The following is a 60,948-nucleotide window of genomic DNA, read 5'->3' on the forward strand; positions in this document are numbered from 1 at the left end:
TACAGTAACTGGAATTTGAAAATTATTATTCTAAATAGCATATCAAATATTGATAACAGTTTTTGAAAGGTCGGTTACATTGTTAAATCTTTATATGAAAAACAATTTTAATTTTCGCCACAACGTTACAAGCACTTTTCGAAAATAACGACCTTGTTTAATCTATAACTAAAAATATCGACAGTATTCTGGAACATACTTTCTAATAACTTAAATAATAGTCTGGCCATTTTTTTTTACAAAAGACAATACATTCTAAATGGCGAGAGGAGTAGGAGTCATGAATAAAAAATGCTGAAACCAGAAGTATTATTATCAAGTGATTTTATAGAACAACGATTAGTAATTTTATGAAAACGTTAATAGAACTGACGATTTGACTACAATATGAATATTTTAATTAGATATGAATTATCATAAACGAAAAACAAACCCAGATATTAAACAAACCAATATCTCCGAAGTCTGTACCTGTGAACAACAACAGGAGAAGAATTCTATGCAGTCAGAGTCAGAAAACAGAACAATATTGTATTTAACCAAAATAAACACTTATCTAGACTGGATGTTTTTTATATTAATGTACTATGCTGTTTACAGTATCAACTAAAATTTACTGAATTTTCAAATATCTTTCAAACATATGATGTATTATTTTTTGTTGAAACAAAATAAGATTTTTTTGGTGGTTTTTCATTGATAACAAAGAACAGAAAGGGTGTGACTAAAAAGTCAGGTAGAATAGTAATTAAATGTATATAAAAATATTTTGAAACAATACTAAAAAAAGTTGGCTGCCCTGAACGACGCAGGTTCAAAACAGTACTCTTTACCTTCAACTCAAATGCAACCATGTCCAAATAAAATATCCTACAGAGAACTTAAATGATACTCCGCTATCAAGTAGTGTTATTTCCTCATCTCGGCAAGTACTTAATGGAACAGACAATAGATATGCCTTCATCCCATATCACCTACAAGCCCCACATACAATACCAGGTCAGATAGAACAGCATACTCCTTTTCTTCCTATTCCTCTGCACTCCATATCAACCCCGCCTCTGACTCTGTGGGATTGCGACGTCAAAGATATTATATCTGTCACTGTACAAAAAAATGAAAAAAATGAACTTTCTTTAAACTGCCGAATCAATGTTTTGGAGGCAGAAAATGTGAATAACAGTAGATATTTAGGAAGCAAAGAATGTACTTTGTTTCAAACTGTAATATATGTGCATGAAATAAAATATTTTTTCACCTTTATTTACGTTTACAAAAGCGTTTTTATCGCGACGTTCGGGAAAGACGGCCGTTTTTTAGCAGCACGAGACATATTTCGTCTGTTCTCGCTTCAAGCCAAGCAATCAGAAATACACCAAAGATAACTAAAAAAAGTCTTTTAACTCATTAAGATTTTTAGGTAGGTACAACAATGTATAAAGCTTCAAATCAACCATTAACTACCGTAATTTTTCGATTTTTACAGAATTACGAACAAAATGTTATATTCCCTGATCTTTCCGTAGCTTATACTTAATTTAATCGATTGTGTGAAAGTTTTTCTTTTAGAAACCGGTCTTTTACAGTAATAAAATTTTAAAAGATAAAAGCGATTTTTGTTTGAAGTACCGAATGTCACTCTAAAAAGGTGAACGTTTTCGCTATTAACGTCGTCCTGATGCAAACGTAAAAGTTGGAGAAAAACTACATTATCGGAAATTTCGCTTGCACACATAGGTCTCACAATTGTTCAATTGCATACACGGAAAAAAATAATAATGCAAACAATAAAATTTCCCGATTTAAAATTTAGATAAGTCCGACAAAAAAGTAAAGTATTAATAAGGTAAGACATTTATTTATATATATACATTACACAATCTCCATGCTTTGTATGCAAAGTACTGCAGAGACAAAGTGTCGCGTAAATCGATTTGTTTACGATAGCTTAGCAACCAATAGATAGAATATAGCATGTTAAATTGTTTTACAAACATATTTACGCATACATGTAACAGATGTTTTACAACTGTACTGGTTAGTGGTATTTCAAATCTGTTTTTTCAAGCACACGAAGAAAAATAAAGACATGTATAATAAAAAAAAAACAGAAACTTTTTTTTAATTGAAATACTTCATTGAAAAAATAAGAAATTATAAAAAAGATATAGATCTACATGTAGTCTATAAAGAGGTATGTTTATAGAATATGTAAATATTTATTTCAGAGAACCGAAAATAAAATGAAAGAACAATATGGGATGCTTAAGAACATTGAATTTGATACTGAAAAACATGAAGTATTAACACTGAATGTAATAAATTTAAGCCAAATTGAAATCAACTTATTTACAAATGGGGTTTTGTTTGAACTAGATCGGTTACGCAGACAACACGGAGCGTCACTTTGCTATCTCCTTAAATGGTCATTTCAGCTTCTCTCAATTAAAGACGACCTTTGTGATAACAATATTCGAAAGCTTAACTTTGGTTTGCGTAAACTTTACAAAGAAAAATTGAACATGTCCAAAACAAGAAACGGGACTTAAAACAAAAGAAAAAATGAGTTCCTCCATAAAGTTTACTGTAACTATCCAAATGAAATAATTGTTGACAGCAACGTATCAACAGAAAATAGTACTGTAAATAAAGAAACTCTTACGAAATTAGAAAATGCTTTCAATCAATAAAGTAACAATATAGAGCAAAGTAACAAAAACAGAGAATACCAAACTAAAGATAGAAAATATCAGCCGAGAAAAGATAATACAAAACCTAGAGAAAAATTGAAAATGTCTATCGATGCAAAACAAATTAACCATGAATCTGCTGAGAAAAGAGACGCCAATCCTTAGAAAAAAGGTTGATGCTTGAAAAAATGCATATTAAAACAATTAAAACCATATGCAGAATTTAGAAGAAAAGGCTAAATGGAAAAAAATATTGACGAATAGCTAACAGCAAGAAGCACTCGAGAAATACAGATACAAGAACTCAGAAAAAAATAGAGGTTAACGAAGGCGAAATTAAAAAATAGAAAAAAATAGAAAATGAGCAAGCAGAACAGATTGATTATCTTACAGATTTAAATGACCATACAATTGATCTTACTACCGAATCCAAAAATGGTCAATACACTTTTAACAGTCAAACAGATCAGTGTGTAATGGACCTTCTTGACTGTGGACTTTAATTTGAGAAAGTTGGACCAACAATTAAAAATGTTTTATGTATGTGCGGATTTAGATCAAAAGACGACCGATATCCTAAAAAGGATTATGTTTCTTATTGTAATATGAGACGTTTAGCAATATCTCAAGTACAGACTGCAGAAATTTGTACAACAGCTGCTAATCAGACATTGTACACCGACGAAACTCGAAAGTTTGGACAAACATTTTCTTCTTTCGTTACAACGGATGAGAATAAGACTCCTTTTCTACTCTGTCTAAAGCTGATGTCAAATAAAGCTGCCCAGACACAATTAGATACTTAGAAATGCATTCTTAATGACATTGAAACCAGAATTAATTGTCTAGTCGACCAGAACTTACAAACATCCACATCATTTAATATACCTAAAAACATTAAATGTACAATGTCTGATAGAGCTGCTACAGAGATAGTTTTTAACCAGCTTTGAAAGGACAACCAAGAGAAACTTTTGAAGGAACACGTAGAAAAGTATGATGATTTGCCTGATGTTGACAAAGATATTCTATCGCGCATGTATAACTTTTTCTGCGGTCAACATCTAATAGTTAATATTACAGATGTTGTAAACAAAGTGTTCATGCAAATCAAAAATGTTGAAGATTTTGATAGCGATTTCAGTCATGAAAAAGCAGGTGAGGCCGATATTCTAAGAGCTTTAAGATGCATTTGCAAGGCTTTTGCAGTTGGTGGTGATTAAAAATACGGCACATCTCTTGAATTGAAAACTTATCTGAATCGTAATGATATCAAACCATTTCACGGAACCGTTTTAATATCGTTTTTCATAATGGTGGAACAGCTTTTAATTTACGAGATTAAATTCATAAATTTTTGACAGAATTCAAGTCTGAAGGACATGTATCCAAGTTAAATGGTTTGTTGAAAGCCGTTCTGAAATCCATCATTGTCTCAGAAATAATTACAGGATTTCGTGCACTTGGTTTATTCAACAACTTTATAACTACTCCTCTATTAAAGTTCTAGAAAACAAATTAAATCTACCCATTTTTTTATATGAACCAACGATACCAAACTTTGGTCACTTATCTGAAAACATATCTGTTGACATTGAACGTACACAGGAACTATTGACAGGAGAATATGTACCTTTCCCAAACATCGCCATAAACAAGATGATGTTTTGGCTTCTTTGTTACATAGCGAAAATGATGCGCTCTGTGCAGCTCTTCTTGTTGAAATGTGTTCATCTGTTTGTAAGGCTTTGAAAGACAAGGTTGCTGACCGTTTAGAAGATGTGGAGTTTTCTGGAAACCACGAAACTGACCGTGAGCAATTTTCATCAGTTTTGCCCAACAATAAATTGCCAGAGAGGGTGTTTGGGCAGTTAGACTTGTAACTAAGACACAGACCTTACGCAAGTAAGATAGCAAATGAGGCACATATCATGTACAGCATAAATCGGACAGCCAACTGGTTGCAACAAAAAGACGATGAAAAAGTCGAGGAACTCATTTCATGGTCCAAAATAAATTTAAAAAGTTTAAAGAAACCGAAAAAATAATAATACAAGAACTCGATTCACAATTAAGACAAATCAGCATCGATAAGGAAAAAGAACAAAAGCTTTGGCAGCAAAATCAAAGGAAAGACAAGATTCGTTGACACAGGAAATTGTGAAACTTTGCTTTTGGGATAAAAAGAGTGTTGTAAATGCTAAGTTAAAGAAGTTAAAGACACAAACAGCTAAACGTAATGCATTGAAAACTCAAATAATTTTTTTCAGGAACTAAGTTTTGGAACAAAAAGCAAACATAAAATATTTCCGGGTCACCAAATACTAAAGACAAATTGTCACACTTAATCAGTTAAAACAAACTTATTGACTCTGATTTCCATGACAACGAACAACTGTGAAAGTAGAGGTAAATATATATGTTGTTTTTCGTTTAAAATGTTTAAAGAATTTTTTTGAATATTCAAATTTCGAAATATAAAATCAAATCGAAACAAATATTTGTAAAAGACATTAATTAAAGACTCATTACGACTTTAACATTGGTTTTTGCTGCTTCGCCGCTCAGTTCATTGCAGTTAGCGAATTTTAAGAGAAGGACTAATTAAATGATCAGATGTAGTTCATCTAACACTATATACATCAAACTTAGTGTGTCGCGTTTATCGAGTACATCGCAGGTTTCATATCCATGTTTATGTTTTTATATATTTGTAATAGTTGCCACTGTTCGTTAAAAACCGCAACGAAATACAGCTATCAATAAAAAAATATTTATATTAGATATATATTCTACAGCTTGAACAATATTTGAGAATGACGACAGAAAAATGTTAATCTTAATCGAATATTATGATTTTATTTGTAGCAAACAGAAGTGAGGAATAAAAGTGAACGAGCGACAAGACGAGTCTGCTAGTGATTTAAGACTATGTGTAAACTCAAACAATATGAGCAAATGTGTTCTTAAGCATCCAGAGTCAATAAACTCATTCATCCAAATCACCTGATATTAGTTGAAGAGGTCGCTATGTTTGACCGTGATCGTTTGTCTTTAGTCTGTTGTTTAGCCATGGCCTTGTCTTGTTCATCCCATCATATACCCGGTACTATACACACATATTTAGAATTTTTCTCCATACATACTTAATAAAGTGAGTTAAATAGTATCTTCTCTCAGTAGATAACATTTTATTCTATCTCCATAATACAAACGTAATGAAGATTCTTGGCTTTTTTTATAACCCTGCCAAATTGTTATATAATGATATGGAGCTATCTACCAAAGTTCAAATGAAGTGGATGTAAAAATAATAGACAACCGTAAGTACTTCAACAATGAAGAAAAACCCATAACTTATAGTCGGCTATAAAAAGCCCAACATCACAGTAATATGAAACAAATAGATTGGAAAAAAATACTCTTCAGATGTATAATTTTCTTCATAATTTTATGTAATCAATTTCGCGATTATTCATTGACTATTCATGGAATTAAAATGGAAAGAGTTACTTCCCATTCAAGATAAGATTTTTGTGAAAGTTTTGCACAGTTGAAGTCGTCTATATATAATATATACACATTATACACGTCTTAAAACATGAACTAATATATATTCAAGCAATGATGTTTATTATTATAAACATGTCTAATTATTTGCAAATGCCAGTTTTTCACATCCTTTTAGCGTTTTCGGAAAATCAGTATTTCTTTGAAGTATATATTTTTTTTCATCGTTTCAACAAGATCATGTGTACAAGAAGTATCTCAAATAAGACTACGGTTGGTATTCCATATTTCATCGTATTTAATGCATGATCGGTAATGATGTAGTCATATAAAAATAAAGTAAAGCATATTTTTCCGAAAATAGAAATATGGCAGAAATAAAAAAATGCACTTGCATGAAAATCATAAATATGCTTAAGGTCAAAGGTCAAACAACAATATAAAATTGTATGCCTCATTAAATTTGTACTATGGGGTACAATCAAATAATGTATTATTTATGTGTATTTATTGCTTATGAAAAATTTCCCACAGAGTCCATGATTTACTACAGTTTATGCATGAAGTCAGAGAAAAATTACAAAAACTAGACATTTTGGAAGATATGATCTCAAGGCTAGTTAATATGAAAGAACATTGTCATTAGCTGGACAGTGAAATCTATGGCATTAAAACCGAGATAAATAACCATACATTTAATAGTGTGTCATTGGTCTATGATCGTGGTGGTTTATAAATCTTGAAACTACAAGAAATAGAAACGCAAACTATGTTATTAACTGATGAAAATTATAAACTAATGGAAATAAAATCATTAATCAGCAAAACAAGTCTATGAGGGGCAATCTAATATTTAAACACATTTCTAATGAGCATTACCCTTAGAACTGAACATGCTGAATACAGAGAAGAAAAAGTAAAAGAAATAAATGTTCATGTTGTGCACAGGATAAGGCCCTGTGCACGCAGTATACCTTATTGCAAAACTTGAAAGGTGAAAAGACAGAAATAGAGTTTTGGAGGCAGCAAAAAAACAAATCAAAACAAAAACCCGAATACTCTGTGTATGAACAATTTACAGTTGAAATAATAGAAAGGAGGCGTAAACTAATCCCAATTCTGAAAAATGCTCATGGGAAGGGACATGAAGCAGTATTAGTAGAGGATAATTCGTTTATAGACAAAAGACGTTTCCTTTAATGTCAATTCGTACCACAGATGAACCCACATTAACAAGGATCCCAACAACCACCAATTGATCATGGACTTTAACAGCCCCCATCTGACAAACACCCTCCGAAGTTTGTACCTGTGAACAACAACAGGATGCCGAAGAATCCTATGCAGTCTATTAGACCACAGAACACCACCGGAAAAAAGAACATGCGTTCAAGAGGAGAATGGGAACAGAACAACATTGTATTTAATCTAAAAAAAAAAAACAACACTTATCTAGACTGAAAGTTTATTATCTTATCAGTTAATGTATGTTGTTTACAGTATCAACTAAAATTTACTGAATTTTCAAATATCTTTCAAACATATGATGTTTTATTTTTTGTTGATACTAAATTAGAATTGATCTTCCTGACGGTTTTTCATATGTAACAAAGAATAGAAAGAGTGCGACTAAAAAGTCAGTTAGAATAGTAATTAGATGTATACAAAAATATTTTGAAACAATACATCAGTTTAATAGAAAGTGAAAGTCAATATGTACAGTGTTTTAGATTTAAAAAATGTCTACTAAACTGTGAAAAAGATATACAATATTAAGGTCAAACAATTATTGTACAATATACTTGTATATGAATTTGAAATAACATCAGCAAAATATATTGTGTCGGGTAGGTAGGTCACACAACTTTCCGGCACAAAATATGGACATCGAATGACAATATCTAAAATTCAATCAAACATCACCGATTCAGCATAAACTATTTGAACTGAATCTAAATATCAATTCTAACTTAACAAATGAAAGCCATGTAACCCTTTTAATACCTTTAACACTTGGATAATTCTAAACACATTCACGTTTTAATGTTTATATGCCTATGTAAATTAAACTGAATAATATATTATACTGACGTTTATTAGACAATAGTGTTTTTTAGCTGCGTTGTGTGTTGTCAAATAAACCGAAATACAACATAATTAGAACTAAGAATGGACACAGGAATATTTCAAAAATACAAGCAAGAGACAACAGCCCGATCATTGAGCAGAAAAAAACTCCTACATGTCCTAGACCACCAATAGGTAAACAATGTATTTATAAAAAAAAAGATGGTACAACACCTGAGAAAAAATTATAAAAATTATTAAAAAAGGGCTCTACTCATCAGATCAATATTAGGCAAATTTTTAAACTAGCAAAAATAATAAGAAAAAAGAACCCGGAGATATAATTCAAGCGCTTGAAACACAGACCTGATTTTATAGAAAGCAAACTATCATTGTTTACGATACAGTTTTGTTCCCGTACTGAAATTTGGTGAATATTTCCATATAGGCTATTTTTTACCTGATTAAATAAAATATGTAACAAAAAAATATACCTTAATGTGCTTATTTTTTTATAAAATTTGTCGAAATAAATTATAATCCTGGTACCTTTGATAACTATTTCAGATAGTTGCTCAAAATTAGGATTTGAGGACTTACTTTCCTTTTGACAGAAATACATAATTTTTTGTTTTAAAAGATAAAAACAAGCTGTTTTTTTTGTTAAATTATTTGTAATATCTGTTTTATATACATGTCCTATAAATTTATGCATTTTATATTGACAAATAACTTATATTTACCAAATGCTCATTAATGTAGAAAAAAACGCTTATTTCTGCTGTATATTGATAAAATTTTAAGAAATTGCACTGTTCAGTTTTTAATGAAAATTAGTGCAAATAATCTTCATACGTAATCAAACCAAATGTCATTTTAACAAAGAGGGGTCCATGAACTCGTTTTTAAGTTAAATACGTTTGAATGATAAACATCAGTCGTAAAATGCATCTTTTCCCGGTATGTCAGCGTTTGACGTCGCGAAAATAACATTTTTCGTTAGCAACGTCATTACCACCTCTGTAACTGTATCGTATGCCCTTACGACATGCAGCAGTATTGTACATTGTAATGTTGATTTCTATATACGTAATATAGTAACTCCAAAATGCCCAAAATGAAATAATACAAATTTTAAATTACATTTGTACATTCGTTATGTTTAATGTGCAAAAAAAATCAAATCATCATTTTTACTCGCACTTGTATATGTTCGAGCGTCACTGATGAGTCTTTTGTTGACGAAACGCGCGTCTGGCGTATATACAGAATTTAGTCCTGGTATCTATGATGGGTTTATTTACAACCACTGGGTCGATGCCACTGCTGGTGGATATTTATTTTGTGCTGACATGAATATACTTATAAATTAACTGTTTACAATTTTGAATTTTCCGAAATATAAAGGCTTTTCTACCTCAGGCATAGATTACCTTAGCTGTATTTGGCAAACACTTTTAAGAATTTTGGTCCTCAATGCTCTTCAACTTCGTACTTTATCTGTTCTTTTTAATATTTTTTTATTCGAGTGTCACTGATGAGTCTTTTGTAGACGAAACGCGCGTCTGGCGTAAATATGAAAAACAATCCTGGTATCTGTGAATAGTTTATTTACTAAACACAGACAAAAAGATGGGGTATAATTGTCAATGTGACAACTCGCCACAAGAAACCAAATGACACAAAAATTAACAACTACAGGTCACCACAGGGCTTCAACAATGAGTAAAACCAATACCCCTGAGACAGCAGTATGAATCCCAGAAATAACAAATGTATGAACCTATTCTAACGATAAAACCAAAGGCATGAAAACAGCATACATGTTCATAATTATGACAATTTGTTCATAACTTTTTATATTAAAAGTGTGAAATTGAAACCACCTCAACTATGTGGATATATATCGTTTAAGTAGGCATGGATATATTCTATAGGTTTTTAAGGAATCAATATATTGCCGATGCACTTAAACACCTCAATTACGTTAGGTATTTTTAACCAGACATTTTTATGGCTTTAAGGATGTACTTAGGTGAGGTTTTGGAAAAAGTATCAAATGTTCGGACTCCTTGTTGTTTTTCCATTCGATACAATAATAATATCCATTTGCCCTAAAACACCTATTTATCTTTTATTATAAGACTAAGTAGCTCATAACAGGTAATTTGACAAAATTTAAACAGATTCTTGATTTTCTTTCTTTTGATTTGAGACCCAAATAATACTAATGCAAATATTAGTTAAAAGTCTGAGTCAGCCTTTTTCCGCCATATTTTAATAAATATCTCAAAAAGGAGCTCCATCCCCTATCAATATTTTTAGCTCATTTTGATGCTTTATTAATACTCTTTCAGCTTAAAGTATTAACTTTGAGTTCTTGTTTTATTTGGTTTTACCTTAGATCACCTAAGTACATCTTTAAGTAGCTCTTTATAAGATGATAAGAATATAACCTTTGTTCTCAGTGTTTAAATAAACGAGATGAATTATATCCATAAATTGACAAAATAAAAAGGATATGGTAATTTATTACCAATACCTACATATATTCTGGTCTTAGTACGCAACGATTGCTATACATTAAGACCCCCTCTACAAACTGTATGTTAGGAAAACAATAACTTATATACACCATATTGTTTGGCAGGAAAAAAATAGTTTGAAATATAATCTGTTTAAAAATGGCTAAACTACAATGTTTAATGATTATTATATTGATCAAAGCTATTATAGGTAGGTCTGATCTTTTTTTATTATCTATAAAATTATGTGTAAAAATTTGCTAGTGTTTGCAAACTTCCTAGACCAGAATTATGCGCGGCCATATTTGTTAAATAGACGAAAAAGTTAGAAAAATTGACATTGTCCAGTCGTATTTCTTAATACGATGGCATTACACTTTTCGTTCTATTTTCATATTTTTTAAGCGGTGTAAGAAAAATATTTTCCCTCACAAGTGCAATATCTGGTCTCAGCAAATGATTTGTCGAAATTTGATAATAACGTTAAATTTTTTCGATGTCTTCTGAAGTTCCTATTGTGACGTCATGACAAAGGCGATTATGGCTGATGACTTCATATATAAAGAACACAACTTTGCTGAACATTTTCGAAAAGGAAGAATAAAACTCATTAGAAAAAAAAAAGAGTCAACAACTTGAACGTGTATTACAATATATATCAACTCTCAACAGTTCAATTTTAATTATTTAAAAAGCTTAAATGAAACAATATCGTAACACACTTCTTGCACTGATTGAATCTATATATATATTCACCTAGTTATACATCAGACACCCATGGAGCCTGACCATTCGAAAGGGCATATTAGTTTTTGGTTAACAGTTAATACTAAAAACAGTCAAATATCGCTGTTTCTAGCTTGGATTTTAATAAATTCAAACCAGATATACGAAGGCAGTCTCACTAAATGAATGTTACATTTTATGTTTTTTTTTATTGTTGGTGTTTTAACGCAACTTTTAATAGATGATATCGGATATGTTATTATGTCGTAACTACAATACCTTTTCCCTTTTTTGTGACCTACCGAGTTAGACTTTGTAGGATTTGTAATAACTTAAGCAACATGACAGGTGCCACATGTGGTGCAGGATCTGCTTACCCTTCCGAAGCACCTGAGATCACCCCAAGTTTTTGGTAGTGTTCATGTTACTTAGTCTTTAGTTTTCTATGCTGTGTCTCCTGTACTATTATTTGTCTGTTTGTCTTTTTATTTTCAGCCATGGCGTTGTCAGTTTATTTTCTATCTATGAACTCATCGGGGTTCTAACTCACAACCCAAGTGTTGACTGGCTAGTGATTACATTAGTTACTACGTAAACCTTAACTATCTTAATTTACTGGTCAACACTAAATTACCAAATCAATTGCAAGTTAAGGAAGAACGGCAAATAAACATTCAACACTCACTAAGCTTCCACCAATTAGTACTTCTGCTCCTGAACTTGTTCAGCTGGTATAAAAACAAAAACTATTTTGATAACGGTTTTCAGATTTACGAACAAAACTCAATGATGATGCCCGTAATTGAACATTTTTCGTGTTATTTTCTTTTGATATGAGCCAAAATATTAAAGTTGAAATGTATTATGATATGTTCTTCAGGTTTATGTCCTATAGGATACCATGACTGTGTTGTACATGATTGGTGTTGTCGCTATGGTTACAGATGTACTGGTTATTCAACTCATTGCAAAAACTATTATCGCTACTACTACTACTATTATAATAATTATTATGATTCGGCAGCAAATAACAGAAGCTACGATGACTCGTTAAACGTTGGGTAATACAATTAATATGTGTCCAGACTAATAAGTTAACGTTTACAATAATTCAGTTGCTTGTAATTTCATGATTTTATCAACGTCACTCTGTGATTGTAAAATTCGTTCATATGATATATAGGGCTCTTGTAAAAAAAAGTCCAGAAATGAGTAATATATTGGCCGATTTTGCAAGTGCCACTGATAATATATAGAGTATTTATCATTTTACACGCTACAATATAATAGAAGTTCTGAAGATAGCTACAAATTTCATATTTTGTTGCACAGGTGAATACTTAAATGTTGAAAAATTCATTAAACTATTAAATGTGGTTACGCTGGGTTTTGGCTAACACGGCTGTGTATTTTTGTAATGTGTCAGTTTTATTCTATAACAATTAGATATTTCTAAATATTGTCGTAACTGTTAATTTTCGGTTAAAATCAGAAATGAAAAACATATCAAGAAAGCAGAGGACAATTTCTAATTCAGTATATATGTAGCCTGAATGGAATACCAGATTTTATAAAAACAACGTTATTCTTCAACGTTAAATTGACGTTTTTTCTTAGATTTTGTTTCCATACAACGATGGCCTTGAACTTTGGTACTTTTTTTCTTCATAAACATGAAGCCTTTACATGACTTGTTACTTTGCAAAACTTTAAAGTCAAGTTAAAGTAAAGTTCATTGATTTTAGGTCAACTGGCTATTTGTAGTTTAAGTATTTGTATTAAGTCATTTGTAGACGAAACGCGCGTCAAGTGAAAATAAATTATTTCATTCTTGGTATCTCTGTTTGGTTTATTTAGAACCACTAACCTGGACCGATGCCGTTGCTTGTGCCGTTTTTATTCCCCGAAATTATCAGGAGCCAAAAAATCAGCACTTATGTGTTTACATGATTATCGTTGACGTGGCCATGATTATAAATAAATCAACTGTTTACAAAACTTAGAATTTTTTCAATAATGAGGCTTTTCTACATCATGAATAGATTATCTTAGCTGTATTCGACAAACCTTTTAGGAACTTTTGGTCCTCAATACTCTTCAACTTCGTACTTTATTTGGCCCTTTTAACTTTTGTTTTATTCGAGCGTCACTGATACGTTTTTTTGTAGAAGAAACGCGCTTTTTGCGTAAATACAAAATTTGTTTCCTGGTATTTATGATGAGTTTATTGATTCTACTTTGTGTGCAGTCTTACAACAAATGCAGGAACATCAATCTAGTCGAGTTGTTATTTTGGTTTTGCTTATAGCACGTGAAATTAAGCAAGTGCTATCGATTTTCTCATTCGTTTCTCTAAATTTTTGTTTATAACGAGTAAGATTTGGTTAGCTTGTGTATGATTTACAACAAAATCTACGGAATTTAACCCGACTATTTTTCATGCTTTTAGCTTGACAAATAATGCATTTACGCCAATCTAAGAACGATTTTCCTCTATTGGCACTTGTTGGGTCAAGTTTTTAAGGACTACCTAACTGTGACATTTTCCGGAAATTTTTCCCAACAGTTCCAGAATATTTTTTAAACGATTATTTAACACAATGTAAACAATGATAAAAATTAAATTTTATATCCTCTCTAGATGTTCAAAATATTAATAAAAAAAAACAATGAAATTAACAACAAAGCACTTATAAAATAATTTAAAGATAGATATAAACACTTAAACATGTTAAAGGGAAATAAAATTAAACTATTGCAATGGCTTGCACATTGATACATGTAGAACTGATCCGAATGAGAATTAAATAGAAATATCGGCTCGGAACGCAATTCCGGAATGACATAAATGGTGATACGGGTTGATGTGTCCTATCTAAATTAAAATTTCTTATAAATCGAAAAAAGATTGTTAAAACTTAAAGTTGTTTTGTATTAGGTAAATATCAAAGTGTATATGTATACCAAATAAACACAAATAAAGCGTTTTATTATTAGCCTGTTATTAAAGGAAACCGTTGAAAATCGTGTAAAACCACAACTTCTAAAGTAAAACAGTTTTTAAAATGTTGATGGTAAATGTTTTAAAAATAATTATTGTCTATTTTTATCGTTAGTGTTATATTCTTACATTTGCATATTAAAAAATAGCTGTAATATTGTGATTCGTAATAATAATTAACATTTAAGTGTATCAGTTAGTTTTGTCTTATACACTATATAACGTCCAAAAAAACATTTTTACAGAAATTTTACCATACGATATTCTTACAGCATGTTTAAAATATAGGTTTCACATGTATTCTTTCTTTTTAAAAAAATCCAGGTGTGTGTTCTTTGTGTGCATTATACTTCTTAACTAAGCGTCTTTTTCAGATTTCGCCGCTGCACTATTACATGTAATGCAAGAAGTGCATGGATAAGTTAAACAAAACAAAAATTGCACAAAAGGGCAATGCTATTGATCTTAAATCTTAAATAAATGACGTATATACCAAACTTAGTTGAAAATGAGGTTAACATGATCTAGAGATACAAAATGGGGAAACCCTGTCTTATGACTAAAACTGAGATAATCCTTTATATAAACATCAATTAACCAAATAATTGTTTACAAAACAGTAATTGTAGAAACTGACCGAAAAATAGTCAAATTTATGAAATTGAGGGGATCCAAACTGTTATTTTTAACAATTATATACTACAACAGTATAACAAAACATATCGAATTCAAATGTAAATCCTGAAAGGAGATGTCAATAACAACTATCAAAATCACAGATTACCAAACCAACGTTCCTACTTGTTTGACAGTCAAAGTGATGTTATACATAGTTTTACCGACTTGTTTTTGCTTTTGTTAAAATTGTGTCGCTGCTATTAATACCTTTAATGGAAATTACCTGTAGAACATGTAGAATGTGTCATATTTTAGGGCGATTGTCGGAGGTTGTATAGGTGGATTTGTTGGTCTGGTCATCTTAATTTGTTGTATTGCTAGCTGTTGTTCTGGTAAGTATATTTTTTGAAATATTATACATAACGAAATGAGAACAATCAATGAATCAGATACTATTTTTCATCAACTACGGCACGATTTTGTTCTTCGTGAGTATCTGGTACCATGTGGACTTGTACATAAATATTCAGATATCCAAATCCCGCTAAAAATATGCAAACCAAACAAAATTATTACTAAGAATCCATCAATAATGTTTGACTTATAGTCGAGTATAAAACCATGTATACTTTTTGTAATTTCGACAAGCGAAGAGGTACACGGAAACATTTTCATTCAAAATCTAGGAGGTAAAGAAACAATAATTTAAAATTCAAGATAATTCGGTTCTAACATTTATCAGAAGACATGCAAAATCATTCCGCTTTACACAATAAATGTATCTGTATAAAGATATATATAACGAATCTATACTTCCAATTAGTCAATAAGCATGACTTTGAAATGTGTACAAAAAGAATATTTGTATATACGACATGAAGATGACAGAACCGTGCTTCACAAATATTTAAAAAAAAAATCAAAATAATGTTATCTGTATCTGTATATGTATTTGTGTTATCTTTATCAGTTTTCATATATTTCTGTATTTTTGTTTAAGCAAAAACAGGAAAAGTTGAATCTATTAATATCCCAACAAGAGAGCAAGATAGAAACACATCAACAGCCATTGGCCAACAGCAAACCGGAAGTAGACATGGGAACCTGCAATCAATGGCACTACCAGGCAACTACGAACCTGCTTACCCTCCACGGTCTTACCATATCTAGACATTTTATTATTTTTAACTTTGTAACCTAGCTGTTGTATGATTGGAGAAGGAATTATACATATGTTCTTAAAAATATTGAAGGGGTTATACATAAATGAATATCATTCTGGTATATAATTTTTGTACTACTTTTGTTAAAATAATTGAGTCAGATGATGTGATTTATCTGGGAAAACGACATATTGTTAAATTTGTTTTCAAATTTTTAAGTTGATGATTATATTTTTTGTTTTAATTATATTGTTACGTTGATGATGTCTCTGAATTGATTAGTGATATGATTTAAGTTAGTGAGTATAACATGGAACTATGACGATATTTAATGATAATTCTTATATGATTTGCATATCTATAAATACTTGAATTGCATTCGTCAATTAAAATTTTTCTCTTGGTTTACACTTCGATAAACCATGTTTCCGAAACTACTTTCGTAATCTATTCATGCGTCATACACATCATTGCAGGGATACTTGATTTTCAGCAAATTGAGATTAAAAAACAAATGCAAAACAGTTGTTTCTATTATAATGCATGTAAAACAAAAATATAAATAAAATAAATGAATGTGCTATAGCCTCGAAAATGTATAAAAATAAAAATTAAATAAATTCCGCGAAATCTCATGAAGGATTTGGCGAATTTACGTCATGGCAAAACACGACGTCATACGAATGAAAACTTCTAAGGGAAAGATTATTTCGTTACGTGTGCGCTTCAAATTCGGATAATATCTCATTAAAATGAAGTTTTAGAGGTAGGTGTTATTTTATTTTAAATTCCTTTGCATTTATCGAACATTTATGGACATTATAAAGTCAATATGGCGGCCAACTGCTTAGTTACGACTTGTCAGTTGTGCATGTGATATAGTAACCTTTACACAGAAAATGTTAATGAAAATAGTAACCTTTACACAGAAAATGTTAATAAAAATTAAGACTATTTGGCATCAGAATTATAAGGATTAAACACATTTTTCTGGAGGTTATTGATGTGTAAACCGGGGCTCTTACTCACAAACTTCACATAAAAGTCCTTCGGACTTTTATTCAGTTTGTGAATTAATTGCCCCGGTTTACACGTCAATAACCTCTAGAAAAAAAATGTGTTTAATCCTATAAAAAATGTATTTTACTTTGACCTGTTATCAGTCATTTAACTTTCTGTATTGGAATACTTTCAGAAACAAATGTTTATTAAAAGATTAAAAAAAAAGTAATGGACTAGTCGATGTTTGTGCCCTTTCAGTATACATACAACAAATGTACAAGGCGAAAGTATATACAAGTTAGTATTATATTAAAGAGAGGGACGAAAGATACCAAAGGGACAGTCAAATTCAAAAATCTAAAATAAACTGACAACGCCATGGCTAAAAATGAAAAAAGACAAACAGACAAACAATAGTATACATGACACAAGATAGAAAACTAAAGAATAAACAACACGAACCCCACCAAAAACTAGGGGTGAAATCAGGTGCTCCGGAAGGGTAAGCAGATCCTGCTCCACATGTGGCACCCGTCGTGTTGCTTATATGATAACAAATCCAGTAAAAAGTCGAATTCGGTAGGTCACATTCATGAAAGGGAAGGGGATTGTAGTTACGACGTAAGGAACATATCCGATATCATTTGTGAAACTGTTATTCCATAACGGCCAACCAACTCGTAATGGCGTCCGTAAAATTTACGAAGGGATGATTTCAACTTCATCATTTGGAACTCTTGGTTTAATAGCTTCCTTGTGAGCAGCAACCCTCTTTCAAGAAAATCATGATAGGAAATGCAAGCACGGGAATATCGTATCAATTGGGAGATATATACCCCGTATGCAGGTGCTGCTGGAATGTTGCTACCTAGAAATGGAAAGTTCACAATTGGAAAGCTGAAATCATCTCTTTTGTCGTAAAGTTTGTTTTCAACCGACCCTTATTGTCAATTTCTAGATGTAAGTCAAGATATGAGGCCGACTTAACTGCATCTGTAGTATCCTTTATCTCTAGTTCGATGGGATCGATGCGTTACACATAGTCACCGAATTTTGAATTATTTAGTGAACAAACATCATCATGATCATCTATACAGCGGAAAGTAGACTTAAAGGATATTGCTTACTTCTTATCTTTCTTCCTAAGAAGTTCCTGCATGAAGTCAGCCTCATAAAAATAAAGAAACAAGTCGGCAAGTAGAGGAGCACAGTTTGTTCCCATTTGAATGCCAAAAGTATGTTGAAAACACGTCATCCGAACGTAACAAATATGTTGTCAAAAAAGAAATGAAGCATCTTGATAATATCAGTTTCAGAGAATTTTTTGTTTGAATCAGAGTGATCCTTCACAAAGTAGGATTTATCCCTCCCTAAGACAAGATACTTGTATCTATGTTGGTCATTCTTTTTTATGAAGCAAAGCAATACCAACTATTTCAATTTGTCTTTAAGTTTGGCAATTATTATTAGTATTATATTAAAACAGTTTATATTAACAAAAAAGTATACTGACCAAGCAACTATGTATATAGTTAATAAATGAATTCCACCTTCCCATGGCGAATACAACTTATTAATCCCAATAAAAAAACTAATAATGCAAATATGATAAGGCCGTTGATTTGACATGACTTAATTGGAAATTGTATGAAATAAAAATGAGTAATTGCTTCATTGTAATTGTTTTAATGCCATTTAAAGCGCAACATTTTGGATTTTTCGTGGCGACAAGTTTGTGTAGGTGGAGGATCTCGGAATGTCCTGAGAAACCATCCACCTTCAATAGGAAAACTGAAATTTATAGTCAATAAAGATTGGGTCCAGTGCAGGGGTTCGATCTAACGTCATCAGTGTTGACTGGTTTCTGCTTACAGTAGTACACATGGTATAACTACATAGAGGCCACCGAAATAAAAACGACATTATAGAGTTATGACAAAACAATTATACCACAATATAGAGTGTTTTCGCCGTTCAAAAAAAGTGATAACTTTAGCTTGACCATATTAACCAACGTAATGAATATAGAACAACTGTCATGTTTTTGAATTTGTGCATGGATTTTCCAAAAGAAATAGCGGATGGTTCCTGTTTGTTTAACATGTTTATTGTACATACAGTCAAACATATTTCAATTATACAATCAAGATATATGTTTAACTAAGACGGTTTTATATCTTATTCTTTACTTTTGATAAAATAATAAGTGCATAACTTTTTTCCTATTATGTGAAACAGTTTTAAGACATGAGATAAATGGTCCCCTCGAGTTTATAAAACAATGACATGGTTATTTATTGCCCTTTCATGTCATATTATGCAATCAACAATTGCTATCGAATTAGACCCCCTCTGCAGATTTTTTATCTCCTAGAGTATACAAAAAGTCACAGATTTTCTCAAACACTATGTGGAGAAAAGTGGAAATAAGGTTGGGAGTAGGATTTTTTTAAGAATTGCTCAATTAACAATTCTAATGATTATCATATGTGATTTGATTGTCGTTGAAATGGGTAGGTACAATATAATCACAAACATCATTATTATACATTGTTTTAGTCGAGCAACGAACATGACGAATTCATTGAAGCTTCTATATGTCATACAAGATACCTATGCGCATTTAGTATTGTCTAAATCACCATCAAAGATTTTCAACACTTCAATTTGGGAATTAATTTCCGCATAAAAACCTGAAGAAGTAAAATGATTTTTTTTTTAATTGGAAAGTCAAAAAAAATGTATTGAACAATAATTGTTTATTTATTCATTTATAAAATAAAACATTTAATGCTAAAACAGTTAAATTTTGATGACCTTTGGTTCTTGTTTTATATTTTTAACGTATGTCTTTCATTTTACACCATGTTCTAGGGAGGGCCATTATGATATGTAATCAGGTTTATAAGAGTATTTGAGGAAAGTGGAAAAATATTTGTTTGAGATAATTATAATCCATCTCCTCCTCCGATAAGAAATGACTATTCCGTAACTTATAAGGGTTTTCAGTATTCTGAAAATGACGCATTAAAGTCACCAATTTTGAAAATAACTTTAGCACATTTTTTTACATGGAAGACTTTATATATATAATAATTGTACTTCAGGCTCGCACTACTGGATATTATGACTGTGTTGGATATGATTGGTGTTGTCCTGCTGGTTACAGTTGTGCCGGTTACCCGACGTCTTATAAATACTACAGTAACTATAGTTACTACACCTATGATGATGCATCCTCAAATATAGACGTCTCCAATAGTTCGTTCGCTTGGTAAGTAATCTTTTTGAAAAATGTAGAGATAAAATATCATAGGGCTTCATTCTATATCACGTCCGTATAAACCGAAGACACCATTACAATCCCGTGAGATCTCATCGAGGGATTATATTGGTTATGGGTTGATATATATAAAGTGTATGATATTCAAAAGCCATATCATAAACACGTTATTATATACATCTTGTCGATTTTTTTTCACGTGATATAGTGACATAAAGTTATACAGATTAGGAGTTTGATAAAGCCTTTGCAATTGTGAATGAGTTCGAGGACATGATATAGATTAGTGAGGTGATTAAGCCCTTGCTCTCTTGTACATTCAGAAATTATTGCGTGTAATTATTATTGCGATCTTGTGATTTTCGACTAAAATGCGATTATTTTGTTGCGATATTCAGAAAAATCCTGTTTGGTTCCCATAAAAAAAATCAAAATGCGAGATTTCATTATTGCAATGATAACCCTGTCGTATTTTTTGCAATTATAAAAATATCGCAGTAATTTCTGAATTTACAGTATTATTACACATTCAAACAATTTACCTGTATTTACTACTATATATATAATTAAGAGTTGATGTAGTTATTAAATTATTAAGTAGAATATATCTTACGAGCTTGTAAGTGCATATTATTTTCTATGAGGAATGGTAATCATTAATATTTGGACAGACACTCTGTTGTAGATGATATAAGTTATATTTTTTTAATTCAAATGTGGTCAAATAATTGTAATGTTGATGGTCTACCAAAAATGACTCCATTCTTTGATACTGTCCTATAAGCAATCAGGTCCAACCAAAAATGACTTTATTCTTTGGGACTGTTCTAAAAGCAATCAGGTTTGTCGTCGGTCTAACCAAAAATTGTTTTATTCTTTGGTACTGTTCTAAAAGCAATCAGGTTTGTCATCGGTCTAACCAAAAATGACTTTATTCTTTGGTACTGTTCTAAAAGCAATCAGGTTTGTCGTCGGTCTAACCAAAAATTGTTTTATTCTTTGGTACTGTTCTAAAAGCAATCAGGTTTGTCGTCGGTCTAACCAACAATGACGTTATTCTTTGGTACTGTTCTAAAAGCAATTAGGTTTGTTGTTGGTCTAACCAAAAATTGCTTTAGTCTTTGGTACTGTTCTAAAAGCAATCAGGTTTGTCATCGGTCTAACCAAAAATGACTTTATTCTTTGGTACTGTTCTAAAAGCAATCAGTTATATCGCCGGGCTACCCAGAACTGACTTTATTCGTTGGTATTGTTCTTAAAGCAATCAACCCAATACAATAAGTATCAGATTGTCTGCGTATTGGAATTGTTAAATGCTAGATTCAAATAACAATGTAGCAGCAAATAAGCACCAAATTTTCAAATTTGTCAAGCAGTTTATATTAATAATATCTTTTTCATGTTTATACTGAGTAAAAAATTATGTGACCAGTTTTAAAAAAAATTCTAGCCGAACCCGAACCTCAACCTTTCTGGAACATACACTTACATTCATCCCTATATAGACATTATATATGCATACATATATGTGACAAGAACGTTGATTCAACATCACCTGAGTGTAAATTATATAAAAAAACGATACGAACAATGGAGTTCTAGCTACACATTTTACCACAATAAAGAGTGTATCGCCGTTCAAAAACGTAATGCTGTCCTTTCCCAAAAAAATATACATCCAAGTATGTCTACGACACATAAACAAAATAAACGCGTTTAACACAATAAAACATAGATATATATAGATATATAATCATATATTCCTGTCGTCGTATTTAACCAATATTAAAATGGTTTGTAGGACTATCGTCGGAGCTTCGATTAGTGGTGTTGTTACTTTTGTAGTCTTGTGTAGTTACCTTGCTTACTGTTGCAAAGCTCATTGTGAGTTTTATATTTGACAAACTGAATATAATATCAAATAAATAAAATGAAGGCAAAGAACTTCCGCTTATGATAACCATAATGCGAAAAATATTACTAATGTCCTTAACGATTTCTCCTCTCGGCAGGATGTCAGGCATATTGTTCTCTCTCAAGATTAATGTTAGTTGGTTTTTTTCACTGTTACGTTGACAATTATACTAAAAAGTAATAAACAATCCCATACAATTTGATATGACTCTACGAAGATAATTATAAGCAGGATGGGTAAAAAAAACATATTCCACTAGATGAATTTAAATTGAGAACGATTAAGAACCTTTACATCTTTTTGCATCATACTTTTGGGGGTTGCAGACAAAGATCTATATGAAGTCTAAAATTCTCTTTAAACGAACACTAGTAGAGTTTGATAAAGATACACATAACAACCTTTTAATGAGTTCGTTATGTCAAAATAAACAAAAGGAATTAAATAAAATAAAAAAGTTGTGTACTTTCTTTACAGCAAATACAGGACAAGTCCAGTCAAGTGATGTACAAGCACAATATGGAAATACACATACAGGAATAAGACAAAAACAGATCGGAAGCGAGCATGCACATATGCAATCGCCATCACTTCCCGGTTCCTTCGATCCTGCATACCCTCATACTTCAAATCATGTCTTAAAATACTTTTAACATGAAAATGTTTTGAAACTGTCTAGACTTGGTACAATTAAAAACCTTGTAATAAATTGTTCAAATAAGGCCTTCGAAAATAGTGGAATAAATTACTTTTGGAGTGTCAAGAACTCGTTGGAAGTACTTGATAAATTGCATGCTTATATTGGTGATTTTGAATCTGTTCAAAGTTTTGATTTTTCTACCCTATATACCACATTGCCTCACATTCTCATTAAGAAAAAATTCACACACCTAATTAAATGGGCATTCAAAAAATCAGAATGTGAATATATATGTTCAAACTCTTTTAGGTCATTTTTTAGTAGCAATAAACAAAAAGACTATGCTAATTGGACATGCTTTGATACTATATATGCCCTTGAATTTTTACTAGATAACATTTTTGTTCGCTTTGGGGATTCCGTATATCGTCAGATTATCGGAATTCCAATGGGGACTAGCTGTGCACTACTTATTGCGGACCTGTTTTTGTATTGTTATGATTTATAATTTATGACAAAAATAAGCAAAGACCCATCGAAACAACATCTGATAAACAAATTTAATAATACTTTTAGATATTTGGATGATATTTTGGCTCTCAATAATGACGACTTCAGTATGTATATTAATGAAATTTATCCTGTTGAACTTACTTTAAATAAAGCTAATACTAACAATGACCACTGCCCTTTTCTCGATCTTGATATCTATATCACTAATGGAAAGCTGAATACTAAAATTTATGATAAAAGGGATGATTTTTCATTTCCTATCGTTAATTATCCGTTTTTAGATTGTCGTAAAGTTTGTTTTCAACCGACCCTTATTGTCAATTTCTAGATGTAAGTCAAGATATGAGGCCGACTTAACTGCATCTGTAGTATCCTTTATCTCTAGTTCGATGGGATCGATGCGTTACACATAGTCACCGAATTTTGAATTATTTAGTGAACAAACATCATCATGATCATCTATACAGCGGAAAGTAGACTTAAAGGATATTGCTTACTTCTTATCTTTCTTCCTAAGAAGTTCCTGCATGAAGTCAGCCTCATAAAAATAAAGAAACAAGTCGGCAAGTAGAGGAGCACAGTTTGTTCCCATTTGAATGCCAAAAGTATGTTGAAAACACGTCATCCGAACGTAACAAATATGTTGTCAAAAAAGAAATGAAGCATCTTGATAATATCAGTTTCAGAGAATTTTTTGTTTGAATCAGAGTGATCCTTCACAAAGTAGGATTTATCCCTCCCTAAGACAAGATACTTGTATCTATGTTGGTCATTCTTTTTTATGAAGCAAAGCAATACCAACTATTTCAATTTGTCTTTAAGTTTGGCAATTATTATTAGTATTATATTAAAACAGTTTATATTAACAAAAAAGTATACTGACCAAGCAACTATGTATATAGTTAATAAATGAATTCCACCTTCCCATGGCGAATACAACTTATTAATCCCAATAAAAAAACTAATAATGCAAATATGATAAGGCCGTTGATTTGACATGACTTAATTGGAAATTGTATGAAATAAAAATGAGTAATTGCTTCATTGTAATTGTTTTAATGCCATTTAAAGCGCAACATTTTGGATTTTTCGTGGCGACAAGTTTGTGTAGGTGGAGGATCTCGGAATGTCCTGAGAAACCATCCACCTTCAATAGGAAAACTGAAATTTATAGTCAATAAAGATTGGGTCCAGTGCAGGGGTTCGATCTAACGTCATCAGTGTTGACTGGTTTCTGCTTACAGTAGTACACATGGTATAACTACATAGAGGCCACCGAAATAAAAACGACATTATAGAGTTATGACAAAACAATTATACCACAATATAGAGTGTTTTCGCCGTTCAAAAAAAGTGATAACTTTAGCTTGACCATATTAACCAACGTAATGAATATAGAACAGCTGTCATGTTTTTGAATTTGTGCATGGATTTTCCAAAAGAAATAGCGGATGGTTCCTGTTTGTTTAACATGTTTATTGTACATACAGTCAAACATATTTCAATTATACAATCAAGATATATGTTTAACTAAGACGGTTTTATATCTTATTCTTTACTTTTGATAAAATAATAAGTGCATAACTTTTTTCCTATTATGTGAAACAGTTTTAAGACATGAGATAAATGGTCCCCTCGAGTTTATAAAACAAAGACATGGTTATTTATTGCCCTTTCATGTCATATTATGCAATCAACAATTGCTATCGAATTAGACCCCCTCTGCAGATTTTTTATCTCCTAGAGTATACAAAAAGTCACAGATTTTCTCAAACACTATGTGGAGAAAAGTGGAAATAAGGTTGGGAGTAGGATTTTTTTAAGAATTGCTCAATTAACAATTCTAATGATTATCATATGTGATTTGATTGTCGTTGAAATGGGTAGGTACAATATAATCACAAACATCATTATTATACATTGTTTTAGTCGAGCAACGAACATGACGAATTCATTGAAGCTTCTATATGTCATACAAGATACCTATGCGCATTTAGTATTGTCTAAATCACCATCAAAGATTTTCAACACTTCAATTTGGGAATTAATTTCCGCATAAAAACCTGAAGAAGTAAAATGATTTTTTTTTTAATTGGAAAGTCAAAAAAAATGTATTGAACAATAATTGTTTATTTATTCATTTATAAAATAAAACATTTAATGCTAAAACAGTTAAATTTTGATGACCTTTGGTTCTTGTTTTATATTTTTAACGTATGTCTTTCATTTTACACCATGTTCTAGGGAGGGCCATTATGATATGTTATCAGGTTTATAAGAGTATTTGAGGAAAGTGGAAAAATATTTGTTTGAGATAATTATAATCCATCTCCTCCTCCGATAAGAAATGACTATTCCGTAACTTATAAGGGTTTTCAGTATTCTGAAAATGACGCATTAAAGTCACCAATTTTGAAAATAACTTTAGCACATTTTTTTACATGGAAGACTTTATATATATAATAATTGTACTTCAGGCTCGCACTACTGGATATTATGACTGTGTTGGATATGATTGGTGTTGTCCTGCTGGTTACAGTTGTGCCGGTTACCCGACGTCTTATAAATACTACAGTAACTATAGTTACTACACCTATGATGATGCATCCTCAAATATAGACGTCTCCAATAGTTCGTTCGCTTGGTAAGTAATCTTTTTGAAAAATGTAGAGATAAAATATCATAGGGCTTCATTCTATATCACGTCCGTATAAACCGAAGACACCATTACAATCCCGTGAGATCTCATCGAGGGATTATATTGGTTATGGGTTGATATATATAAAGTGTATGATATTCAAAAGCCATATCATAAACACGTTATTATATACATCTTGTCGATTTTTTTTCACGTGATATAGTGACATAAAGTTATACAGATTAGGAGTTTGATAAAGCCTTTGCAATTGTGAATGAGTTCGAGGACATGATATAGATTAGTGAGGTGATTAAGCCCTTGCTCTCTTGTACATTCAGAAATTATTGCGTGTAATTATTATTGCGATCTTGTGATTTTCGACTAAAATGCGATTATTTTGTTGCGATATTCAGAAAAATCCTGTTTGGTTCCCATAAAAAAAATCAAAATGCGAGATTTCATTATTGCAATGATAACCCTGTCGTATTTTTTGCAATTATAAAAATATCGCAGTAATTTCAGAATTTACAGTATTATTACACATTCAAACAATTTACCTGTATTTACTACTATATATATAATTAAGAGTTGATGTAGTTATTAAATTATTAAGTAGAATATATCTTACGAGCTTGTAAGTGCATATTATTTTCTATGAGGAATGGTAATCATTAATATTTGGACAGACACTCTGTTGTAGATGATATAAGTTATATTTTTTTAATTCAAATGTGGTCAAATAATTGTAATGTTGATGGTCTACCAAAAATGACTCCATTCTTTGATACTGTCCTATAAGCAATCAGGTCCAACCAAAAATGACTTTATTCTTTGGGACTGTTCTAAAAGCAATCAGGTTTGTCGTCGGTCTAACCAAAAATTGTTTTATTCTTTGGTACTGTTCTAAAAGCAATCAGGTTTGTCATCGGTCTAACCAAAAATGACTTTATTCTTTGGTACTGTTCTAAAAGCAATCAGGTTTGTCGTCGGTCTAACCAAAAATTGTTTTATTCTTTGGTACTGTTCTAAAAGCAATCAGGTTTGTCGTCGGTCTAACCAACAATGACGTTATTCTTTGGTACTGTTCTAAAAGCAATTAGGTTTGTTGTTGGTCTAACCAAAAATTGCTTTAGTCTTTGGTACTGTTCTAAAAGCAATCAGGTTTGTCATCGGTCTAACCAAAAATGACTTTATTCTTTGGTACTGTTCTAAAAGCAATCAGTTATATCGCCGGGCTACCCAGAACTGACTTTATTCGTTGGTATTGTTCTTAAAGCAATCAACCCAATACAATAAGTATCAGATTGTCTGCGTATTGGAATTGTTAAATGCTAGATTCAAATAACAATGTAGCAGCAAATAAGCACCAAATTTTCAAATTTGTCAAGCAGTTTATATTAATAATATCTTTTTCATGTTTATACTGAGTAAAAAATTATGTGACCAGTTTTAAAAAAAATTCTAGCCGAACCCGAACCTCAACCTTTCTGGAACATACACTTACATTCATCCCTATATAGACATTATATATGCATACATATATGTGACAAGAACGTTGATTCAACATCACCTGAGTGTAAATTATATAAAAAAACGATACGAACAATGGAGTTCTAGCTACACATTTTACCACAATAAAGAGTGTATCGCCGTTCAAAAACGTAATGCTGTCCTTTCCCAAAAAAATATACATCCAAGTATGTCTACGACACATAAACAAAATAAACGCGTTTAACACAATAAAACATAGATATATATAGATATATAATCATATATTCCTGTCGTCGTATTTAACCAATATTAAAATGGTTTGTAGGACTATCGTCGGAGCTTCGATTAGTGGTGTTGTTACTTTTGTAGTCTTGTGTAGTTACCTTGCTTACTGTTGCAAAGCTCATTGTGAGTTTTATATTTGACAAACTGAATATAATATCAAATAAATAAAATGAAGGCAAAGAACTTCCGCTTATGATAACCATAATGCGAAAAATATTACTAATGTCCTTAACGATTTCTCCTCTCGGCAGGATGTCAGGCATATTGTTCTCTCTCAAGATTAATGTTAGTTGGTTTTTTTCACTGTTACGTTGACAATTATACTAAAAAGTAATAAACAATCCCATACAATTTGATATGACTCTACGAAGATAATTATAAGCAGGATGGGTAAAAAAAACATATTCCACTAGATGAATTTAAATTGAGAACGATTAAGAACCTTTACATCTTTTTGCATCATACTTTTGGGGGTTGCAGACAAAGATCTATATGAAGTCTAAAATTCTCTTTAAACGAACACTAGTAGAGTTTGATAAAGATACACATAACAACCTTTTAATGAGTTCGTTATGTCAAAATAAACAAAAGGAATTAAATAAAATAAAAAAGTTGTGTACTTTCTTTACAGCAAATACAGGACAAGTCCAGTCAAGTGATGTACAAGCACAATATGGAAATACACATACAGGAATAAGACAAAAACAGATCGGAAGCGAGCATGCACATATGCAATCGCCATCACTTCCCGGTTCCTTCGATCCTGCATACCCTCATACTTCAAATCATGTCTTAAAATACTTTTAACATGAAAATGTTTTGAAACTGTCTAGACTTGGTACAATTAAAAACCTTGTAATAAATTGTTCAAATAAGGCCTTCGAAAATAGTGGAATAAATTACTTTTGGAGTGTCAAGAACTCGTTGGAAGTACTTGATAAATTGCATGCTTATATTGGTGATTTTGAATCTGTTCAAAGTTTTGATTTTTCTACCCTATATACCACATTGCCTCACATTCTCATTAAGAAAAAATTCACACACCTAATTAAATGGGCATTCAAAAAATCAGAATGTGAATATATATGTTCAAACTCTTTTAGGTCATTTTTTAGTAGCAATAAACAAAAAGACTATGCTAATTGGACATGCTTTGATACTATATATGCCCTTGAATTTTTACTAGATAACATTTTTGTTCGCTTTGGGGATTCCGTATATCGTCAGATTATCGGAATTCCAATGGGGACTAGCTGTGCACTACTTATTGCGGACCTGTTTTTGTATTGTTATGATTTATAATTTATGACAAAAATAAGCAAAGACCCATCGAAACAACATCTGATAAACAAATTTAATAATACTTTTAGATATTTGGATGATATTTTGGCTCTCAATAATGACGACTTCAGTATGTATATTAATGAAATTTATCCTGTTGAACTTACTTTAAATAAAGCTAATACTAACAATGACCACTGCCCTTTTCTCGATCTTGATATCTATATCACTAATGGAAAGCTGAATACTAAAATTTATGATAAAAGGGATGATTTTTCATTTCCTATCGTTAATTATCCGTTTTTAGATGGTGATGTTCCCTTGTCATCATCGTACGGTGTTTATATATCTCAACTTGTACGATTCGCTCGTGTATGTAACAATGTTTTAGATTTTAACGAGAGAAATTTATGTATTACTGAAAAATTATTACACCAGGGTTTTTGATATCACAAACTAGTCAAAACATTTACTAAATTTTATCATCGGTATAAAGACATCATTCGTAAATATAGCTCAACATGCAGACCTCTAATACGTTCAGGTATTTCACATCCAATGTTTTATGGAAATATTCTTTATAAAGCACAAAGGTGTCAGTATTCACCTCAGAAACTTACAAAACCTTTGAATAGACTTATTAAGAAGGGATATAATTACGATACTGTTGTCAAGTCATTAAATATTGCATATTTTGGCGTTAATATTGAGTCACTGATAAGGTCTTTGCATCGGAACTAAACACATTTATTCTAAAAACAGTTGTTGGCATGACACGGGTTATGTTCTTCTCATATATGTTATGATGGTATGATACTAAACCCCTAACGGGAAGGATTGTGCCTGATGTTCATATGATGAAATCATAATCTTTTAGTCAGTTTAATTGAAGTCTGGAGCTGGCATGTCAGTTAACTGCTAGTAGTCTGTTGTTATTTATGTATTATTGTCATTTTGTTTATTTTCTTTGGTTACATCTTCTGACATCAGACTCGGACTTCTCTTGAACTGAATTTTAATGTGCGTATTGTTATGCGTTTACTTTTCTACATTGGTTAGAGGTATAGGAGGAGGGTTGAGATCTCACAAACATGCTTAACCCCGCCGCATTTTTGCGCCTGTCCCAAGTCAGGAGCCTCTGGCCTTTGTTAGTCTTGTATTATCTTAATTTTAGTTTCTTGTGTACAAGTTGGAAATTAGTATGGCGTTCATTATCACTGGACTAGTATATATTTGTTTAGGGGCCAGCTGAAGGACGCCTCCGGGCGCGGGAATTTCTCGCTACATTGAAGACCTGTTGGTGACCCTCTACTGTTGTTTTTCATTTGGTCGGGTTGTTGTCTCTTTGACACATTCCCCATTTCCATTCTCAATTTAATTGTTGTGCCTTATGCTTTATACATTAATTAAAAACTTACACGTGTGTGTGACTTCTATGTTGACATGAATATCAATAATGTGGTCATTTTTATAAATTTCCTGTTTACAAAACTATGATTTTTTTCGAAAAACTAAGGATTCTTATCCCAGGCATAGATTATCTTCGCTGTATTTAGCACAACTTTTGGGAATTTGGATCCTCAATGCTCTTAAACTTTGTACTTGTTTGGCTTTATAAATATTTTGATGTGAGCGTCACTGATGAGTCTGGCGTACTAAATTATAATCCTGGTACCTTCGATAACTATTTTGGCATGAAATAAATAAATTCCTGTGGTGTTCTTTGTGTTGATTGTCTGTAGAAAATGCTGAATACGCGATATTAATGTGGTATTTAATAAAAAAAAATGTTATAAGTTATAAATTGTAATTGAATGAGATTTAAATGAATCATTTATAAACCCTATTAACCTTTTCTTTTCAAATTTTAATTATTGAATTAACCACAATATTCCAAATTGTTGAACTATCAATAACGTATACTTGAACATAACAACAAAAAATTATAAACGGCATATACTAAGTATCATTTATTTGTAATTGTATATTTGTAATCTACTGAATTCGATGATTTTATAATAGAGAGGTTCTGAAATACTCTAAGAATATTCCAAATGTATAGACAATAACAATCAAAACCAAGGAGTAAAACAAAGACTCACAAAACCAAAGGACATTTACATCAACAATTATAAATAATAATTAAGAACTCCAATAAAATCCGAGAGTGAAATCAGGTGCTCCGGAAGGGTAAGCATTTCCTGCACCGTATACGACAAGCGTCGTGTTATTCCTTTGTTCTGTTCGGTAATAAACAATAGAATAAACAAACGCACAAATATAACTGTATGACACATATACAGATGTTGTTTCGATTGGTCTTTGCTTATTTTTGTCATAAATTGTAAATCATAACAATACAAAAACAGGTCCGCAATAAGTAGTGCACAGTTAGTCTCCATTAGAATTCCGATAATCTGACGATATACGGAATCCCCAAAGCGAACAAAAATGTTATCTAGTAAAAATGCAAGGGCATATATAGTATCAAAGCATGTCCAATTAGCATAGTCTTTTTGTTTATTGCTACTAAAAAATGACCTAAAAGAGTTTGAACATATATATTCACATTCTGATTTTTTGAATGCCCATTTAATTAGGTGTGTGAATTTTTTCTTAATGAGAATGTGAGGCAATGTGGTATACAGGGTAGAAAAATCAAAACTTTGAACAGATTCAAAATCACCAATATAAGCATGCAATTTATCAAGTACTTCCAACGAGTTCTTGACACTCCAAAAGTAATTTATTCCACTATTTTCGAAGAACAATTTATTATCAGGGTTTTAATTGTACCAAGTGTGCTTGTAAGAAGAATAGACAATTAAGTAGTTGAACAATGGCTTGAAGACGAAATAAATCTATATTTGTAAGGGGTGTTGTGTAGCTTCGGAAGCCAATACATAGTTGGGACTTTCATTGTATTTGGCTCTGCTTGTAAAGCGGTGGCTAAAAGTTTATGTTTGTTACAGATTTCGTTTTCTGAAAATGGAGTCAGTTGGAATGTTTGTGAATTGGTGATTTCCTTTTTCAGAACCTCAATGGAAAATTTACGTCAAACAATAATAATATTATGAGCAGCTTTATCGGCCGGGACAAAAACAAATTCCTTGGCTAGTTCTTTTAGTTTATGTTTGATACGAGAAATAGGTTTATTGTGGTTATTGTTTATAGTAAAATGTTCTTTAAAATGTTGAATACGTATATCAACTATCTTCGCAGTTTTATTGAATTATATTCATGTTTCTCTTGAAATCATTATCATTGTTTCTTTTAAGCCTCCCATACTATTCCAACGCATGTTGTTGTAATGCTGATTTAGATCGGAATATTCACACTCACTATACCACCAACCAGCATGCAAAGCTGCAGCACAATTACCATCAGTTATATCATTATCAGAATCATATGTTGAGAATTTTTTTCCGGCAGCTTTTCCTGGATCACCGACATTTATTAAGCCGTCCCCTGTAAAACATCAAGTGACAATCACAAGTGTTATAAGGAAATACAATAGTTTATAACAATGCTTAACATTTTGTACTTCTTACTGAGATGTAAATATTAAGTTTTCTCTCTCTCAAATAATAGTCTCAACAGTAAACTGATGACCTTTGGTTATAATCATAATATTTCAAGCATTATTCTTTATGAAAATTGTTCGCATTTTACTGAACTTTTAAGAGCTGCTGTGAACATTTTGGAAATACAGATCCAAAATATTACTGAGCGGTCATCAAATTGTCAGATTTCAGGGGTAAGGAGAATTATAAAAATGATTGATTTCTGTTTAATTTCTGTTTTGTTTGACACATTATTTAAGTAAGTAGAGGAAGAAAACAAATTATTAATAAATACAATGAGGAGATTTTTTAAAAAGGATTTGTCCAACGACACGACTTTAAAATTGACTTCCACTTGAAAAAGAGGGAGTGATGGGTGCGAACAAACTTGCAATAGGTCACTAACAGACCCCTAAACGATTTCTTGTAAAGGCTTTTTAACATGAAGATATCGTGGCGTTTTCCCAAAAACAAGATAATGGATATAAGGTCGTTATTCTAACCGGATGTCAGACGGTCGACATTTGTCACGGTCAAAGGTACGCACCATTTTGGGTTTAGTTGCAGGTCCGTAAAAGAACAACGTGATTGTGTAGGAACAGAAAAATTCTAAGAATGTCATTATACTAAAAAGATACTAAAAGATCGCTCAAAGGTAGAAAGAAAAAATCGCTCAAACAAATCAAATCAAAATATGCTGGTATTGCGATGTTAACTCCATATGAACACAATCATACTCACAAAAGTAATATCTCGGGCATGAAGTCAAATAATAGCGTTTCGGACAAACTGTATCCGAGAAGTAGTTTTTTAAAAGCTACACTAGTTCATAAATGGTCTTCGTTCACCAGCTAGAACGATACCCCTCTCGTGTCGGTGCACTCGACTCCAATCTTAATTGACTACGATTGTCAGTTTCCCTATCGAAGATCGGTGGTTTACTCCCGGCACTACAAATAAAAACTGGCAGCCCCAAAATAGCCTAAATGTGGTGCTTAAAAGTGGCGACAAAATACCAAAAACCAAAATCAAATCGAATAGTAGAGAGTTTAAGATTGGTCAGTCGCATACATCCAGATGTAAGTTTAAAAAAATATAATTACTATGTCCGATTACAGATGATGCTTGATCTTCTTGTCTCTAATTTTGAGACAACCAAAAAGTCATCAAATTATTACCTGCTGTTCCACTGTAGCCATTTACTGTGAGTAGATATTTGTTAGCCTCATTTCCAATACTAAATGTTGAGTAATCTGCATACTTGTTGGTACTATCTACCTTCCACAGCTGGACGCGTATTTTGTGTCGACCAGTTGACGAAAGCATATAAACAAGTTCATTCCCTAGAAAAGAGAAGACCAATTTAACCTACGCGTTTACAACCTCCTACTCGTCATTTGAGATGGCATCTTATTCATACAGTTTCTTATGTCCTTCATGTATATACAATTAAGACGATTTTGAATGATTTCAACAATGAGACAACTTCCAACAAAAGGACACAGATGTAAAATAAAAGGTAACTGTACACTGAACGCACACATCAGAGTAAGCAATAATAAAAACCATGAGATTTTAAACGATACAAAAGAGAAAAAACAACATACAACAACAAAAAAAAACAAAACAGAAAGCAAAGAATGTTACACGGAAAAACATCAACAATATGCATGTAATATCAACTGTAAATGTCAGTTCCATAGGGCAGAATGAATCAGATCGGCAACAGGCGTATACACACATTACAAATAAACCGAAGCGAAGTCAGAGTTGACAATTTAAGATCAACTAGATCTATTTGATTGCAAGTCCCACACTTTATCTTGCTTTAATAACACATGCCAAAAAGTAAATTACTTTTAAAGAATTATAAATATCACAGTGCATTTGCGTTTGTGTCATTACAAGTTACTAATATCTTTTAAAAAACAAATGTGTTATAAGAGAAATCTAATAACGCTAGTAAGTAAATCGAAATGAATAACACAACATCGTATGACAACCTCTACAGGGCTAATTGTTTAAAAGATTAAAAGAGACACAAAAAGCAGCACATTACACTTAGCTTACTAAAATGTGTATTTTACAGTTGGATGGTATAATAGAATTTTTAGCATACCCTTTGTAACTACGTACCATGGGATAACGTTTCATACATAAATTGTATTCCTATATATACATGTATTTACCTAACCAGTATTCACCGTGTACATTACCAAATCCATTTTTATAGCTTGTCCAATTTTTACAAAAATCAAGTGATCCGTTAAACCGTCTTTGAATGACCTGGAAACAAATATACAAGACTCAGATGCAATTTAATAGTCCGTGTTCATGTACTCAAATAGATTTAAAAGATTTTTTCAAAAGAGCAGTTTCACTATTGCATAATATTTCGTATTAATATTTGAAGCTTGTTAAAATCTTGTTTTATTTCATGAATCGTTCAAACCTCCATATATTCAAAGATGCAAAATTATTGTCATAGGGATAACGTATAAAACAAGAAGAAATGTTATAATTTACATTGCGACAACTCTCCACCATGGATAAATAGATGAAAATAATATTTGTACAGTGAACGTACCGTCCATTTAGTTCCGTCTTGAATAACGCAGTAGACAGGCTTTGGATGCAATGCATCAGTTGGATATATTGTGAAGACGTCATTAACCTTAAAATTGACGTCACAGCATTCCTTTGCTACAATATATGGTGTGCGTATATGTCCGTATGCGGTTTAAAGCAATTTTTATTTTCATTCTTGTCATAATGTAATTTGGACTTATTTTAACAGACAAAAAATGTTCCCAATACTAATTTAAGAATGTTTTCCAAAGGAGACAGCACCAGGTTGATTATAGCGTTTATCTGGCAGCGTATAATTGTTTTGATGTTTTTTATATAAGTCAGCTTATTTGAATTTTCATTCCGTAATCAACTTCATGTATTTAAATTCTCACGTTACCATAAATGTGTAAAGTATGCTGTAGGCACAATATACAATTGTATTATTGTCGGATCAATTTACCACTGTTTAAGTGATTCCTTTTCAGATGTTAAGGCTCTTTGTATGAAATTTATTTAATTGACAACAAAGTACAAACGTATTTGTTTACGAATGTGCTAATAATTTAACAATTGTTTAGATCATACTCGGAAATACACTATATTTAAAAATACGTGACATCTGGTATTTAAACGATAACAGATAAATTAACACAAGATTTGAAACCAAAAAAAAAAACCGTGAGAATTTTATGAAACTATTATTTTCCTTGTAATTTGGTGCTTAAATCACAAGCAAAATGCATTATCTGTTTAAAATTGAAATGGTTCGGAAAGGAAAGTTAAGGCATATTCCGTATAACAATATTGTTCAAGATTTCATTTCTTACGTGGTGTTGTACATGATGTTCCATTCCATACTTCAGTTATACGGCAAGTACACTTATTATCAACACAAATTTGTTGTGATTTACAATCATCATTTGAAAGACATGAATGACCATAAGTGGTTTCTATACAAATAATACATTTAAAATTAGTTAACAAATACATGTAGCATAAATTTTAAACAAATACATTTAATCATTAAAAAATGAAGACTAAAAGATTAAATCGGTAAAGTTACTTCTCCAGCTATTTTCTAAGTTTCACAGTTAAATATGTAAGTATACTTGACATATAATATGTTATGTATTTTAGTTAAAATGCGGAATAAGTTATTATTAAAGGCTATGTAATACATGCAAACGCATTACAAATGGTATCGTGCTATATGCGGATTCTATGATACAAAGCCGGTCGTGATCATTTGAATGCAAATTATCGCTCGATTGTTCTGTTATTTGCTGTTTCAATTAAAGAAATAACGTACTGTTTTAACTTACTTTTCTTTATAAAACTTAAAACATCAACTACGTTTACATAAATGAAGAAGATGAATGTTATTGGTGTATGTTTTAACACAAATGTAAATTCATCCCGTTTTCTTAGTTACTAGTGCTCGTTGATTTTGTGGATAAAGGTGAACTACGAATTAAAGTATTTAACGAAATGCGCATTTTCTGTAACTTTTTCTTTCAAGGGTTGCTAACACCATGAAATACAGTTTTAAACTCTTATAGGTAAATTAAACTGTAGTATTTGTCAAATTGACTTTGTAGAGATATATCTTACTTTCAGTGCAGTTGTTCCCTGTCCAGTAATCAATTCTATCGCATTTACATATTCCATGAGTACAAAACAGAGTTTCTGAACACTCTGCTGATATATTGCAATGAGCATTGTGCATCTTTCCTAAAATAAATATCATTCTTTTAATAGAATAGCCTAACAGAACATACAATTATAAATAAGTTTGCCATATAAAAAGGTAACTAAACTTTTTTGGAGACAGGCCTTGATTTTATTCATTTATGTATTTTGCTACCTTATTTTTCATGTATCAGTTTGTCCAAATTGGCTTCCTCTTCCCCAGACGGTGTACACTGTCAGTTGTCTTAACTGTGCATTTCTGACTGTTTATTTGTTTTCAACTTTTGAGTTCTCCGTATTCCTCTTATTGGTTAATATGAACACATGTTATCAAGGCATTCATAAATATTTACTTAAATATAAGAACAAGAAGCACAAGGTTATTTCGATATCTGCTCATTATCATTTCGTAGACAATCAATGAAATCTCGAAATAGAATATTGGCTCCTCTGTTTCCAATAACAAGCCTTTTTAAAAGGCTATATTTAGAAATTGATGGTACATACATAGTTTATCTTTTAAAAAAACAAAAAGGTCTATGTTCTCGTTTTTAAAGATATAATCGATTGAAAATGTGATAGAAAAATGATTCTCTCTAGATTTTTCATACATTCAAAACAATGAAAAACAACAAGGTTGTCATATGATTTTAAACGATAGCCATTTAAACTATATGTTATAAAAATTTTAAGAGAAAAGTATGTGTTAGTGGACACAAATTTTATTGACACTATCTAGATACATCTAGATAATTCCGAATATACGGAAAAAAAACAAGGAAACAAGAGAAGTATTTTGGTTTATTTTATTTATATCCTTCTTCTTGTAAACTTCAAATCTCTTCATAAACTACAACAAACCTTTATTACGCGTTGAAAACGGTTTGATATAAGTTGTTTTTCGAGATTCTCTTTCAAATGATGTGTTAATAAATTATAACCAATTCCATTTCATTTTTTATTAATTGTATATTTACTTATTTAACCTGTTTCATGTTTGACTGCTTTTTAAATAGCTTGTGTTGTCTGAATAAACTAGTTAAGCATGTTTTATACGAATTTTAAAAAAATATTCTTGAAGTGAAAATAATGTAAGAAAAATCTTACTTGAATTACACCTGAAACCATCCCAGTATTTATCTATTGGACATTTGCACGTATTTACCAAGCACAACAACGGTATTTTGCATTCATTTGAAGATGCACATACATGATTAATTCCTTTGGCTGTAAAATGTGAAACAAATATTCAAATGTATAAGTGATCTGATGTATTTCGTAATGTAAATCACTTTTTATTAAAGTTAAATGCTGCAAAGAAATTGTAAATATTATGAATTATAATAATATACTTCGTAAATTGATTAGTTGGTATAATATCTTTAACAACTAGTATTTTAAACGTTTAATGTAGAAAATGGCAGGTCTTGCTATAACGTACGATACGGAATAAAGCATGCACCTATAATTGTCAACATCCACTTTATTTTTAGTTTGGTGGAAAGTTGTCTTTTTGGAATCATACCACATCTCATTTTTATAAAAATATGTTTTCGAGATCACTATATTTCCATATTTTTATAAATGACATGTGGTCTAAATATACAAACGAGTGCATAAATCGCTCCTCTGTTGTATATTATGTGAATCATTGTATTTATGATTAATTAATTTAAAGAAAAGCATCAGAACGAAAACTAGAAAATGTGTAAAAAGAAGCGCTTTTATTGTTCTCAACCTCAATGTTGTTTCTATTTTGAGTAGAATGATTATAACCAGCTCGGAAGACCATCATTTGTTGTGATCACGCTTTTTTCTGTTTGTAGGAAACAAACACAAGATAAATCATATTACCTCGTACAAAGGTCAATATTTATGAACTTACGTAATGTGCAAGAATTTATCGACCAGTAATAGTCATTAGTCGGACATTGGCATTTTCCAGATAGGCAAATCAAATTGGTCTTACACCCACTTGTTGATGTGCATGATCCGTTAACAGATGATTCTGCAACATAAATGTTGAGTGACGAAGATATTACGATAATGTTTGAACTTTAAAATAATCAGTCATACAAAATATAAATGAATCAATGAAACAAATCATTGACCCGAAAAAAAAATCCTGTTAACAACGGCATTTACTTTAAAAAAATGTATCAAATTTATTTTTCTGATATATTCATGCCAGGGGTAAGTTATAATAATCTTATAGTATGGTTTCATTTTAATTTTGAATCAGAAATTAAGTTGTTCAATACATAGACTTTTAATTGCAGTAAATACAATAACTTTTCTTAACAAGTTTAACAACATGTACGCTTGAAATCGGAAAAAAATGTATCAACAGTTCTTTAAAATTATCATGTTTTCCAATTCAAACATAGATTTGACAACATTCTCTATTTGAAATACATCTTGAATCTAATATGTGATTTTTTTAGCTTCGTCTCCTTGTTTTTGTATCTTTTAAATATTAATTTATTATTTTTGAATATCGATATACTGATTCGTTTTAAAGGCTCTCTAATTGATATAACATATCTCTTTTTCCAACTCTATACGTTATCAACCCGTGTAAAGTTTGAAGTATGTTTCATGAAGTATGCTATATGATGTACGCTGAAGACAATGTGGTTGATTTCATATGATTTTGAGTTTCAAATACGATGATCACTATTAGCTACCTTAGAAAATGCTATATTGTTTGACCATGATATGTTTCCTGAAGTATTGATGGCAACATGTTTTATGGCGTTTTTCTTCTTTTTTCTATTTTACTGTTTGGAACTGCAATTGGCAACGAACAGCAACTGTGATCATGGTTAAAATATTACTAAATGAAAACCCTTTTACATTTTTAACATCGATATATATTGTACATATAATCAATCAAAAACCTCGTCAAAAGTATCTATTTTACTGAAATTTATTTGGTATAATAAACTATTCAAGAAATCGTATTCAAAATGACTGTGGCGTTAACAACATTATTATATCATTATTATCTTATTGTTAACAGTAGCTTTTCTGTTACACTTCAAATTTTCGATTTGTTTATAAACACGAACATTTTGTTTTGTACTTACGGTTATAGTGATTACATACAAGGTTACGATTACAGAAAGAGTTCCCTCCACAGCATGTTTCACAGAGGAGATGTCTCTCGCCCTCAGATCTTCGACCAAATATGTTAGAATAAAACCCGTTCATACAAATCTAAATATACAATCTTTCATAAATGTATGCTACGTGCACGTGTGTAGGATTTTCTAGAATGTATTGAAAATCTTGGTGGGGTTCGTGTTGTTTATTCTTTAGTTTTTCATGTGGTGTCATGTGTACTATTGTTTGTCTGTTTGTCCTTTTCATTTTTAGCCATGGCGTTGTCAGTTTGTTTTCGATTTGTAAATTTGACTGTCCCTCTGGTATCTTTCGTCCCTCTTGCATGTTCATACTAGTATTTTTTACTTGTCAGTACCAGTCCATTGGTTAGCATGACACCAACATCTGGCAGCTCTATTTCTGGGTTTTTAATGTGACATAGGGACATGTTATTCAGATTTTGGGTACTATACAGGATGCAAGTACATACAACATGTTTTTATCTATGTAGAGTGTGTTTGTGTTGACATTTGCTCTATTACCACAACCAATTACAAAAAAATCTGTGTCGGTTCAGTAATTACATTATAGTTATGACAAAAATCTCAAGGAAAAGAAGAATATTATGAAATTGTCGAGCAGCCATCATACCGCCTTTTATTTAAAATGTTTCCCCTTTAATGTATCTGTTTTAAATGAGGAAAGCAAATGTTTATCGTCAATAATATCTGAAGTATTAAAATATAAAATTTTAATACCCATGAGATAACCCCTAAATGAGGTTATCAAGGAACAGCTTGATTGATAGATCCAACAGTTTTATATCATGCAAAATTACAGTTTTGTGTCATGAATATATTGAACAGTTTTATATCATAAAACTGTGTACAGTTTCATATCATAAAAACTTTTTGATGATACATGTAAGGAAACCTTTTCAAGTATTTTATTTTTTTATTTTGGAGCCAGCATTCTGTAAGTCCCTGTCCCTTGTCCAATGCTTGCAATTCAGTAGTTGTTGTGTACTGCTGTATATCATTTTTGTTTTTCGTTTATTGCTTTGTAAAAAAAACATCAAGCCGTGGCTTAAAATGAAAAGGACGAACAGACAAAAATTAGTACACAAGATGCAACATAGAAAACTTAAGACTGAGCAGCACGAACCTAACACAAACTAGGGTGATCTCAGGTGCTCCGGAAGGGCAAGGAGATCGAGCTCCACATGTGGCAACCGTCGTGTTGCTCATGTTATTACAAACCTGTAAATAGTAAGCTGATACGTCATGCGGTCTCATGTATAAAACTGTTTCACTAACAGTTATTCCACATCTTCTCATTTTTATATTTTACAGTTTTGTATTAAAAAAAACTTACAGTTGAACTTTTACATCCGAGATCGAAATATTCTTGATCTAGTCCTGTCCGGTATTTTTGTATAAAACAAACCTATTCGAAAAAACGAAAATTTTATTTTAGCATTTTCTACGATACTGTTTTGAAATTAATCAATTTTCCAAATATGTTCAATGATTCAGTTGAGTGTTGATTTTAAACTTTAAAAGATTTACACATAATTGATGTATAAAATGTTTTATGAAATATCAAATTAATTTTCCGTATCAGTTGTTATTTAGTGGCCACCTATCAAATCAAGCTAACAACTAAACATATAGGAAAATATAAAGATTACAATTATGGATAATGTGGATAACGGAATACATTATATACCTCATAATCATTACAAGTAATGGTGCTGTTGCATTTATCTATTCTTGTAACGCCACTACAGGACAAACAACTCAGTCTTGGAGCTTTAAATAAGTACATGCATTTATTAAACACTAACTATGTAAGATGATCAGAGTAAATCTGTTATTATTATTATGTATCAAATTGCAAAATAAAGAACAGATGTATTCTTATCAAATTTTAAAAATTATTGTGTTTGTTATCGTAGGTTAGTATGTATCTGGATCAGGGATATCGGTTAAAGTAAATAATGCGAAAACGGTTGCGAATTATTGAACATTAAACCAAATCTGATGTGACAGCACAAATACTTCTTCATATGTCATGTGATGTGCCAAAATGAAGTTATTCTGTATTGAAAATGATATCACATCTATTAATATGTGAAATTTCTTGTATTTTAACAAACTTCTGTAAGAAAGAAGTAGTTTTCCTTTCTTTTATATTTCACTATTTTTTTAAAACGCATTATAGCGTTCTTTCTTCCCTGACCTTTGTAGTTGTCGCTACATGTGATGACGGAGTTACAAACGTTGTCCTGGCAACAGTGATGACACACTACATGACCATGTTCGACTATGCGTTTTCCAAATACAACTCCCGTGCTATCTTTTCGACAAAGCTGTGAAAAATATGGTATAGTTATTTAAGAGGCTGTCCAAGGAAAACTCAGGCAATGGTTGGCACATCATGGGACTCAGATTTCAATGAAACTTTACATGAGGTCTATTTAAGACATGAAATGAAAAAAAAAAATGTCTGCGGAAAAAAATGTGCACGGTTGCCATGGCAACACGAACATCATCATTTTGGCCTTAGAAACAGCCAAGAAAAACTGATTTTTACTACGTTTTCAATTCAACATTTCTTCTTAATCACAATTTAAAGAGCTTAACTATATTGATACAAGATAATATCCACCTTAGTGTACCTATTCCATAAATTACTTGTTATAATCAATATATTGACAAAGGAAAAAAAACACCTAATAAGGACATCCAAAACACCAATTGTTCATTTTGCCAAAATCGGCCATTTTTGAAGTCTTCTGGAATTCCATCCAATGTAAATATTGGAAATTTACCATATAGAGCTAACAGATTATCATATTCTTTAATAAAAAGAACAAAAAATTTGGTGGGATCACATTCCTGTAAGGCTAAAAAAATCGGAACAGCATACCCCTCTCAGCTCAAAAAACTGCTTCAAAATGTATTATTGCCAGATCAAACTTCTACACATGCATGCATATTTTTCTTTTAATAAAGTCAAATCTCATTATTCTTAATGAAAGGGGTATCAGTAACTAAAAAAATAATAACTGCTTTCCTGTTTAATATATTTTAAAATTGGTGCAGCCTCAATTTCTCCATGGATAATATAAGATCACGATGCAAGATGATCATGTATTTAAATTACACACAAACTCACAAATAAGCAAATAGTGATGGCAATGATTTATTTTTATTCCAATAGATCAATCTAATATTTAAATAAGGTTCAACATGTTCAAGATAAGTTGAAAGAACACAATATTGCAAAAATTACAGAATAAAATAGGCAAGGAAAGTATCCGTGAACTTCACATTTATACCCGTTTCTAAGACCAATCCCAACAAATTCTATTTTCGTCAGCAATAATTATTGTCTGTACATTTCTACAAATTTTTAAACTAAGAATTTAACCATGACCTCCTTAAACTTGCAGACAGGTGCAAGTATTTATTCCATGTTTCTTGTCTTTCAATTTACAACAATAAAAGTCTAAATGGTACCATAGTGCACAAGAAAACTTCCATTCAAAAAACTAATTTCTGAAATATTTTTATTTTTATCATGTTTAGTAATTGAAACCTTGACCTTTTATTAAAACAAGCAAAGTAAGTGTAAATTATAGGGTTTGACAGGAATATAAACTGTTGAAAACAATTTTTAACACCTTTACCCCTATCCGCCATCCCCAATAGTCTGGTAGCACCTCAGCTAAAACCCTAATGCATTGCTATAATTCATGCAAATACATATATAATATATATATATTAGAATTTTGTGTCATGGACTTTTAAATCTTGAACCATGATGGCTACATGTACATAAAAATTATGAAGCAGAAACAAACTGTAAATCTAAAGGAATATCACAAAAGGTTGGTCAAAACATTGCAATAAATATTTTAGTTCCAGCATAAAAGAAAAAGAGTGCACACACTGAAATGTCTCGCCTTCTTTACTAATTATTGTTATTATGTTGATATTCCTAAGTATAAAGCTTTAATACAACGTCACATGAACTTAACATAAACCATGATAGCTAAACAAAGACCAATGAACCATGAAAATGAGGTCAAGATCAGATGAGCCATGCCAGACAGACATGTACAGCTAACAATGCTTCCATAGAACAAATTTAGTTAACCTATTACCTATAGTTTAAGAAATATAGACCTAAACACAAAAACTTAACACTGTGCAATGAACCGTAAAATTGAGGTCATGTTCAAATTAAACCTGCGGGACTGACATATAGATCATAATATATTTACATACACCAAATATAGTTGACCTTTGGCATAAAATATAAGTTAAAAAGACCAAAACTTAAAAAACTTAACTATAACCACTGAACCATGAAAATAAGGTCAAGGTCAGATGACACCTGCCAGTTGGACATGTACACCTTACAGTCCTTCCATACACCAAATATACTAGCCCTATTGCTTATAGTATCTGAGATATGGACTTGACCACCAAAACTTAACCTTGTTCACTGATCCAAGAAATGAGGTTGAGGTCAAGTGAAAACTGTCTGACGGGCATGAGGATCTTGCAAGGTATGCACATACCAAATATAGTTATCCTATTACTTATAATATTAAAGAGAGAATTCAACATTACAAAAATTCTGAACTTTTTTTTCAAGTGGTCACTGAACCAAGAAAATGAGGTCAAGGGCATTGGACATGTGACTGACAGAAACTTTGTGACATGAGGCATCTACAATGTATATACAAAGAATGAAGCCTCCTTGTCGTTCACCTTCCAAAATATAAACCTTTTAAATTAGCTTACGCTGCCGCTGTCGTAACCACCGCCGGATCACTATCCCTATTTCGAGCTTTTTGCAACAAAAGTTGCAGGCTCGACAAAAATCATTGACAAATTGAATGAATTAGTGCAAGTTCATTTTCCTGACGAGTAATTTCTATAATAGCATCATTTAGTTCATCATCAGATTCCTCTTTAGGAATTTTTCCAGATTGATTGACAAATCTGGAAAATAAACCCTGTACTTGTTGTGAGCTCAGCCATTCTTCTGGCAAAAAAAGCCTATTCCCATTTTCATCCCTGACTGCTCTTATTTTTTTGGAAGCCTCTGTTGGAGTATATTTTCGGCCAGTTTGTTCACCTTCCATAAATAAATTAAGTAAATAGTCTTTTACAGCTATGCTAAATCTCTTATTCATTCTTCTTCCTTTCAATGACCATCCTGAATGTAGTGAACATTGTGTTTTAGACTGTGGTGTCTGATCATCAGTTGCTTTTGAAAAAACACTTGTCATTGACTCTTTTATGTTAGTGCATTTACTACTCCAAAAAGTTTTTACTCGATCAGCATGCCTGATCTTATGATTTCCAATGTCCTGGTGAATGTTATATTCATGTAGACTAACAAATGTAAGACCACATTCACCACAAGTATAGTCATCAGTCTGCAAAAGAAAAAAAAATACATTTGTATAAAAGAAGTGAAAAAACAGCAGAATTGAATCACTCTATCATGCATACATGTATACTTTGAACGAATTTGTGGGTATTTAAACTTAAGTAATTTCAATTATCTCCCCTGAAAAAAATCAGACCAGAAATATCCTCCTTCATGCACATCTTCAGGTTGTGTACAACTGGGTAAAGTTTTATCAATTTTATTCTTTTTAGGAGTAATTGCGCTAACAAGACTTGTTGCCATTTATTGCTAGATGTATATTTAACTAAGTAAAGTCAATTATCTCCCTTAAAATAGTTCCATCCTTAAATATTTTCCTTTGTCCACATCCTTAGGTTGTGTACTACAACTGTTTGAAGTTACATCAATACTAAGGAAGAGTTGCACTTATGAGATGTGATGGACAGACAGATGGAGGGACGACAGGGTGATTCCTATATATATCCCTGAAAACTTGTTTATTTGGGGGTATAAAGACACTAACAACACAGGACACTAATAAAACCTAAACAAACATTAGACCTTTGGTTTTCCTGTTTGAATGGTTTTACACTAGTAATTTTGGGGCCCTTTATAACTTGTTGTTCGGTTTGGGCCAAAGCTTTGTGTTGAAGGCTGTACATTGACCTATAATGGTTTACTTTTTTAAATTGTTATTTGGATGGAGAGTTGTCTCATTGACACTCACATCACATCTTCTTATATCTATGAACAATATTGTCAAAGTCTAGAAAGATTGGTCCATCCTTAATTTCTTTTGCAAGATGAAAGGATAGTGATGTTAACCACAAAAGAATATACATTGTATTTCTCTAATTTTTGTGCTATTTTCACATTTCCTGACCGGTGTGAGAAAAATATTTCTCCTCACTAGTGAAAAATCTGTTCACGGCAAATGATTAGTCGAAATTTGATTATGACGTCAAAATGTTTTGTTTTCTTCTCCATTTTCCTATTGTGACATCATGAAACTAGAGGCTCTAAAGAGCCTGTGTCGCTCACCTTGGTCTATGTGCATATTAAACAAAGGACACAAATGGATTCATGACAAAATTGTATTTTGGTGATGGTGATGTGTTTGAAGTTCTTACTTTACTGAACATTCTTGCTTCTTACAATTATATCTATAATGAACTTTGCCCATTAGTAACAGAGAAAAATATTTGGTAAAAATTTAAAAATTGACTATAAAGGGCAATAACTCCTAAAGGGGTCAACTGACCATTTCGGTCATGTTGACTTATTTGTAAATTTAACTTTGCCGAACATTATTGCTGTTTACAGTTTATCTCTATCTATAATAATATTCAAGATAATAACCAAAAACAGCAAAATTTCCTCAAAATGACCAATTCAGGGGCAGCAACCCAACAACGGGTTGACCGATTCATCTGAAAATTTCAGGGCAGATAGATTTTGACCTGATAAACATATTTACCCCAAGTCAGATTTCCTCTAAATGCTTTGGTTTTTGAGTTATAAGCCAAAAACTGCATTTTACCCCTATGTTCTATTTTTAGCCGTGGCGGCCATCTTGGTTGGTTGACCGGGTCACGCCACACATTTTTTAAACTAGATACCCCAATGATGATTGTGGCCAAGTTTAGTTCAATTTGGCCCAGTAGTTTCAGAGGAGAAGATTTTTGTAAAAGTTAACGACGACGGACGCCGGACGCAAAGTGATGGGAAAAGCTCACTTGGCCCTTCGGCCAGGTGAGCTAAAAAGGCGACCTTGCCTGATGACATCGCATATAAAGAACACAATTTTCTGAAAATCTTTGAAAAAGAACGATAAAAAGCATTAGAGAAACAGATTCCGACACTATAACTCCTGTATAACGATATTTCTCCACTCTCACCAGTTAAATTTTATTATTTTAAAAAGGGCTCGGCAAGCCTTGCGCTTTAAATAATAAAATTTAACTGTCTCGAGTGAAGAATTATCATAGTACACTTGTTTTAGTGTAAGAATCTATATGTATCTGTTACCTCATTCATCTGTTCATGACTAGCAGCATTTTCCTCTGTGTTCTCCTCATTTATTTCCTCTATATTGTCTTCAACAACTCCTGTTTCATTTCTTTCCTGTAAAAATATACTAATCATAAACACATATTTCCAATATTGTTATCTAAAATTGATATAGGTGATAACAGTTAAGAAAGTAAATTTTACATTTAACTCAGTTTTAAACATGTAAAATTTACCTTAGTAAGTTAAAGGATCTTTGAGCAAACTTTGGACTTTTAAAGCTTATATATTATTACTTAGTTCAACATTCATGTAAAATGTACATTTGAGGAGTCCAAAAGGGAGATGAACTTAAAACATACAAACTTGCTGCATTTTGTAAAAACCTTTTCTAATTCAGTCTGTTGTTTTCGTGTGTTCATTTTTATTTTGTATACGTTATAATAAGGTTGTTGTTTTCCTGGCTTGAAAAAGATTTTTACTGGCCATTTTGGGGTCCTTTACAGCTGATTTGATAAAAATCCTAGCTTACTTTACCTACATTGTGTATTAAATGGAGAGTTGTCTCATTGGCATTCATACCACATCTTCTTATTCATTTATTCATATTGTATCATAAAAATAAGAAAAAAAATGAAAACCTTTTCATTATTTGTTTCACTGTGCTTCCTCTTAAGGCTCTTTCTTGGTCTTATTTTACTCTTTCCTATTCTGGTAACTTTTGGCATTTCCAGTATCTACAATATAGTCAAGCAAAAATATTAATAATACAAACAAGTTGTAGTAATTTTAAAGTTATAACATTGTACACTTCTTATTCAATATGAATTCATTAGTGTTCTTTGACAAAAAGGAAAAAAAAATTGTGCTTCCTTTTACATCCACTCTAAAATTAGGATCAGGTTTTTTTTCTTTAAAATTCAAATTTTTTTGTGAATTTATTTCAAGGGTAAAAAATAACAGGCATGACAGTGTAATACCATGTTAAACTTGAACATGTTTCTAGAAAAGGAGAAGACCTAGGGCAAAAAATTATAACTATATTTTGTTGTTATACAATTTTTTACTTGGGCCTTTCAATTTACCATCAACCTTGCCAATTGTATAGATTTGATATTAAAAAAAAGTTATTTACATTTGAACTTGGTACATTTTTATTTGTCAAAGGATTAGTTTGGTTAGAAAAACACACTTTGTCAGAATGTTTATTGATTAAAAGGGCTTTTCCTGCATGTCTAAACCTAAAATAATACTATACACTTGGCTTGTTTTAAATTTCTACTCACCTTAAGATTTGTTTCATCTTGTTTTCCATTTGACATCTTCTTCAAATCCCTAGATGAAATGAAGACACCTATGCCAACATCATAAGCTTGCCACATTCTAAGACCTCCAATCTCAAAGCTGAAATTGTTGTACATATTTATGTTTGGTATGGAACATTTTTTCATAGTCTGTGCACTAAAATCAACTTCAGCAACATACACATGTGTGTTCATGATACCACTATAACTTTCAAGGGCTCTTTTCAACTCTTCTGCAGTTGTAATATTGTTACCTTCATTTCCAAACCGTTTTGCATGTATCTTCATTGGAGCAGTTCTTCTGTCGCAAATATCCTTACCGCTTTGAGCTTCACTGAAATCGTACCGAGAAATGTTTAATCCTGTTCTTTGAGAAATTTCTGGAATAGCAGCCATCAGTGGTCCACAGTGATAACAGGAGGCATTATCACTACGAAGATATACTGTATCTTTAGTTTCATCTTTGCTTTTTATGCAGTTTAATAAGCTCTCAATTATTGAAGCAACAGCATACCATCCTTGGGGGATACTGTCAAACAAATGTACATAACAGTCAGTATTGATTTTCATATCAATACCTCTGGATAATACAACACTTACATGCCAGTTAATTCCCTTTTTACCATAAAAATCAGTTTGCTTTTCACGGTCAAACCATGGAAGAAATTTCATGGCCCAATCCATAACTATAAAAATTTCATTTGGAAGAAGATTCTCAAGAACCAAATGTTTTGCCTGTTCTTGACTGACTGTTCTCAATACATGTTGCTTCCACTGAAACACTTTTTCCTTGCAGCTTTGGAAGTCATGCAGATATTCAGTTTTCATTTCTTCTGATGGAAATGTTCCATCTATAACAATCTGCTCTAGGTCATCAATTACAGAGCTCATATCTGTACACAGTTCACAACATTCGTCATGTGTATGATCACATTTCTCTTGTAAATCTTTTACGTTTGAATCACTAAGAGCATAATGCATGCAATGATCAGCTACTTTTGATGATTTTTCAACATGCCATCTGTAATCGCAAGACAAATACCGCTTTGAAGCTCGTAATCTTCGTTGAATGTTCTGCAAGATAAAAAAAAGTATTCATATCATCCCTTATACATGTATAACATGCTTTATATTCATATGAAAATTATACAACTGTAAAATGCATTAGAAATATGACATGCTGCATGGTGAGTCATTGGTGATTACAAACTGACAATTGCACTGTAAAAAAATTACTCTACATTCATACATAGTTTCATCCTTCTATTATTATGTTCAAACAATTACATGTATAAAGTTATGATTTGGGCAAACATGTAATTTTTCCAGAATTTCATATATATGTAGATGTAATCTCATACGAGTTCTTTGATCTTGGAACTGTCCGTGAAGATAGATCATGGACTTTCAAAGCATACCGTATGTAAGTTACAAGATTGTAAATACCTATACATCTGATATTTATATTTTCATTGCAAATTTTGATATTTTTTCCGTATGAGGTTTAAATATTCTTTTAGCGCATTCATAACTGCTAGAAAACTTTGAGAATTGGTCAGCTACTGTCCACATGAAAACAAGTTCTACAAAGTAACATTCCTTTATGGTGGGCAAACGAGTTATATGGATCTTACTAAGACATATGGTAGGACAAATTATAGGGCATCTGTATCCAAAAATATTGAATAAAATACCTTGAAATCATGAACTTCATTTTGAGTGAAATCCTCCATATTGTCTGTCAAACTGATTAGCTTGTCAAAAGATGTTATACCATCTGCTGTTGTATTGTCTAAACCACTAAGGCTTTTACGCTGACTTGCTGAACACTGCTTCAAAATGTTGTACAGGCTTGATCTTCCCAACGGTTCAAAGTTTGATTCTGAACAAATTGCTTTGTAAGATGAAATTATTCGACTGCCTATTACTGTTCTAACAACATCAGGTATATGTATTTTTTGTCCAGTAGATAGTTTAAGGATCCTTTCTCCAAATGCAACATCTTGGACATATTGTGGCTGAGATACAAAACTTACAAAATGCTGAACTTTTTCGATGGGAAGTTTGGCAGTCATATTATGGTCTTGATCTAGCAATTCTGTTTCTTTGACCTTTCCATATTTTCTCGCAGCTTCTATCTTGTGTTTTGTCAAACCAGGTATTGCGGTCAATAAAGCCTCTTTAGAATATTTACTTGCAAATAGTGATAAAATTTGACGTTTAAGATATGGAGAATCTGCTTCTTGGTATGCAGCAATCATAGACGGAAGATAATTATCAGGACAATCAAGGTTAACTGTCTTGTTCTTTTGGACAATACTCTTAAATAAGGTGTCTGACTGGTTTGGGGCAATCAGCTGTAAAGTTCCTAATACCAAGTCATCAGCTTTTTTCAAGTAATAACTTTGTGTTCTTTTTGACGCTGATTCCCAAGGTATTGTAAGCTGAGATCTGAAATATAAGAAGAAACTTATATACATGTAAATAGAGAGATAACAAGCAAAACTAGAGGCACATGAGAGCCAGAATTGCTCACCTGGCTTTAATAAGATTATTAGAACATTTGCATGTATTATCCGTAGGGTCCTATGTTAAACAAAGTTCCCTGCTGGCAGCCATCTTGGATGATGGATTGGCTACAAAAAAGTACAAGTAACTAAGTAACAACCCTTGGTCAGCACCACATTACTAAGTCATTAGGAACATTCATGTCATGTTTGGCTTCAATCGATAAAAAGGTTTTCTAAAAGAAGAAATTTGTATGTATTTCCTATAGGGTCCTAAGTTAAAGTAAGTCCCCCATTGGCAGCCATTTTGGGGGATGAATAAAGCTACAAAGTAACATCACTTGGTCATCATCTCATAAGGATCAATCATACCATGTTTGGTTTCATTCCATTTAGTGGTTTTCTAAAAGATGAAATGTGCATGTATTTCCTGTAGGGTCTTATACATGTATGTTAAACTAAGTCCCCTGCTGGCGCCCTTATTGGATGATGGATCGGATAAAAATTAACAACATTTAGTCAGCACCCCATAAGGAACATTCATGCCATGTTTTGTTTCAATCCATTCAGTGGTTCTCTCAAAAGAGACATTTGTATGTAATTCCTATAGGGTCCTAAGTTAAAATAAGTCTCCCGCTGGCAGCCATTTTGGATGATGAACTAAGCTACAAAATCTAAAAAATTGTTTTTAAACATCATTCTTCTGTCATTTTCAAGCATATACTATTGACAACAAGAATGTGTCCAAAGTACACGGATGCCCCACTCGCATTATCATTTTCCATGTTCAATGGACAGTGGAATTGGGTAAAAAAAACTTATTCGGCCTTAACAGTAAAACGATCAACCACAAGGGAACATGTGTACTAAGTTTCAAGTTGATTGGACTTTAACTTCATCAAAAACTACCTTGACCAAAAACTTTAACCTGAAACTCACACTTTTAATTTCTATGTTCAGTGGACCATGAAAATGGGGTCAAAAGATTACTTTTGTTTTTAATTAAGAAAGATCATATCACATGGAACATAAAATCTTTTGCATTTTGAAATTAATTAATGCCCATTGAAATTGGTAAAAAGATTTGTACCGTTTTATTTTCAATTGAAGATTTCTTGCTGTTGTGCAATACTGTGCTGATGCGCATTACTGAGTTTTGTTTTCAGACCATTTTTGACACCGAACCTCTTGGTAAAATTTCATAAAGATTCATTTATAAATACTTAAGTTATTGTCTAGAAACCAAATGTCTATTGACCATGCTGACAATGACACTAACATGATAGACTGACAGCAATATAATGTTACAAATACATTTTTTGTGCAGTCATGTAAAACCAGATGCTCCACAGACCGCAGCTTTATTTTGACCAGAGGTTGAACCCTGAATGGTTGGGGCAAGTATGGACACAACATTTAAGCTTGATACAGCTCTGAATTTGGATTGTGATTTTAATAGTTTACACAACATACAATGTAGGTTTCTGACACAGAGTGCATGTGGTCAAAGAACTTCAACTTAAAAAACTTAAAAATCTTTAATTGGACATTTACCTTTTATGGTCCAATATCCAAAATCTAAATACATTGTTAGATTCAGCATATCATAGAACCCTAAGAATTTAATTTTTGATGAAACCAAATAATGTTCAATTTAAACCTTTTTGGCCCCTTATTTCTACATGTACACTGTTGGGACCAAAAATCAATCCCAACCTTCCTTTTCATAGATTTTTATTTTCTTTTACTAAAGTTAGAATGCGAAAACCAAATGTCTTCAGAAGACAACCACTACGACGACGCCTACCTGATACCAATGTACGACCAAAATTTTTTCAAAAAATAACATTACCTCAATAGTGGAAAAGAGCCATCAGAAACAAGTTTGATAACAGCATTGACTTTCTCTAAGCCAGACATTTCAGGTTCCCATTCTTCATGGCTGCTCACCGTGGCAGTACTTTGAGTTGGAAAGAAATAAGCTGAAAATAAATACATGTATATGAATATTTTATTCTGTTGGGTATTTTACCAGTTATTTCTTCAATAAATATTAATCAGGGGCGGATTCATTTTAAAAAGGGGGTTCCCAACCAAGGACAAAGGGGGAGAGGGGGTTCCAACTGTATGTCCCCATTTAAATGCATTGATCGCCCCAAAAAAGGGGGGTTCCAACCCCAACAACCCTCCCCCTGGATCCTCCAATATTAATAGAGGCTCTACAAAGCCTGAATTGCGTACCTGGAAAAATTAGAAATCTCATGACCCTTTCATTTACCCAAGAGTGAAACAAAAAGTTTTTAATTATCTGTTATGATTTACACTGCAAATTAATGAAATTATATAATTAGCTAGAAATTGCAAAAAAGTATTTTTTTTTTCCTTTTTTAAAGACAACAGCTCTTATACATACCGGTAGATTAATATACATGGTCTTTTCCATATTGGCCATGGTATCATTCAGTGACCCACACAACACCCGAGACTTTAGTTGAGTGCCAATATAGGTCGAGGGATGATACCCAGGCTGTTATGGAAAAGGCCCTGTATTACATGTAATCGCTTTATCATATAATTCCGATAAATTGTTTCAATAGTATTTTTGTGAGTAATTCAGGGAAGAGAGGTAACAATTTAAAATCAGAGAGATATTTAAAAAATAAATGTTGACTAAAAATAACAATAACAGATTCTTTTTTAAACAATTTGGTAGCCCTTTAAAGGACTGTTTGGTCTCTTGGTATTTTCATCTCCGGGAAATGTATCATACTGTGCTATTTGGACCATAATCATTTATTCATTGTGTCCCCAAACTTTCTCATTAACAAGCTTTTTGGTTTTCTGTATTACAAAATGTACTTAATTTACTAACATGCACAATCAGAAGTCTGACTGCAGCTGGCAAGGGTGAAATGTTCCTCTTTTTCTGTGGCATATTCATAATTTTTGGTACTTGTATTGTTGTTGCAAGAATCATCCTTATCATCTTCGAATTCATGGTAAATATCTGTTGAAAAAATATATATATAATATATAGTTTAAATTTAAAATTAAAAATCAAGAAAAAGCCTGGCATTAAAATTATTCATGAAGAAAGTGAATGATAAAAAAGTTTCTTAAAAAACACCAAAACAATTCATAAAATAAAAGTATCATGCTGCAGATATTAAAAAAATAAGTGAAAGGAGCATTAGCAAAGCGTGGCCAAAGTTTAATCTAATTATTCAAAATTTATTGTAGAGTTAATAACTTCTAGTCCGAACTTTAAATTCAGATTAAAAATCTTATCATCATTAGGGACGTGTGCACTAGGTTTTAAATTAGTGAGACTTTTACTTCATAACAAACTTCCTTTACTAAATAATTCAAACGTATCCGGGATAGGCGGACAAACTGACAGACGGATGCAAGAACCAGAAAATATAGATGATAACGCAGCTTTGCTTTTTGTATTTCAAGATTTGAACTTCGAGTTGACTTCAATTTCGAATCTAAGTTTTACGTAAGATTGCATAAATTTACAGATCCACTGAATACCAGAAATTATGGCATAGACCATAAGCTTTTCTTAAAGCTTTTCATAAATTTACAGGTTCACTATATATATGTTCACTGGATAACTGAAATTATATACATGTAGAGTAGACAACAATTTATATAAATCATACCTAAATTTGCAAGTTCTATTGATTCTGTATCATCACCATATGAAGTTGTCCTGTACATTTGACTCCTTGTAGAAATCACATGAGGGTGAGAAGTTCTACATGGCTTACATATTCCTGCAAAAGTTTAAAAAAAAGATAAACAAATTTTACAAGGCCAATATAAACAAAGGAAAAATTTATATCGGATGTAAATAAAATTTAAAAAAAAAACGCCCTGGTAAAATCCAGATTAAAATATTCGGAATTTTACTTACATGTAATAAAGGGGAAGAAAACAGGTCTGACAGATGGGAAATTTCAAGTCAGTCAAGATATTCATGTAATTAGAATATGGAATAATCATAAACAGACAAAAAAATTGAGTTCATTTATCTGCAACTTGTGCATTTTTTCTTTGATTAATTTGACCTCCTATGGCTATTAATATTTTTTTTATTTCTTTAAAATATTGGCCTAGTCATCATTTTTTTTGGTGTCATTTCGTACATTTTAAAACTGCTCTAATTTTTTACATATAATAAACTCATCATAGATAATGATATATTATATTTCAATGTGCTAAGTGCCTTCTATCATTTTTGTTTCGTTTTATATATGTACATGTATTGGTCTTTTGTTGGGAAATATATGACTGTAATTGACTAATACAATGTATGTGAAAGGTCAAATAAAAAATATATGTCATAATGTGTTCTCTACAATGTACTTCCCTATATTTAAGCTTAAAAATAGCCTACATGTACATGTACCTTAAAGTTTGTTTTGCCATTTTTCATTAGCACTGTTTTTAAAAGTAAGGATTTCCCTCCTAGACTCACCAACTACATAAGTTGTATTGCTTTCGGAAAATAAAGTATTATTATATTATACATGTACAAAATGTACGTACCTACTCTTTTTTTCAAAGATGTACAATGTAATAGGAAACACACACATTATTTTATTTGGCATCGGCAAACCTGCCCGTAATTACAAGTTTTGAAATTCATTGAGTGCTTTTAACATTTGTAGCTTCAAAGCTTGTTTATGGGGTAATTTCTTTTAAAATCACTTCATTTTTTCTTGTATCCCCGGTGCTTTTGACTTGAAAAATGCCGTACACACATATCATCCAAGTAGGCACGCCACAGTGGGGGGAGAGCAAGCACCTGAACATGGTTATGTTTATCAATAGTACTGTTTCAGCGGACCCTAGTCATGCTAGTGGCCATCTTGTAGGGTAAAATTATTCTTTCAATGTTGAAGACCGTCGGGTGAATGTCAAGATGGAGAACAGGAATAAAGGCCCTATTCATTGATAACTTGTATATGTTCTATGTATTGTGTGCGATTTTGTCCTTTGCACACTTGCCACAAAAACATTTATAGGTACATGTAGGATTGAAATTCTGGGTAAAAAAATTACAGGACAGGAGTTTGGAGTAAAAAATAGGCACGATGACTGAGCAACTGGGCCAACAAAAATAAGATAAACTTGTAAAAATGCAGGACAATATTTTCATAACCCCCTTTAAAAATCAAATGGTAGCTCCCTAACTGCATATATATATTAATACATTGTACTAGAACACACCCGTGATATCGCGGGTCCGTGACTGAATTAAGGTATATAACTATGCGCAAGCCTTGTTTTAGTATTAGTATGGTCATCTGATAAAGTCATGCCGATTATAAGATACACAGTTTTTCTCTGCTTTCAAATCTTTCTGTTTGAACCCATCGAACTGGAACTTATAAATTATTGGTAATATTAATTATTTGGAAAACAAAAGGTCCTGGAATGGAGTATTTTTAATCAACAACATTGTCCTATATTAGTTTTAACTAAAGATGAATTCTTTGATTCGCTGTTTTACGTCATGTATATGCCCACTGACAAGTTGAAAACTGTTCCTCATTTTTAGTCTTGTTATCTTAGAAAGTCTTACTGATTAAAATACTACAATAGGTATTAACCCTGAATACACCGTTTGGTGGTGCGCCTGTCAGATGCGGAACGTACAGATTAGGTAATAGGTAACAGGTGAATATACTATTGGTATCGGTATCGGACTTGACCCGGAACTTCTTAATTATTGGCAATATTAATTACGTTGAAAACAAAAGGGTCTGGAGTGGTGTAATTTTCAATCTACACCTTTGTACTATATTCATGATATTAGTGATATATAAAGTTGAATTCTTTGATTCGTCGTTTTTACGTGATGACGGCTGAAAAATTGGACTTCGTAATTTTAGTATTATAGATATTGACTATAACTGTTAAGTGTCTTTAAAAATCAGCTGTATTTGTACAAGGCTAGGAAAATAGGTGTATGCGAGCTTTTAGCGAGCTATTACACCTGTTTCGAGCCGGGTACAAATACAGCAGATATTCTGTAAAAACACTAGACAATTATTGTCTTTATCCTGCAATTATTTCTGTATTTTATTTATATTTTGAAAGACACAAAAAAGCCATAAATAAAGTCATTCGATGCAAAATGTCATTGCAGCATTTCCACAAAAATGGATGTTGATTTGAGGAGCCAAAACTCAGATGTTGATTTGGATGCTTGTTTTATATAATGACATATAAATTGGGTGTCGAAATGAGTCTGACATTTATATACTGCATGTGTACATGTACCTGTTCTGTAAGCTTGGCAGGCTTTGGGCAATAGACACATATTAGGGAAAGGGCACAACCTGAATTACATGTAACTTACCACTTCCAACAGGTATCAAGGATTGATACAAGAAAAATAGTTCTTTTGAAGTTTTAAAGTCAATGGCTCTATCTCCTTTACACTTTGATGAATGGACTGGATAGGCACATTTCGAACTGTTTGTTTTCCAGTAAGTCCCAAGAGAATCTCTATGGGCTTGGCAAATCAGTAGTAATTGCTTGCAGACTGCATCAACATCAAACAATCCGGCGCGATACAGTATCAGATCCTGCTCATTTACATTTGAACCTGTAGTACACACTTTTAGATATCTAAGGTGGGCAACAACATCTTTCTGGCAATCAAGAAAATGGATGATATGGCCAGAACAATCTCCTAACCTGCTGAAACTGCAGGAGTCATTTATTCCCTCCATTTTCTTGTATACAAATGCAGTAAATGAATCCGCAGTAAATATATTTTTTTAATTTATTTTTTCAATAAAAAGAGTTTTATCACAGTCTTTGTGTGTTTTCCCCAATATTGTAATTTATTATCATTGATAGAATATTAATTGTAATATTTTATTGACAAAATAACATATTCATTGAAAATATTCCCACTGGTATTCAAAGGGAGGTAATCCAGATACTAGTTTTATGATATATTTCAAACAAAGAAATAGGCACTAATAATGTAGATCCCAATATTTTTTTAGTTTAATAGTATGAATTACACATTTATCTTACTATTTAAACAATTTTTACCTTTCAAATAAATGTGGAACAAAAAAAAAACAATTTTAAAAATTGCACTTTTACAATGGACATAAAGGGTAAAACCAGGTTACTAAAACATCCCAAATTTTTAGACTATATCAAACTTTCATCCAAAAAATAAATACACACCATTTGTTACATCTAATGACAAGGACATTTAATGCAAAAAAACTAATTTCAAGAAAATTTAATGTGCCAACATTTATGCATCCCTTGCCTGGTTTTCAAATGGACAGCCTCTTAAAGATGAATATGCATTTAATTATGAAAAAACATTTTACTATGGTTTCTATCGATTAGTCTATACAGAGTTAACTTTAATGAAACAATTAAGTGGTATCCGTTGATTTTCATCGTTTAATGTTCGGCTATTGTTTTAGAGTAGTCGGGTGTTGCTGTACTGTAAATTGTTAGTTGAATACCACGACATGTCAAATGAATCATAAAAGGTTCAGATTTACTATGCTTGAATGTCATGTACACCTTGCAGTATTTTCATCTTACAAAAGTCAATAAACAACTATATAATGATAATATTTTGTCACCTCTGGGTAAGAGCATCCTACATCATATTTAGTGACGTTATCTTTAGTTCTGTACTTTTGCGTAAAACAAACCTGAAAATTATAAAGAAAAACAGTAGAGGTTTAAAAATATAGTGGTGATTAAAACTCAAAATGTTCGTTTTTGCTCTCTAAATACGTGATTATCATCTTCATTCTACTAGCATTATAAAACTTTAAGGTGAAAATGAAATATTCATCAATGAGACAGCGCCCCAACAACACTTTTGTAACAAAACATTATAAATCAATTTAGGTTCTTCAAGGTTCGAAAAAGATAATAAAAAAGGCAACAGTAGTATACTGCTGTTCAAAATTCATCAATCAATTGAGAAAAAAAAACAAATTCGTAATACACTAAAACTGAGGGAAACGCATCAAATATAAGAGGAGAACTACATGTATGACACAACAGAAACACAATGTAACACAGAGAGAAAAGAACTACTAGTATAATATAACAATTGTCATTTTCCTGACTTGGTACAGGACATTTAAAGAAAAAGAAATGGTGCGTTGAACCTGGTTTTGTGGCATGACAAACCTCTTGCTTTTATGGCAATGTTAAATATTACATTAAAATGACATCATTACATTACAGGACTAAAAAAATGGGAGAACATATAGGATAGAGAAACACACGAATAATAGCTATCAAAAGGTACAAGGTTTAAGATTTAATACGCCAGAAGTGCGTCTCGTCCAAACAAGACTTACCAGTGACACTCAGATGAAAAAAGTTCGAACGCGTAAACAAGTACAAAGTTGATAAGCACTAAGGACCAAAAGTTCCATAAAATTGAGACCAATACGGCTAGGGTTTTCTGCCTTCGGTTAATAACATCTTTATTATTTAGAATAATTCATACTTTTGCAAACAAAAAACTTTATAAAAAAATATCTATACAATAGATATACATGATAAAATTGAAGTGGTGAATAACTACAGAATAAAAACGGATACATTACATAAAACAACCTAAACGAACACATAAGAACTGTGCTTTGAATACACGAAGTTAATAAAGTGTTATTGTCATTGAAAACATTCCACTTGTTCTCTGAACATTCGGTTTGTATTCGTGATTTATATGTGAATCAGTTTAAGTTTAATGGCACTAAATTTATAAATGCATTTGAACATGAGTGGGTAAAAATAAGTACAACACATAATTTGATCAAGTATTTGTGAACATCCAACTATCAGCTACTTATAAAATTAAGAAATGAATATAACTACATAAAAATGCGTATGATACATGTTTCCAAATCCAATGCTAAATTCTTAAATCTGTGTCATATACTTAAAACAAGCTTAAAGTGTCGAACAATATGGTACACGCTGCTCATTTATGTAGTCTTTAATGTATATCAAAATTAGACAAACAGATATGCGCAACATACAAATCATGAAGTCCAAATTTAAATGTTGTATAATACCTCGTTTTGTTCACAGGATACAACATTGTGACACTGTTCTCCCTCAGATAAACCAATACAGGAAAGGCAAATGATTCTACATTCTGTTAAGAAACCGACACATTGTTAATCAAGTATGCATTCGACTGAAATGCAAACACACGTATTTGTACATGTTTTATAGTATATTGAGAATATAGTACGTTCGTGTGTTTTATAAGTGTGTCCGATTCGTTCCTTTTTTTTTAAATTGTGTAGTTTTTCTATTTCTGATTTCTGATTTGATATCATGTAAAGTAAATTTTGAAAGTTTGCTCAAATTATTTAACCTGTATTCAAAT

The 60,948-nt window shown here is 31.7% G+C and overlaps 2 protein-coding genes across 2 annotated transcripts; both read right to left on the minus strand.

Annotated features, from left to right (window-relative positions):
* Window positions 1–32,163: 32,163 nt before the first annotated feature.
* On the minus strand, window positions 32,164–60,703 carry LOC143042427 (uncharacterized). The gene is made up of 14 exons (XM_076214711.1): window positions 60,629–60,703; window positions 59,171–59,242; window positions 42,518–42,647; window positions 42,005–42,087; window positions 41,651–41,722; window positions 40,261–40,390; window positions 39,057–39,179; window positions 38,279–38,398; window positions 37,094–37,213; window positions 36,310–36,432; window positions 35,499–35,614; window positions 35,101–35,197; window positions 34,090–34,254; window positions 32,164–32,816 (listed from the first exon to the last, which is right to left on the minus strand). Exons 6-14 carry the CDS (start codon window positions 40,382–40,384, stop codon window positions 32,587–32,589), a joined length of 1,218 nt encoding a protein of 405 aa, XP_076070826.1. The 5' UTR covers window positions 40,385–40,390; window positions 41,651–41,722; window positions 42,005–42,087; window positions 42,518–42,647; window positions 59,171–59,242; window positions 60,629–60,703; the 3' UTR covers window positions 32,164–32,586.
* On the minus strand, window positions 43,474–58,595 carry LOC143042433 (uncharacterized). Its single transcript, XM_076214719.1, has 9 exons — window positions 57,907–58,595; window positions 55,199–55,312; window positions 54,403–54,537; window positions 53,383–53,512; window positions 50,718–51,474; window positions 49,006–50,097; window positions 48,361–48,456; window positions 47,738–47,833; window positions 43,474–45,734 (listed from the first exon to the last, which is right to left on the minus strand). The coding sequence occupies exons 1-9, from the start codon at window positions 58,280–58,282 to the stop codon at window positions 45,174–45,176; spliced, it is 3,357 nt and encodes a 1,118-aa protein (XP_076070834.1). The 5' UTR covers window positions 58,283–58,595; the 3' UTR covers window positions 43,474–45,173.
* Window positions 60,704–60,948: the final 245 nt, after the last annotated feature.

The sequence above is a fragment of the Mytilus galloprovincialis genome, chromosome 8, assembly GCF_965363235.1.
Source record: "Mytilus galloprovincialis chromosome 8, xbMytGall1.hap1.1, whole genome shotgun sequence".
NCBI lineage: Eukaryota > Metazoa > Mollusca > Bivalvia > Mytilida > Mytilidae > Mytilus > Mytilus galloprovincialis.

Coding starts and splice junctions, on each gene's coding strand:
- LOC143042427 (XM_076214711.1), bottom strand. CDS start 40,384: ATGAACGGGTTTTATTCTAACATATTTGGTCGAAGATCTGAGGGCGAG. Junction 36,433..37,093: donor AGGGAACAACTGCACTGAAA/GTAAGATATATC, acceptor TTATTTGTATAG/AAACCACTTATGGTCATTCA. Junction 35,615..36,309: donor AACATCATGTACAACACCAC/GTAAGAAATGAA, acceptor CATATATTGTAG/CAAAGGAATGCTGTGACGTC.
- LOC143042433 (XM_076214719.1), bottom strand. CDS start 58,282: ATGGAGGGAATAAATGACTCCTGCAGTTTCAGCAGGTTAGGAGATTGT. Junction 51,475..53,382: donor GGCTCTTTTCCACTATTGAG/GTAATGTTATTT, acceptor CTTATATTTCAG/ATCTCAGCTTACAATACCTT. Junction 47,834..48,360: donor GTGAAACAAATAATGAAAAG/GTTTTCATTTTT, acceptor ATATTTTTACAG/GAAAGAAATGAAACAGGAGT.